Source organism: Lucilia sericata, unplaced genomic scaffold (assembly GCF_015586225.1).
Source record: "Lucilia sericata isolate MDLA Ls3-8-SP2 unplaced genomic scaffold, ASM1558622v1 Contig000339F_arrow, whole genome shotgun sequence".
Taxonomy (NCBI): Eukaryota; Metazoa; Arthropoda; class Insecta; order Diptera; family Calliphoridae; genus Lucilia; species Lucilia sericata.
Genome location: NW_023994359.1, coordinates 52,183 through 119,350, shown reverse-complemented (window position 1 = coordinate 119,350; position 67,168 = coordinate 52,183). Strand labels below are relative to the sequence as shown.

The 67,168-nt window shown below is 31.0% G+C and overlaps 3 protein-coding genes across 3 annotated transcripts; all 3 read left to right on the top strand.

Annotated features, from left to right (window-relative positions):
• Positions 1–4,595: 4,595 nt before the first annotated feature.
• Positions 4,596–7,887, top strand: LOC119603815 (angio-associated migratory cell protein). The gene is made up of 3 exons (XM_037956014.1): positions 4,596–5,554; positions 7,242–7,440; positions 7,508–7,887. The coding sequence occupies exons 1-3, from the start codon at positions 4,699–4,701 to the stop codon at positions 7,719–7,721; spliced, it is 1,269 nt and encodes a 422-aa protein (XP_037811942.1). The 5' UTR covers positions 4,596–4,698; the 3' UTR covers positions 7,722–7,887.
• Positions 7,888–21,885: 13,998 nt separating this feature from the next.
• On the top strand, positions 21,886–35,748 carry LOC119603810 (Y+L amino acid transporter 2). The gene is made up of 4 exons (XM_037956001.1): positions 21,886–23,172; positions 33,403–33,621; positions 33,691–34,286; positions 34,362–35,748. The coding sequence occupies exons 1-4, from the start codon at positions 22,857–22,859 to the stop codon at positions 34,746–34,748; spliced, it is 1,518 nt and encodes a 505-aa protein (XP_037811929.1). The 5' UTR covers positions 21,886–22,856; the 3' UTR covers positions 34,749–35,748.
• Positions 35,749–47,146: 11,398 nt separating this feature from the next.
• LOC119603816 (zinc transporter ZIP10-like) lies at positions 47,147–65,169 on the top strand. Its single transcript, XM_037956015.1, has 2 exons — positions 47,147–47,726; positions 64,861–65,169. The coding sequence occupies exons 1-2, from the start codon at positions 47,574–47,576 to the stop codon at positions 65,167–65,169; spliced, it is 462 nt and encodes a 153-aa protein (XP_037811943.1). The 5' UTR covers positions 47,147–47,573.
• The last annotated feature ends 1,999 nt before the right edge of the window (positions 65,170–67,168 follow it).

Here is a 67,168-nt window from a genome sequence, read left to right as displayed (position 1 = left end):
AAACTCATAAAGTACCAGTAGAAGTACAAAAAAGTACCAAAGTAGACCTCTTTTATTAATTTCATGTTCCTCAGTTTAATATTATAGAAAATCCAAAAAGTACCAGTTAAATAAGGAAAAAGTACCAGATAATAAATACTCCATTTTAAATTTCCATTCACTCAAGTCCGTGATTGCTTAGTTTCATGTTTTTAGGTTCATTATAATATAAAACTTAAAAAGAACCAGTTGAAGAACGAAAAATTACCAAAAGGTCAAATTTTATATATTCGCATTTACTCCGGCCTCTACATGATTAATTTCAAATTTCTGGGTTTAATATTATAGCAAACTCAAAAATTACCAGTTAAAGAATGAAAAAGTATCAAAAAGTCCCCGTTTATATGTTCTTACTTAATCCGGGCTCTACATGCTTAATTTCATGTTTCTAGGTTCAATATCATAGAGAATTCAAAAAGTACCTTTTGAAGAACGAAAAAGTATCAAAAAATCCCATTTTATAAGATTTCATTTAGTCCGCGCCCTACATGCCTAATTTCATGTTTCTAGATTTAATTTTAAAGAAAACTCAAAAAAGTGCCAGTGAAGAAGGAAAATGTACCTAACTAAAAGTCTATAAATCGATTCCTTTTAAAAACCGAGAAGCTTTTAAAACCGAATTTTGTGTTCTACAAATCGAATTTTAATTTGAACGTTAAATTCAAAATAAACATATTTTAAATGAAAAAGAGTCTAAAATGTCCATAGCAATTATTATATTAAGTTACAATTGTATTCAAAAACGCAAAAAATAATTATTTAACTTATTAGAATAAAATTAAATGCGATTTACTTTCGACTAGATTTGTGTACTCGATTTTAAAACGAAAATTAAAAAAAATTATGAGAACTCGTTTTTAAACGAGAAATTTACTCGGATTCGATTTACAGAACAGACAGAATGGTGTTTGAATAAAATCAAATTTCCCGTTTTTACCCCCTTTCGGTATTTCTTTCCTCCCCATTAACGAAATAAAATTTGTATTCCAAAAAGTTGCAACATCGTTGTGGGATTCCGTTGTTATGTATTCAAAACATAATACATATATATATATATATATATATATATATATATATATATATATATATATATATATATATATATATATATATATATATATATATATATATATATAAATTGATAAACCAAAAGCAATGTTTTATCAAAAAAGTACCAAAAATAGGTACAATTTTCATCCCTTAAACGTCCGAATATCCATTCATATTTTTTTTTTTTTCGTTAAGTTATGAAGGGGTCAAAAATTTGTTGAATGTTCACTGGTTTAAAAGATACATGGGGTGCAAAAAAGTACCAAAATACAGTTATTTCCCGTTAATCCCAATAGGGGCCGATTTTGCAAAAAGTACCAGACACCTGTCCGCTTATTTTCTAAATGAACGAAGACTTCTTAAATGAACGAAGCTTTAAACTGATTTTGATCTTTTCTAGTTTATGAGATATGAGGTTACCGAATTTACCCCCTAAATATTCGAATTTTCTTAGTGCATCTATTTGGTGGGAGACCAACCTCCTGTCCAAATTTCAGCTCTTTAGCTTCAAAGATGTAGTATATAGATAATTAACAAAAGTGTTATATTCTGCTATGCCGAATTGGGTCAATTATGGACCAAGATCTCCATAATTTAAACTATTTTTTTAATTATACCATAATTCTATCATAATGCTAAACTTTTGGAATGATTGATTTCTGTAATAAATTGATTTTCTGTAATAGGGTTAAGTTAGGAGATATGAGGTTACCGAATTTACCCCCTAAACATTCGAATTTTCTTAGTGCATCTATTTGGTGGGAGACCAACCTCCTGTCCAAATTTCAGCTCTTTAGCTTTAACCGTAACGTTAGAATTTTATATATATACATATATAGATGTAGATGTAGTATATAGATAATTAACAAAAGTGTTATATTCGGCTATGCCGAATTGGGTCATTATGGACCAAGATCTCCATAATTTAAAGTATTTTTTTAATTCTACCATAATTATATAATAATGCTAAACTTTTGGAATGATGTATTAACTATAATTTGATTTTCTGTAAGAGGGTTATATTGGCGACCGATCCTCATAATTTTAGGTTTCATAAATATAGGATTCGGTTCCTAAAAAAGTTTTTTTTCGTTGAATTTGAAAGCCATTTTTGTGCGTTTTAGTCATTTTCAGAAGAACATCTCACATGGGTTTAAGGTGAATTATTCTTCGATTGTCATAAAATTTGGTAGACATATTTTTCGTTTCAACAAAACTTATTTTATTATGGTTTAAAATCCTGAAAGAAAATGTCAGAATTGACGAAAATAAAATCTGTTCAAATATCTTGAAATTTATGAAAATATCGTAAAAAAAATATGAAAATTCTCATGTAAATTTCATTTCAAAAGATTTTTTGAATACTTTAGGAAGTCAAATGTTTTAAAATCTCTCATACAAAATAAACATTTTATTTAAAAATAATAAGAGCTTCAAACAAGCGCTTATCATTATTTTAAAATTAATTCCATTAGGGCGTCCCAAATTAGTGAAACTAAGTCAAATTGTAGTTATTAAACATCGTAATCAATATTCAGTTAGTTCAGATCAATTTTTAAACAAATCGTTTTTGAAAAAAATTAATTTCAGACTATAGAGCATGTAGTGAAAACCATAAAGTTGGCCAAGATGAATTTTTAATGCATGGATACAACAAATTACATTTTTTAATTTAAATGAATTCAGAAAATATATTTGAAGTCTATTAATCGAAAAATATTAAACTCTAAGCAACTTTTAAAGAAGTCGTATAATAGGAATGATTCATGATGGGTCTTGACAAAAAGGGTATGGTCTAATAAATTTTAAAATGGCATCGTAGACCAAATGTTGTAGGTAAACATATTACCCCAAGATATGTTCAATAAACAAATTTAATAAAATGGCGGTGTTGTCGTATGAAAACATTATTGATTCCAAATTGTTGTAAGCTCGTTCCATAGGAAGTAGACCATTACATGGTTGTCGACTTACTGATTCTAAAGCAAAACGTTAAAGGACCTCTCGTATAACATCTTTTAAGGTTTTCTGAATAAATTACTGCTTAGTAATCGACCACGACATGTGTCATCAAACCCCTCAGAACCTTTGTCGTAGACATTAAGTTCAGGAGGCTCATATACCCAAATTCTAAATAAAATCTTTCAAAACTGACTCATGTTGTACTGCCACACATTAATTAATAATATTTTAGATTAAAGTCCTTTCGTTTTTGTTTTTATTTTAAAAATAGTTGAACTTAAATCAAATACTCCTATTATTTTGAAGATTTCTTAAATATTTAAAATAACGATTATAAAAATTACAGAATAAGTTAAATAAATAAATTATAAAAATATTTAATTAAAAATCTATATCTTTTACTTAAAAAATTTATATTCAAAATTTTTCAAATTTCCACTCCTATTATAATATGTATTTTAAAAGCAACTACTGTACATCGAACGTTGAGCAAAGTTTTATAACGGCCAAATTTCAATGAGCGGCTTATTATTAGATAAACGAAACCTTGCTTAAATGAAAACAAATTCATTTTATGTTGTAAAATTCCATAAATTTAGCGAAAGTGTTCTGTAAATTATAGAAATTATGGCAAAATTTTTAAGCCGTATTAAACCGACATTTTCTTAGGCGGGTAGGCTTAGTCGGCTTAAAGCCGAATCGGCTCGGGTCTCTGAAGACGACTGACTTACTTACTAACAGCGTTGTCAACTCTCTCTATAAAAAAAAAAAATTAAAATCTGAAACAGCTTGAAAATTATCATCGGTGTGGCAATGCTGATTTTTAGACGCAGAGTTGTAATTGATGGCAGACAAAAGTGTTGGAAAACGGTTACAAAACCTGTCCCATAACAGTATGGCAAATAATTAAAAAAAATGCCAAAAGCAGTGTTGGAAAACTTTTAGCCAGTGTTGGAAAACGTCTCGCAATTCATTTGTTACAATTCTCATTTAGTTTATAAAAAAACTGCATGAAATGCAAAAAAAATTAACACACCCACCACCCCATCAACATTTTTGTTGCAATTTTTTGATACCGACAACGTGGTGGTGTAGCGTAATGCAGCACCGCCTGCGGAAAAATTCCGTCGTCGTCGCCGAACAACCGCTGCATTTTTTTTGCCGCATGTGGTGAATTTTTTTTATCATAAATTCCATTTTTCACCAAACTCTTCTCATGAGAAAATTGTCCCAAAAATACAAAAATCTATAGGGTGACTTTCTTCAAACTCACCACACATAATATAAAAAGTGGTGAATAAAATTGTTATTCACCATAAACGCCGTTATACGAATAAAACTGCATTACCGACCGAAAGTTGCAGAGGCGATATCGACCGTTTTATCGAAAATGTGTATTATCAGTGGTGAGTTTGAATACGGTACTATCAGTGGTGAATATAATTGAAATTGACTGCGTAATTATAAACTGTATTATCATGAACAACCCTGCTTTTGACACGCCTTTTTAACGCCGTCAAATTATTTACGACTTTGATCTCAAAAATAATAAACACGTGTTGACAGCTGTCAGTACACGAATAGCGCGTATAAACAAATTTCATTAAAAAGTGAAATAAAGTAAAAGAAATTAAAAAAAATAATAAAATGCGTGATAATACTCCACCAAGACCTGCTGATATTGAAGATGATTTTGAGGAAGTCTATGATGAAAATGATGGACCACCACCCGAGGACGACGATGACTTGGAAATGGAGGAAATAACATTAGAGGAACTTGAGTCTCGTTTACAAACTGGTGCTTACGATTCCGACGAAGAGGGTGAAAATCATAAATCACCTGTACAGGACGATTCCATTCTAACATTTCAACAACACTCAGCACCAGTATTTGCTTGTGCTTTCAACCCACAAAATAATATATGCGCCACTGGCGGAGAAGATGACAAAGTATATGTATGGAACAGAAATACTGGTGAAGTCATACAAGAAATTACCGATCACAAAGATACGGTAACCGAAGTACATTTTAATCATGATGGCACATACTTGGCTACCGGAGATATGGCAGGCGAGATTCTGTTGCACAAATTGCAAGAATCTAGTAGTAGTACTGAAAATGAAGGAGCCGGCGTTGTTGGTGTTACATTACGCAAAGTGTGGGAATACTCAATGGGCGACATGTCCTGGATGCGCTGGCACAAAGGTGCAAATGTACTAATAGCTGGCAGTGAGGATGGTGAAATTTATGTGTTCCGCCTGCCGGCAGGCGATTGTAAAATTCTACCCGGCCAAGGGGTACGTTGTGAGTCGGGAGAAATTACCGGTGATGGTAAAAAGTTGTATGCCTCGTACAACAATGGCACCGTCAAGTTATGGGACATAAAAACGGCATCGGTTGTAATGGAAATTGATGAACACAATCCAATGGTCCATCAAGAGGGATCGACTACAGTGGCTTGCGATAAGGAATCTCCACTGTACATGTCTGGCGATGAAAATGGTATGTAATGATTTTTTCTTAAAAAAAACAGACTACATAGGTTTAGGTAATGAATGCAAGAAAATTCTCTTATAAAATAATATATAGCAACTTGTTAGTTAGTTTGCATCAGCACACCTAATAGTTTAAAAACGCCTTTTCCGCAAATTTATATCATTTATTATATCCATCCCCTGTCGCATATAAGGCTTCCTAGTATCATTAATATATGAATGTTCCCCCCGAATTTGTCAGTTTTGCAGTTTCTAGATTGATTCATGTTTGAAATTATCAAAACTGAAACCAGTTTAGTAACATATATAATTCATACATACACCTATTTACATACATGCAGAACGAATGTCGAGAGTTTAACGTGAACACCTGCCTTGACGGCCTAATTCTTCAATGAAGAACTCAGGTAGGAATTTTTGTACATGGCTGAGCCGGTCCATGTACAAGCACTTTGTTAAAGAACTCGAGCTATCTAATCTCTTGCCATAGTAGCCCCTTTGCGGAATGACAGGCAGCATGGGATCAATCCCAATGCAAACCCCGACAAGGAAAAAGCAATCACTGGTCTAAAGTCAATAGAAGGGGGTGACTAGTCTCAACATTAGGTGAAATCAAATCATTAGGCCGGAAGGTGACCACCCTTATGATGTCATGAAAGATTGCATTATTCAAAATGCAATCCCCATCATATAATGACCCATTCCAGTGCATTCCTTAACCTCTTTAAGCCCGCGCAACCACACTACTGAGATGGCCCTGTTGGTTTGGCAACAGCACCTAGAGACATATTTGTTAGCCCGAAATACCCATCAAAATAGATCAGGATCCGTCTTTTATGAACCGATCAATATAACAAAGGAAGTAGGAATTTCCAAAGTCAATTAATTCCAATAATTGCCCCGACAAATTAGTCGCGTAGCATGTATCAATATATCCTGTTGAGATGGCAACAGCACCGAAGAACTTCCCCGAAGCGTAAAAAGGCATACTAAATCAGTACTAATCCCCAATATATGGAGACTTTCCCGATCCTATGATCATAAAGATCGCTCTACGGGATGCCAGGCAACCATTGAATACTAACCTGACAATTTCCCAGCATATACCGACGTCCCACTACACGACCGGTAAGAAATACCGATCGGGTTTAGGAATCCAGCACATGCTGCTTTGTACACATACCTGTTCGAAGAGAGAATTATCCAACCCATTAGGTATAGGATATATCAGTCCTTAAACCAACATTATCTCCCCGCGATTTGGGTTTCAACCACAGCCACTACGTGGATCCCGAAGGAACTTCAACCAATTGACCGGCTAGGAATAGGTCCTGTGGGCAACCGGCCACCCGTAGTGCCAGATTATATGGTGCTCTGGTTAGACCCCATGCCAAATCATTCCAAGCCGATGATACATTTGACATCACCAGTTTATAGTCCCGGCATACTAGAGATACTGGTAGCATCTCTTTACCCCGGGATTGCAATACACCATGATGGACATTTCATCATGGAAACATGGCCCGGGGGGTTACATGCAGAACATTCGACTTATTCCAAAACTACTCCTTTGCTAAAATTATGGAACTACATACATATCACAATATTTTACTCACCTTAGATTTAAACGCCGCTTAGTAATTGCAAGAAAGAAATTGATATTAACTTAAAAATATTTTTTTCATTTTATTTAGGTAAAATTATCTTTAGTACTCCCAATGGTCCTGTTGGTATGGTTGAAGCAAATGGTGCCGTCGAATGTTTAGCATTTTCTCCTTCGGCCGATTTTCGAATGGCAGCCAGTGGTACCCTACACGGTCAAGTTGCTATATGGGATCATTCCAAATTGTCTTTACGTGCAGAATGTGAACACGCCGATGATGGTGTTACAAAGTAAGCTTAAAGAAATACATACCTACAAATAATTAATTCATCTAATATTATTTTCTTCTCTTTTTAGAATTCAGTGGATTAGCGATTTTACTATTTTAGTATCAACATTGCAGGGCAATGTTATTGCTTATGATGCTCGTACTGGTCAACGAAAATTTACCTTAAGTGGGCATTTAGCCGAAGTCTATACATTTTGTTATGATCCCAAAGAGAGTTTATTGCTAACAGTGTCTGAAGATAATTCAGCCAAAATATTTAAAGTTCCCGAGTTGGGTGATTAATAAAAGAAAATTATGGTATCGAGAGAGAGACACAATTAAAATTGATGTAGTCATTGTTGCGTCGTTTAAGTTTAAGCTTTTAAGTTTTTATTATTCTATTATTCTTTTGTATTTCATTAGCCAACTACATACATGTGTAAATAGTTAAAAATCTATCCTACCTCTATGTTAAAATTCTTTTATTAATAACAATATGAAGCATAAGATCATGGTAAGTTTAAAATTTAAAACTATACGATCCGGTAAACATTTTACAAAATGATTTGTGTATGGACATTTTAGTCTACCAAGACTGAAAAAATAAAAAACTAACTTTCGCATTTTTAAAGATAATTTTACAAAATTTGATACATACACATATGGACAAAAAAATAAATACACCAGTAAAAGTTCTGCTTAACAGCTTATAATAAAATATTTATTGAAAATAAATTAAAAAGTGAACCTAATTAATTTTTTTAGAAGATTTAAAATAAAAATACGAAAGAAAAATAAATTTAAATCCTAAACAGCTTTCAGTCTTCTTAAAAATATTTAAAGATGGTGGACAAAAAATAAGTACATTCAGCAAAGGTACCAGAAAAGTAAATCTAAATCAAACTTTTGTTTGCTAGTATGCAGTGTAACTACAATTAATTTAAATATCTGACTTGGCCAGTCCAGTAAGACATCTTCGTTATCCTTAAACCAATCCTGACACAACTTTGAGGTGTGCTTAGGACCATTATCCTGGTGGAAAACCCACCTGAGAGGCATATTTTTTCAGCAGAGGGATATATAATATTTTCTAGGGTGTCCACGTATTAAAATCTTGTCATGGTGTCGGAAATCTGATGAATATTACCAATACCTTCCACGAAAAACAGCGAACATGGGATTCTTTACCTTTGGGGTATTATACATTCCTAGCCAAGCCATTTTCTAACAAATTAATTTTAGTGTCGTCGGTCTATACGATATTACGCCATATTTTTCACCTTTTAGTGCGGACAAATTTGAGTGAATTCTGTCGAAAGTTAGCAGTCTCTTTATTTTTTTGCCGAAGCAAATGAATTCTTCTGGCTATTCTACCAGGTAAATTGTCTTCAACGAGCCGTTCGGAAAAGGTGCCATACAATCGGAATCCTAAATAACTCTTTAGAGCTCATAATTTCGTTTAATATACTTGAATTTTTAAAAAATCGGCCGATCTATAATTTATATTCCGTCAACCATACTCACCATTTAAAAAGACGTGAATATTGGACATAGACCCACACGGGAAGAGCTAGTTAGTTGAAATTTAGCATAAATATTCTTTATTGATAAGGTTTGTTTGGTATTGAAAATAAGCAATATCGGTCCATGATTTCGCCTATATATATAAACAAGTTTTATATGAACCAAAATAGGTCTACATAATATTATTATCGGTTAATAATTGACACTACTACTCATATAAAGTCCCTTCGGTCCCTATTCCAGATATCACTCTAATGTTAAGAGGGGAGCATTACTTTTACTGCAAACGGTAAGATTCGGTATAGCCGAATATAACACTCTTAGGGCGGGTTTTTGAGTTATCAATCAAATGCCAATTAATTATCAGATTAGCTAATTTAAAAATAAATTTAAACTGATGTTAATCCCCTTTGATGTTTTGAATACAAGACCACTAGTATCATGGGTATAAGGTGGCGTTTAAGGACAATAAATGCTGTCGCACGTTGTAATGTGTATTATTTTTGATAATCAAGCATTTATGTTGAATTTTGGCATAATTTCGATATATTTTTAATGAAAACAAAATTTTCTGAAAGAGGTGGAGGAATTTTTGTTGTCATAAAAGTTATTTATGCCGAATTTCATCGAAATAAGGATATTAATGTTTCCTGAAGGGTACTTTGTAGGGGACTAGGGTCAAATAAGGACTGATCATTATAAAATGTTTATGTATGCTTGTATAAAACGAAGTTGTGCATATTTTTAGGGGGTCCAGTTGTTTGGGGATCAGGTGAAATAATGGAAATTAGACGACTCAGAAAATTCTGAGCTAATTGGTAACTTTATGGTTTAAAGGACCATTAATTCTATGCGTTACAACTAACAGTATAAATCCCATATACTTACCCTAAATAGGATATACAAATATTTCATAAATCTAGCCAAATTAGGATTATGTGGTCATAGCAGACATGATATATGTACATACTTAGGAAGGGTTAAAATCCGACATCATGATTCATGAATGAATAATTTCTAGTTTACCATTAAGCAAGACCAAACATGTAGAAGAGAACAGCAAATTATTTTCTCTTTTTTATAATTGTATAAGTATTCTCCATATCCGCTATAATATAAGTATAAGAGATAAAAAAGCAGACTGTGTGATAAAGAATATCGGAATATTCTGTGATGAATTGTGGGGGTGTTTATGTATAATGCAAGTTCAAGCGATATGAACTTGTTCATAGTTATACCTCCCTCATACTTTTTCGTAAGTAAATTACACACAAATTTCTTTGCATTTGATATTTTAATAAACATTTTTTAGTTCTTTTTCAGATATCCATTGTGATGGTTATGTTCCTCGGGAATCTTCTAAATATTTATTCAAAAAGTGTTTTTTTAATATAATAATTTGATGATGATCAACTTATGGCAATACATAATATAATTAAAATATTTATTAATCGGCTCAGATAATTCAAATAATAAATATTTTAAAATTAAACTTATATTAAAAATGTGGAATATTAAAACCAGTGAATACGCAATATAAATCAACGGAAACATAAAATATTGAGTATAAAAATACTACACAAAATGACCAATTTATATACACAAATTACATACATGATTATAGTATATATATATGCAAAAATATCACACTGGACAAACGTAAATTGAGTAAAAAAATTTAAATAATGAAATTAAATTAACTAATTGAATTATGTGCCTAAAAGAAGTGTAAAAGATAATACAGAATGTGTAATATTTAATCAATTCAACCACACAACAATATTCTTAAAAGCAATAACAGATTTATGTGATTATAAATTTAGAATTTTTCCCAAGATTCAATGATAATTGTAAGAAAATACTACCAGAAGTTGTAATATAAAAGAAAGATACGAAATACAAAAAAAAAAAAAAATTAAAAATAAAAAATATTTTAACAAAAATTACCTGTGGAAGTGATCCATCATTTCTATATTGTTTGTTGGTTGTTGTTGTGCCCCTCTTTTAGTCTAGTAGTATTATTTACTTTTTATTATTCTTTTTATTATCCTATACTGCTATTTACTGGATTCTATGAGTATATACTATACGATATGTAATTTTATTAATAATGAACTCAATTTGCAAACACACATCGGATAAAATATAGAAACTACTCTGCTGTATAGTTGGATCAAAGATTAGTACATATTATAGTAAATATAGTATTGTTTGGATTAAATAGTGTCAGTTTTTAAAAGAATTAAATCCAATTTCTTTAGCTAAATTTCTTGGCCTTTTAAATGTGGCCTATTTTCTTTCTAATGTAAGTCTGTAGTTACCAATCTTAATCGAATTTCTATTAAATTTGTTTAAAAAACAAACAAACATATCATAAGATATGATAGATCATGTTGCAAATTTACTTTAAAAGTGGAAGTACACAACACGCGTTGAGGCGGCAAAGCGTATTACGCTTTTCAAACTTTTCGCGCTTTAAAAGCTGCAAGCTACACACAACGCGTTATTTTTAAGACTATTGCTGTTTTAAAAATCAAAATTTTAAGATTTTGTTAAGGTTTTTAATATTTTTCTTCCATTGTTGGTAAAATTTATTTCATTTTAGTTTATTCTTATTCTACATAAAAGAAGATACAACCCTGATCAGCTGCCGACGCGTCAAAAGTTCAAAGTTGCTGAACTTTTCGCGGCAGACGCGTTACAAACTGCAGTGTGTAACTTGTTACATGAATATACACTATTTCAACTTTTTTTGACAGAAGCCTATAACGCGTTGCCGCTTACAACTCGTGTTGTAAACTTCCACCTTAACAGTGTTTTATGTAGATTGACCTGGTTTTATTCAGCCAGTTTCTGTATTGATCTGGAAACTTAATTTTTGTAAGTACAAAAAGTCGGAAAGTTGACTTTTCATAACTAGCAAAAAGGGGAAAAGTCGACTTCTTGTTTCAACTAGACCCTTCCGTGTGGTATCTGATTTCAAGAGACAAACTGACATTAGGGTTCTATAAATCGACTTTCGAATAATCGAACAATTGACTTTTTGTCGAAAAAAGTCGAAAAGTCGAAGTCGAGTATTTTGTTCCAAAAAAAGTCGATAACTCGACTATCGTCTGTGAAAAAAGTCGAAAAGTCGACTTTGTTAATAAAAGTCGAAAAGTCTGAAAGACGAAAAGTCGAAAAAAGTCGATAAGTCGAAAAAAGTCGAATAAAGTCGAAAAGTCGTAAAAAGTCGTAAAAGTCGGAAAAAGTCGAAAACTCGAAAATTGTAGAAAAAAGTTAAATATAGTCGAAAATTTTAAAAAAGTAAAAAAAAAGTCTAAAACTCTAAAATAGTCGGAAAAACTGAAAAAAGTCAAAAAATAGTCGAAAAAAAGTCGAAAATAGTCAAAAAGTCGAAAAAAATCGAAAAGTCGACTTTTAACTAAATGAAAAAAGTCGAAAAGTCGACTTTTCGTTTCTACTATAGAACCCTAACTGACATGGCTAGAGACAGACTGACATGTCATCTTAGAATCTTAAAAGGGCCCAGAATGTGTACTTTTGTTTATTGCTTTGTAAAGTAATCTTGCTTAAATTTCGAACTGTATTTGGTTGTCTATTTTTAGAGTACATTCTTTTATATCTCTGCATTTTCGTAATATAAATGATTTCACTCAAATGTTATAAAATGATTATTAGCGTAGTAAGAATCATTCTCATCAACACATCGTAGATTAAATCACAAAAGCCCGCTGAAAACTAAGCGCATGTTATTTCTATACATGTGACATTTTGAATTAAATTATCACAGCATGTTAATACAAAAAAATATTAGAACGTATAAATAAATATTAGTATGTATGTTCATATATTTTAATCTGATGGCATTATAATACACCAAACCCCTAAACCAGTTTCTTACAGAATCTGTTAAAGTGATTAGTGTTAAAATGAAAGTTATTTATTTATATCGAAAATACCACCGAATAATGTAAGATTTATGTACATTTGTCTAATATAGAGTACTGCATAATTAACATATTTATGCCTATTTACAATGATACCCAAAATCCAAATAAAAAAGATTTCTTTAGCACGAGATCAATTGTTTATAAAATATTTATTTATTTTCCAATATTTCGATATCCTTTGGATATCATTATCAAGGAATGAGTGACAACTACATACAGTGAATCAATTAAGTAATTTACCTATGTAAAATTGTATAAATTTTAAGAAAAAACTTTATCTGAACTTTTTGTTTTTAGCAAATTGCTTGTTGTATTTTTTAAAGAATATCTTATATTTTAATTTTCTACCATAAAAAGTAAAATCGTAATATTAATTAACGAGATTTTTGATAAAATGTGAACGTATTGTTAATTTTTAAGGTCAATAAAGTATTTTGCTTTTTTAGGTTTTTTGTTCATTTTTTTATTGCTGCATTATTTTATAAAATTTAATATTTTTATTACTCCTATGTATTAGAATAACATTTTTTAGATATTTTAGTAGTGGAACGACTAAGTTTGGAAATTTCTTAACCGATTTATTATCCTATATACCTATAAGAATTTTTCAACATTTGACTTAACATGAAATCTATCGTTTCTTTGATTTAATTTCGAAAATAATAAGTAATTTTGAATTGGATACATGATATATTAGGAAATCAATGGATTTGGACCTAGAAAAAATTTTAGTGGGGTATAAATCTATAGATTATAACAAAAATAATCTGGGTTTTTGGTCATTTTGTATTGATAAACAAAAACTACATTACGGAAACCCCATCTATTTGGGGAGTACTGTGTGAATTTCATTTGGAATTGTATAATATTGATTCTTATTCAATAAAGCTAACACTAAGTACCATCCTAGCCACTCTAAGTATGGGGATATCACCGTATACCACTATAGAACTATTACATGCTAGAATCTTGATATTCTACCTCATATTTTTAATGCATTATTTTATGAATAAAATACAATAATTCTTTGTGTTATTTCATCAATTTCTATATTTTATATTTTTTAATGATTGATTAAACATCTCATAATTGAATTTCATTGATTTATACTTGTTCTAAAAATCTAAATTAATTTTTTATATTGGAATTGCCTCATTATTTCCCTTTAAACATTTTTGATGCAAATAACTATACAGTTTCACACAATAAGGATATGATTATTGAAAATTACAATTGAAAAATACTTAACACGTGTCCTTTTAACAATAAAACAATAAATTCAAAAAAGCAATTAAAAAATACTTTGAAAAACCCAACGAAATTAACTGGAAATTACAATATGCAAAATACTTTATTGACGTGCAAATTCTGATGAAAAATAATAAAATGCAACAACAAATGCACCAAAATTTTTATATTTTTTTCCTGGTTTTCCCATTCTACATAATCTCTATTTTCAATTGGAAAACATAAATTTACTTTTTACCTGTTTTTTTAATTTTATTTATGAACAAAAAACAAAATTCTCTTTAAAAAAGGTAGGCAAAAAACTTAGTTGATTCACTGTATGTATATTTACAAAGGAATTATGTATATCTGCATTAAGCATTCCATGCGTCAATGCATCCTTGTAACTTGCAGCATACAAATACATTGATTCTACTTATTTTGACAGACGCGTAGAATGCCAGAAAGCGCACAACGCTTTGTATGGACCTCCAGTTTTATTCTACTTTACAAATTTAAATTTTCTTTGACACTAAAAATTGCTTTGCTTTAAATTGGAATTTCTCAACTTGCAATTAATGCAAATTAACTTTTTATGCATTTTATTTTGCGACACATAAAACTAACAAATTTGAATGGTTTTTCCTTAACTGTATAATGGATTTAATTACAAAAGCATTATATTATTATTTAATTTCAACTATTTATAATAACAGAGACATGGTCTTAAATGTATGTATATATACATATGTATATGTATGTATATCAAACATTTACTAAATTGACCAAAAAAAATATTAGAGTGCTTCAAGATTGTATGGACGAAAAACAAACAGATCCTAGAATTGTTTTGAGTACGTTGGGGGTCAGGAAATGTTTTAAGTTTTCTATAAATATGGAAACGCCAATATAGTTTAACATTATCCATTTAGTTATTTACGATCCTAAATTTTGTCGGAATATGTATATTTACGAATTAAATAATGTAAAAATCGACGAAGTTATGCAACATGTCGATAAATCTTAGCTTCACAGTTCATTCGTGGAAACTTTTTTTACTGAAGGTCTATATTATGTTGAAAGTATTTTAAAATTATAAAGAAGAATTCAATTTTCAATATTTTTTGGGAGCAGTAAAATATTTATAGGACAGCGGCTAGGTCAATGACACAGGGTATACAGAGGCGTCACGAGCAAAAAACTATTTCCCTCTCTTTCGCACAAAACGAATTCAATAATTTTTTTTAGCTGTATTTTATATACCTCTTCTCACCAAACAATTTCAAAATCAAACAAAAGCTGATTTTAGACTTTTTTAAATGTCAAAAGTGACACCTCTGTATACTTTGTGTCAATGACATTGTACTCTAAGTTTAATATGTATTAATATTATAATGTGAATATCAGATTTATTTAACATATTATGTTAAATGATCAAACTAAATATTCATATTGCATATTATCTTTAAGGTTAATGTATTTAATTTAATTTGAACGATATTCGATGCGGAAAATTATGTTTTTTATAATGGAAAACAAAAAGTAGAGTAATATTCATATTCACCATTACAGAGTACTAACGCACCTTGGGTGCTTCGATACCTCAATTAAAATTATATACAAAATTGATATCAGTTACATTAGACCGACTCTGTATGGAAAACAAAAACGTGATTTTTTACCCCTCTCATAATTTACCTTGCTTTGTTTTATGATGATTCCCAAAATATTTTAAGTCTAGCGATGACTGTTCGTGGGCTGGAACAAATTAAAAAAGGTATTTTTGAATTATTTTTTTTTTTAATTTTAGCTTTGTTTTGAAACAATATCTCCAATATTGTTTGAAAGGGGTTTTAAAGCTTATAAGAAATTCAAAAAGAACCATTTGTAGGATGAAAAAGTACCAAAGAGTCCCCTCTTATAGACTCTTATTCAGTCAGGACCCTGCATATTAAAATTTATGTTTATAGGTTTAATATTCTAGAAAATTCAAAGAGTACAATTTGAGCGACGAAAAAGTACCAAAAAGTTGCCTCCTACAGAATCTCGGACGTGTATGTTAAATTTCATGTGTTTTGGCTTCATATTATGCAACATGTAAAAAGTACCATTTGAAAAAGGAAATAGTACCAAAAGTCCCTTCTTATAGATTCCCATTCAGTCATGCTAATTTAAATGTTTCTAGGTTTAATGTTAAAGAAAATTTAAAAGTACCATTTGGTGAACGAAATAGTTCCAAAACGTTCCCTCTTTCGAACTATTTCGAGGATTACGTTTTCAAAATATTCTGAGTTTACACATTTAAACATGACATAAAAATCGACATTCACTTGCTTATGAACAAAATACCAAACTATTTACCCGAATTTTGTCCTACATAGTACCCGAATTGCCTATATAGTACCCGAATTGCTAATAACACACCAATAGCTTATTTTGTGTGAATAAATTACCTAATTATTATATGTACATACATGTCAATAAATAGAAAAAGTTTTTCAAATTGGTAAAATGTACCATAATACAGTTTTCTCCCATTTACTCCCAAAAAGGACAAAAATTTCAAAAAGTACGAAAAAGGTGTCTTATAGTTTTTAGAGCTAAATCCAATTTATGTACATATTTACAAAAGCCTTTTAGAGCTTTCTCTCTCCAGAGGTGAGGTTCACATCATATGGGTACCAGGCCACTCGGGAGTAGTCGGCAATGAAAGAGCGAATGTAATAGCTTTAAAGGGAAGGGAACTCGAGGTAGTTAACCTGACGAACGCAAAACCATTTGACGCAACGAGGGCAGAATTAAAATTATGAGTGAGAGAAACCCATAAGGCCTCTTTTAATAATGAAACCGTGGGTAGAACCACAAAGATCCTATGGGGTGACCCTAACGAGAGCAGGACGAGAAGCCTCCTCATAGTATGATGGTACGTATTCTGAGTGGACACACAGGATTCCGGGCACACCTATATAAAATTGGACGTGCGGATTCAAACGAATGTAGAGCATATAGAGAGGACAGTGAAACTCGGCAGCACTTTCTTTGCCATCGGCTTTCGTCGAAATTAGATCCAAAATATATCTTGGAATTATTCCGGATGTAATATCCCTCACGAACACTGATTGGATAATTCTTAGGAATTACGTCCAGGAAACTGAGTTGCTGAACATCGGACGATAATACATTTAGTGAATACCATGATTTAAAAAATATATATGTATAATATTTTTTATACCATGGTGAATACTATATAAGGTTTTTGTTTTTACCAAAAAACATTTTTCATGAAAAGGAGCGCACAACAGGCCCGATAGTAGACTAGGTGTATTTCGGATTTGATGTATCCTCCTATCAACCTAACCTAACCTACAAAAGTCTTAATATGTTTATTAGTTAAAATGTTATAAAGGGCCAAAAAGGTATCAAAATCACATTTGTTACGCATGTTCACCCACTAAACGTACGAATTTTGAAAAAGTTCCGAACACTTAACTGTTTTTTCGAAGTGGATGCAAATACATTCAAAAGCAAGATAATCAAGAAACCCTTTTTATACCTAAATATCCCAATTTTCAAAAATAAAACTACTGTCAAAATTTCATGATTCTAGGTTCAGATGTTTAGGCTATGCGATGATGAATCAGTCAGTTATTTGATCAGATTACTTAAGAATTTGAGTTAGTCTTGCATTTATGAAGGCCCTCAAATCGAACGTAATGAAGTAGAAATGCCTTCTCAATTATATTTGCTCCCTGTTTAAACTCAATGTTAAATAAGGATTTTAATTTATTTAACATTTTTTATTTACTTCTACATATTAGGATTAAAAAATGCATAAGAACATGTACATATATTTCATCTATAAGAACATTTATAATTCATCTACATCTCTAAATGTAGAGTAAAATATATATATCACATTCCGGTTGTAACAACTTTGGCAGTTATTTCAAATTTTAATTGAAACGTACATACATATGTACATTAGACCGACTCACAAAAAATGGTGCTTGAGTTACCCCTATCAAACGATACCCCATATTGAATATATTGGTTTAAAAGAAAACTAAAAATTTAAAAAAATTATTCAAAAATGCCTTTTTTAAATTTGGTCTAGCTCACGAACGGACATCGCAACAAGGTTAATTTTGAGAGGTAACAAAAACAAGTTTTTGCTTTCCATACAGAGTGAGTCGGTCTAATGTACATACGAACTATGTTTCTTTTAGTAATTATTTATTTTAAATTAAGAAACTGTAATTTATGTTGTTAATGTTAAATTTAACTTTAAACCAAGTTATTGAAATTTCGTAAAAGATAAACAATTATGGGTATTTACATATTCAAATGGTGCAATATTTGTAGTGTATATATTTTTAAAAACGCCAAGCAAAGAATTGTCTATTAGATAAACATTTTTCTAACATTTTCACAGTTCTTTAATAAAAACAACGATTAGATCTTTAGTGTAATTTTGAATCCAGATCATGCGTGCCAAAGAATCGATATTGAAATCTGCGAGATTAGAATAATAATATCAGATATGCTTTCGAAAAGCTCCTCGAATAGGGCTCTTGAGCTCATAATTACTTATGGTCACTATTCTAGTATCTCTACAAAAATCGGCTCAACTTAGTTTTATATACATAAGTCTAAGTGATACTGCCAAATTGAACTCTAGACCCCATACAAACCTATAACCTTTTTTTAAACACAATATGGTGAAGGGTATATAAAATCCTGTACAGGCAAATATATTAATCTTATGTTTGTTTAATTCCTATTTTCGATATCAAAGCTATACAATGTTCTGCATGTAATTCCAATCCTAGAGATTGGCTACATCTGTAGAATTAGTTCATAAATCCTTTAAAAGAGGTCTTGTCAGAGCAGTTGAAAATGTTTGGCATACATTTAGCTTGTTACTCCATCCTGCTTTCCAGTGGGTTTTCTTCTATAAGATGTAAAAGAACTCCAAGTACGGCATAAATGAGGTATCCTGCAACCGCGGTATCATTCATTATATATGAAAATTATTCGTGACATGTCGCCATTTGAATTAGAATGACTCTCCCGGTAACATCCCAGGAGGAATTATTTTGTCAGCAAAAAGTTTATCTACTTGGATCTGTCTTATTTAGTTTCAAAAGACTCCTAGAGTTGTCCTTATTTAAGTCCCCCAACAATTAGTATTAATATTAATCTTCTGAGATGTTTTAGCTTAGTCTTAAAACTTTTTCCAAATTATTGTTATGCCATATCCTAACATAATTTGCCATATTATTCGTCTCTTCATTCATATTCGCCCATATCACGTACGAGGTGAGAGCTTTGAGAGATGCCAATCTGTCAATGTAGATGTTAATGGTCGAAATCTCGAGATTTAGTTCTCGTATATTTGCAGCCGTAAATCGTAATGCAGGTTATCTAATGAAAACCAAGTTTATCGCATAAAATTTCCAAGAAATTGTCCAGTTTTTGAGTTATGTCGCATCGCACCAGTTTTTTTTTGTTGGTATTCTGATTCAGTTTGTTACTAACTTTCCAATTTTATGAACGGAATTATCAAAAATATATATATTTTGCATTTGTGATAAATATGCTCAACGGCAAAGCATTGCAAGAATGGCTTGAGGATAAATGCAATTTAGTTTATACAGCGTGAAACATAGGCCAGAAATGTTTTATGACTCCTGTGGACATGTAATTTTTGAGACCCCATGTCTTTGCGAAGGAAACTTTGAAAACTTCAAATCTACACACTCAAATCTGGTAGAAATTACAATTTAGTCTTTATGGGCTTGACGCCTGCGTTGTTTCCACTGACCGCCCTTTTTAGATATGCTTGTTGTGTCTTGCAGAAGTTAGTAAAATCGGTCCGCATTGCTCCCACTTCAAATGTCTTCGGAATTACAATTAACCACTAAAAATTATGTTAATTAGGTATTAATTGTTAGCAAATTTAACACTTCACACACAATCATAAAGTTTGGTGAAAACAGGGCCACATTTTACCCCAACCCCCATTAGGGTCTTTCAGAAAATTACATAAGGACCATAATGAAATAATATTTACACAAATTCATCTATAGACGATAGGATCAAAAAGGCACTTCGGTGCAGAACCGTAGGCGTAAAATAGGCTATTAGCCCTAATATGACAAACGAGCTTTATAGACTAATTCTGACTAATGCTTCAATAATCTGGTTGACTTCTTGGACAAAAAATCTAATATCAATCTTCTACATGGGAGTTCAGCGTACATGTTGCTTGGGTATAATGGGCCATAAGCACACGTCAACTAAGGCTCTGGAAACGTTGCTAGACATTTCTTCCATTGAAACATAAATACATATACATATGATATAATGCGATGGAACGGCGTTTAACTTTAGGCGAGTTGACCAAAGGCGGTTATAGGACGCGTTAACAGAACACATTGGATGTCTATAAACAGTCTTTGAAAATTTGATCCCAGATATATGGTCCGAGCTATAACGGAATGCGTAAATTGGCTAGGAATAAATATGGCGCCAAGAGGGTTTAAAGAAGGCAATTAGGCCGATATTTGGTGATAAGATTAAATTTAAGACCATATTGGAAAGCTTTAACCGAATTTTCTCCCAGAGGTATGCTTTGCATTTTATGGTTATCAGACCACTCGGGACTAATAGGTAACGAAAGAACAAATGTACTTGACTTAAGGGCAAGGGAACTCGAGGTGCTAACCGGACGAACGCACAACCGATCGACACAATGAGTGCTAAATAAAAATATGGGCGAGCGAATCCCATAAGTGGATACACAGAATTTCAGGCACTATAATGTAGGGATTGTGGAGATAACAGGGAGTACTTTCTTTCGTCTTGTTTTCTTTGAATCTAATGTTGGCTTTCATCGAAATTAGAATCAAATATTGTGAGAACGATATTATTCGGGAAACTAAAATTCTGAACATCGGACCTTCATTGATATCTATTTAAGTTCATGAGAAGGAGCACAAAACAGGCCCGATAGTGGCCTAGGTGTATTTCTTTGAATTTTATGTAGTAATAAGTACATTCTACATAACCTAACATAAATTCTTCTACCAAATTTCATTCGGATCGGTCTATATTATATGTAAGAGCCCATAAGATGTATTCGTCGGAAAATCTCGTATTTGTATAATATTCTATAAGTTTCGATCTAGTATTATACCAGCACTTACATTCATAATAGCTTAATAGCTTCATTACTTCATAGCTGATTTTGGGTATCATAGTATGTTCTAGTACGACCGATTATTATCTTAAACTAGGTCATAGCTATCTAATATTTTACGAAGATACAGGTAATTTTCGTTAGATCATTACTTCTTTAAAGATGTTCTTCTTTAACAGTTAAGGCATCGCATGTGGTTATCGCTGATATTATAAACATCATGTTCAAAATAAAAGGTGTTTTGTTGATTTTGGAGAACAAAAATATGCAAGTACTTGTACTCATTCTCTCATTGTGTTATATTCTCATTATTTTTAGAAGCATTTATTCTGAAATGTGTGGTGAATACAACAATATTGCTGTGACGGACTGGCTGCCTGCCATTCAGCTCTATGTCTGCTTGTATGTAATCACTTGTATTTATTTGTGTATTTTTTACAAATTCTCTTGCTGTGTACTTATGTATGTCTGTCTGTCTGGCTTTGTATATTTGCAGCTGTAGGTATGTTCGTGTTTAATTGAGTTTTTTCTTGTTGTTCGAAAGAAGTTGTGTTTGTTAAGGTTGAATTAGTTTGATATTAGCAAGCAACATGAACGGTTGTTAGTAGATGATAGCTCGTTAAATAGAGTCGAGAGTGCACTTTTGTTCAGCGACAAAGAAGGAAGGAAAAAAATAGTTTGTTAAATCAATGGAGTAATGATTTAGTTGATTTTATTTTTAATTCATTACATTTGTTTTATACACGATTTTATTCTTCGAATATTTAGGTTTAATTACATTTTGTTGAAATATTAACTGCTTACGTTTTGAAAACAATTTATAAATTCTACTTTATTTAAATTTAACACGTGTTACCTTTTGACTGCAAAAACAACAACAACCACAAGTAACTAAAACTTGAATAAATATTATTTTCATGGCAAAAAAGCCAGATAAAACAAAACTTCAGACACAACAATAAAAACTAATAAAAAAGAACTAAAAAACAAAAGGAAAGAGAAACATGTGGTTTTTATAAGTTAAAACCAAGTTTGTGTAAAAGAAATAATTTTCTTTTTATGTGTTAAATATAATAATACACGCTTTACAATTTCGGTTTAATAGGAAAAAGTAAAAACGGTGAAAATACAAGCGGCCTTTTGAAGTTGAAAACGTCCATTGAAGTTTTAAACGTAAACGTGTAATACGAGTCGGTAATAATTTCACTCATAATTAAACGCTCTCACTCCGTTCGTACGTTCGATTGTTTTGTGTGATTGAAAAAAGAGAAAAGCTGATGTAATTCCACAACATATTTACGACAAACCAACAAACAAACCTCAAATCGTAAGAAACGCAAAAACGTAGAAGAAGAAGAAGAAGTAAAACAACCCGCCAAATCATACAACTTCCTTTTTTGTTTGTTAAAAACACACATTCAAACACAAACACCAAATCCAACCAATCTACCAACCACATTCTCGCACATCCATACACACGTCTTTTTCTTTACCAAAATTTCTTTCTCTAATTGGACTTTTTAAATTTAAATTATGGCTCGCATTCAGGCCGGTGATAATTTAGTACCGAGGCAAGTGTTTGAAATGCCCAGTACTACTGCTGCTGCAGACAACAGTAAAGATGTGCAAAACTGTGATAGTTCCAGCCAGGGTTCTGGCGTTAAACTTAAGAAACGTATTGGCCTTTTAGATGGTGTAGCCATTATAGTTGGTGTTATTGTTGGTGCGGGTATTTTTGTCAGTCCCAAAGGTGTTTTAAAATATTCCGGCTCAATTGGTCAATCGCTTATAGTATGGGTTCTCTGCGGCATACTAAGTATGGTGGGAGCATTATGTTACGCTGAATTGGGTAAGTTCAAATCATTTATATAGTAATTATGATTTTTATTTTTGGTAAAAAAATGCTTATAGATTAGAAATTGAAATTTAATCTATCTATGTATATTAGGATTTTAGCTAAAATTAGGCCCTATCACTACGCTGTAGCCTGCAGCGTTCTAAATCCCAAAACATTTTACACGGGTCATTTTGCTGCAAAAACCTTCTGTAGCAAATCGATTTTCTAAACCCATTCACAAACAAATTTACATTAATATTTAATTTATAATCTAAATACATATGTGTATGTTTTGGGTACTAAATTTGAAAGAAAATTTTATAGAAGTCATATGGAAGACCAATGCGTCGAGCATGGTTGCCAGTAATGATGGATACCAGATTACCTAGTTGTTGTCTAAGAAGACTTAGGAGATAAACCTTTTTTTTGTAGGATCATATGAGGCCACAACGCTCTAGCGACCGGGGAAGTGTACTCATTTCCCCGAGAAGATGGGCTACCATCTCATCTTCATCCTCATTCTGACAATTCTGCAGACATTATTATTTGGAAGACTAATGCGTCTAGCATGGTTACCAAATTTGCAGTGATCAGTAATGATAGATACCAAATTACCTAGCAATCGGGGAAGTGTACTCACTCGACCAACGGTTCTGAGCGTTGGAATAAAAGATGTCTGTGATCTGTCTTTTTATTGCAGGTAGTGGAACTCCACAGAACTGGTCTAATACCAGTTCACTTAGTGTGGTTACAACTCTTGTCAAAGAGTCGGCAATATTATTACCATATGCAGTACCGCGTCCTTTGACCCATGGTTGAATGTCTCGCCATCTCATTAAGAGAAGTTCGACATTCATGAACAAGTCTAGATGTGAAAAACACAGCAATCAGCGATTTTAAAGCAGTTTGACTATCGGTATAATGATATCTCTGTTTGATATTCGCTACCATCCTCTCCAATTTGACGCCCTCTTGATCACTCTTGATCATTGATATGAGGCCACTTGATCACTGATATGAGGCCACAACGCTGTAGCCACCGGGGAAGTGTACTCATTTCCCCGAGAAGATGGGCTACTCTTATCTTCATCCCCATTCTGACAATTCTGAAGAAATTTTTTTGGAAGACTAATGCGTCTAGCATGGTTACCAAATTTGCAGTGATCAGTAATGATAGATACCAAATTACCTAGCGATCGGGGAAGTGTACTCACTCGACTAACGGTTCTGAGCGATGGAATAAAAGATGTATGTGATCTGTCTTTTTATTGCAGGTAGTGGAACTCCACAGAACTGGTCTAATACCAGTTCACTTAGCGCGGTTCCAACTCTTGTCAAATATTATTACCATATGTAGTACCGTGTCCTTTGACCCATATAAGGGTAATTTTTGAATGTCTCGCCATCTCATTAAGAGAAGTTCGAAATTCATAAACAAGTCTAGATGTGGAAAACACAGCAATCAGGGATTTTAAAGTAGTTTGACTAACGGTATAATGATATCTCTGTTTGATATCCGGTACCACGCTTTCTTGATCACTGATATTTCAGCTTGAAGGATACTGCAGTCACCATTGAGTCTAACAGAGATTTAAATCCCAAATTCTTCAATATCTTGGATCTCTCCTTTCGTTGTCTTGGGTCCATCGGTATACACACGGAAAAAACTATTTAACGGAAGGACTGATTCTTTAGACTTCGTAAATATATGTTATTGGAATTGTTTCAAGAGAAACAGTTCAGGGATGCAATAATCAACGGCATGTTTCAAGTATTCCATTTGCCAATTAAACTCAATCTGGCAGCAGTGCACATTGGCTAGAAAATCTTTGAGGGAGTTGTTCTTATAATACCGATAATGAAAACAGCAGAAGATTTCATAACCTTTTCAAGATGTTGTCTGTATGAAGCTCATCCCACGAACATTTGTCGGGTTTATACCCCTGCATATTCCAATGACCTTTCTGCAAATATATAGCGCAGTACTGGCATTTATCTAGAACTAGAAAGTGTAAAGGTATAAATACCACAGGATGACTTAATATAGACAATCGTTTGAAAGCCAAGATATCGTAGTTTTACGAATAACTGTTAATGACCACATTCCACAAGAGCGAGCATATTACGCCAACCAGTAAAATACCTTCTGCCAATTTTTTTAGATATCTTTGTGTTTAAGTTCTAAAACAATATGTATTACTCTTTCAAATTCTGAGAAGATATGAAGTCCAATTTTCGAAATTAAATTTAATAATTGGCCAAATTTTGATAAGTATATGTATAACCCATTCTTTCGAAAATTACTTTAATTTTATTCATAGCAGGGTGTGTAACAGTTAGAGGATTTTTATTACAACAACGCATTATTTCGGTGAACATAAGCGTCATTTTACGTTTGTAAAATAGTGAATTTCTAGGGGAGGGTAATTAATCAAAATCCTTAAAAAATACGCACATATTTGTTTATGTATTTTGAAGAATTTTACCTTTATAGAAGAAGTTGCAGCCAGGAGTGGTCAGCACAAGGAGAAAAAATCAAACACATACATATTTTGAAAGCATTTTTGTTTTGTTGTATATAAAATTTCTATTGTTTACCGACCTATTGTCAGGGCCAATCACTAGTCTATACTATGTATATACTACTTAAAATAATAAAATAGTTGACGGGAATTTTGACAATATTTTTGAAAAACAAAAGCATAATGTCCATGGACATTATAACACACCATATAGTTAGACACTTTTAAAAGGACTTTGTGAAACTTTGAATAAAGAAATATATTGGAATGTAGGCTACTTTCTTCCGGATAAAATTGATTCCAGCAATAAATTCCTTTAAAATGATAAACTCTGGGTTATTTTGAACACGGACTTTGCGAAATAAAGCTTCTTGATATACATTTGTATGTACTCTTTGTAACCCATGAACTTTATGTCACTATGCTTATGGACATTATGACACTTGATGGTGTGTAATGACGTCTATTTACATTTATCATAACGATTAAAACAATTTGTGTATAGTGACGATAAAAAATAAATAAAATAAATAATCAGACATTGAGAAAATGGGGGTAAATATGTTAAAAAAATAACGAATAAATATGAAAAGAAGTAAGAACACTTGTCTTTTTAGTTTTCTTTTCTTAAGGTTAAATTTTATTTACATAATTATATTTAAATAAGTTTTAATAATAGGGTTTCTAAGCGGGAATATCCCGGAAAATTTCGGAAATCCCGTTTAAAGATTTTTTCATCAATTTACTAAAAATATTAGATAATTATAGGAAATACTACTGGTAATTACTTAATATAAAATACTATTTAAGTCGTATTATTCATTTGAATTAATAATGATATCGGGATCAAATTCGGCTCGAATGCATTTAGTATATATCTATCGGCCTATTATTTGTCATCGCTTCCATATAAAGTTCTCAATGGAGAATCAATTAATAGTAAATAACTCATTACATCCTTAATTAGGATGAAATTCTACACGAATATGCTAGGTACATATTAGGGATGCCAATCCCGATCCCGAAAATTCCCGGGATTTTTCGGGATTAGAAAATCCCGAATCCCGGGATTTGCAAAATAAATCCCGGGATTTTTTCGGGATTATTGTCCCAAAAAAGTCGATAACTCGACTATCGTCGACTTTTCATAAAATGCAAAAATTCGAAAAGTCAACTTTTAACAAAATGCAAAAAGTCGAAAAATCGACTTTTCTTTTCAACTATAGAACCTTAATACTTAAGCACCCTTCACTCGAGCACACAAGTAATATGAACTGTCAAACTTTTGTGTAAAAGAGAACGGATGGGATCGTCTAAACGCAATATGTAATGAAACCATCACACATTAAGAGAAAATGCGGATGGAAAATTTGACAGTCGTATGGCACTCTTCATTTTTTTAAATGATTCAAAAAACAAGCAAGTCGCATTAGATCAGGGATGTATTTTTATGAAACCATATACAAAAAAATTGAAACAGCTGTTTCCATCTTACTTTGTTATTGTTTCATACCAATCGTAAAAAATATAAATCATACGACTTTTATTCTCTTTGTTGTCATACGGATGGAATTTCATTTTACTTTTTCATTAGACGTACGTAAAGTGTGATCGTCTGAAGGGCCCTTTAGTTAACGCTGAACAAGAAACACATTTTTACTACTAATCTCTTCTTAGACATTGATGGGTTAACTGGTAACTGTTCTTTTTTAGCCCGTCTCGTGTTGCTAGGTAAAAAATTCGTCAAAATAAAACGTAATGGCCTAGTGTCTGCGCCATACGTATAGAATACAATTTACATATTCAACATTTTCTTACTTACATAATATTGTTTTTGTTCACACTTAAAACTGATGAATCATTAAATTTTGAATATTTTTTATTTGGTTTCAGACTAATTAACATAATAAGGGTTTTAGTTTAACTTTTCATTAAAAATTACCAAAAATTAACATAATTATTTAATTTTGCTGTTGCTATTTGAATATTTAAAAGAAATAACAACAAATTATTATAACATTTAAAGATAATCTATTTAATTCTTTAGATTATTACACCAAGGTCCATAATTTTTCGGAAAAATTTAAATATTTTAAATTTCTGAAATAATTAATAAAATATGTCTGAGAGTATAATTCTTTAGGTATTAATATATGTGAAAATTATCAGTTTTTGGTAAACATTTTATTTGTTTGACGACATCTGAACTTTTGTTAGAATTAACATAATAGAAGAAGATATTTATATTATTGATAAGACGAATTTTTTAGCGAACATGTTTAATATGGATTAGGGAGTTTATAACGACCCTTATTAGTCAATAGTCAATAAATCATTAGTTAATAAATTTGGATCCAGAATATATCTAGGGCCTTCTTTTTGATTTCAAGAAACATTTGGAGCGGAAAGTTTTCATGCATAATGGACCCGCAAATTTTATATTATGAATTCATTATTGGCTGTCACGTAATGTTAGATCGCTATTGGATCTATTGATTGCTCCTTTATATAGAAAGTGTATAGTTCCTAAAGGTGTAATATCCAATAAAACTTTGGTCTAATTTCGACAAAAGCCTGGCAATAAGAGAGAAAATGATAAAGTGTATCACCGTATTCTGCTATCGTAAACCTGTATGTCCACTGAGTATATCATACGAACCGCGGACTTATTTATTCTGAGAAATCTTTTAATTTTCTTTAACTCTTTAATATTCTTGAATGATCAAAAAAAGTTTAATCATGATTTCAATGCCTTAGGGCGGGTTTTTCAGATAAAGATAATCTACATTCTTTGTGTTAAACCTAGTTTAATATATGTTTTGTGTTTTTCAGTAAACAGTAACGTTACTTATTATCTTAGTTTAACTGAGTGTTATTGGCCAATTAAACTTAAGTTATAAGTGAGAAGACACAATTACCAAAAACAATAAAACAATGATTTCGGAAGAACAAAAACTTAATATTTTAAGTAAATTGCAATTTTCTGATTTGTTTTGTTTTATATATAATTGTTTTAAATATTTATTTAACATTTTTCCAAAATTTTTCATTTTACAAATGTATTATTTGCAAAAAACAGCTGTTCATTGTTTATGTTTTTGAGTGAAAAGTTGGCAATACTAACAAAGTTAATTCAACTTAAATCCATAACTGAAAAACACAATCATCGGTTAAAGTCCGCCTAAAATTTGTTCCGAGTTTAATCTAACAGCAAGTTAAGCCTAGTTTAACTGAGTAGTAAGAAACCCGCCCTTAGACCCACAAATTTTTAACCTAGAGACCAAAGTATACTTTTCTAAAGGATATAGTTGGGATGAATACGAATCTGGTCTTGGAGGAGGAAAGAAGACATAGCAAAGGTTGAAGGTTTATTTTAAAGTCGATAGATTGGACTTTTAGATGACATAACAAATTTTATAAACAAAAGGTCTCAAATCGGGGGTATAAGAAAACTTAGGGGCATTAAATCTCGAAATTCTAAAGATTCGCATTTAGAGCAGCTCAATCCATTATAAAAGTGTACATTGGTCTGGGAGTTGTTGGCCGGTGTAATCAAACGAATGGGCGTAATTAGAACGTCTTCAAATTTTACAAGAACCCAAAGCATATAAAGTTTTGTGGGTCTACATTCTACATTTAAATGTTTTACAAAGGGAAGAGTAATCATTTTTGATGATGGACATAAAATGGGGACATTTGTGAATAAAGTAAATCGATCTTCGGAATTAGTATTATGTATATGTTAAAATGTTTAAATCGGCTAAAAAATGGCCCCTACAATGTATTTTCAAATAATATCGTTTTGTACTGTTTAACTTATTCATTATTTACACATACATATAGTAGTATGTCTTAATAAAAATCGTGTTTGTTTACATTTACTATGTAAATGAAAATAAACTTGTAATATTGTAACGTCCATATTTTAATGTTTAGATATTTATATATTTGCATTTCTTCCGATGATGATTTTATTCAGATTGTCATCTGACAATCAGTTGTCATGTCAAACTTTACTCTGCGTACAAATACAATATGACACATATTGTTTGCTACCTGTTAAATGAATTATCCATATTTATAATATTGATTATTTATTTTACAAATATGTAAAATGTGTTTATGTTAAAACTGAAAAATACGGGTCAACATGATAAGTAGTATTTGTGTCTGTCTTTCTTCATACAAAATATATGTTCACACTTATCAAATATTAAAAAATAATGTGATGTCAAACCCTTAAATAAAGAATAAATTTGAACACGATGTAAGTATGTAATATTTGTTAAGTGTGAACGCACATATCTTAAAGAATTTCCATAGATAAATATGGGCATTACAAATATGCATTTTTTTGTTTTTTTGTGGTATCGATATTAAATTCCAATTTACAAGGTCATACCAAAAAACGTCACATATTGTTATGTACTTGAATGAATACATATAGGTATTTATGTTCTATATGGTTACAGATACCAAATTTTAATAAACCTAATTCGTACAATTTATCAATAAAGGAAAATTTTAATTAACTATGGTTTTTAGAATTTGATAAAACAATTCATATTTAGAACAAACTTGATAAGACAATTTTTAGAAGCAATAATAATTATGGAATGCTCCCTATAAGACTTGGTTATTGTCATATCAAATGTTGGGAACAACTCCAACAAAATTTGTATTTACGCTGATAAAATGGGCGCAAACTGCAAATATTACTGTGGGTATATCAAATCTTACGGATTTCATCAATTATTCCCAAACCTATTACTCCAGAGAAATTTTGATTTCGATATCTCGAAAAATTTCACAAGGTCGCTATGCAAAAAAGTATAGACAACATGTTCTACGAATTATCACACACAAGATGGAGAAATGAACAAACCAAAAACACTATTATGCACTTTCATAATAGTAGTATTGAGTTCAAATACTTTATCTTTCTTATTGCCCAACTAATACCTTACCTATTCCTTAATATTTAATCTGCATCCTATCACACTTTTTAAAATTTTACGACTTTCAATTTCATAATTTATACAAATTCTCGAAATTATTGATACTTTTGGAAACAACCCATTATTAATAAAACTCGCTGAAACATATATATGTGTATGTACGTGAAATGTCTCCCAGGGAGACATTATATCATGTGTATAAAAGATAAGTGTGAATACCACACTGATCATTACTAAATAAAGAAATACATCACCACAAGATGAATGTACTTTTTTTACCCTACACCACTTTAGTGGGGAGGATATATTGGGTTTGTGCTGATGTTTGTAACATACAAAAATATTCGTCATATACCCACCTTAAAGTATACCAATCGGCTTAGAATCGTTTTCTGAGTCGATTAAGCTATGTCCGTCCGTCTGGCTGGCTGTCCATGTAAACCTTGTGCGCAAGGTACAGTTAGATAATTGAATGAAATTTGGCACGCACGTTTTATTTGGCCCAAAGACGAAGCCTATTGAAAATGGTTAAAATCGGTCCATTATTTCACCTAGCCCCCATAGAACAGAACCCCCGAAAAGGGCTTTTGAGCTCATAATTATGTTAAATATACAGGTATATCGATAAAATGCGGCACAACTAAGTTTTATAAAAGTCTTGATGACCCTGCCAAATTTCATAAAGATCGGGCCTCATTTGACCCTAGCTCCCATACAAAGTCCCCTTCAGAAAATTACTTGCATGTTCAAAATTAACTTATAAACACAAATATTGCGATGAAATTCAGCACAATAAAATATTATGTAAATATAAATATATTCACAAAATTTTATCGGGCTTAGTCCATATTTGCTCCTATGCCCCATATAAAGCCTCTTTCGGAAAATTAGTTTTTCATCCATAAATTGCTTAAATGTATCGGAACAAGGGAATATTGAAGATAAATGCTTTATTATGAAAAATAAATCACATTTAATATTCATAACTGGAGTAGGGTATCATATGGTCGGCCACGCCCGACTATACTTTCTTACTTGTTTTTATATAGATTTTACACCAATTAAAATCGAACTCGTAAATACATAGTGTATGTATTAAAATTACACACAAATAAATGATTTATTTTGAAAATACTCTATCCCTAACTATAGATCCAATGAGTCTATTTAAAGATTTTTCTTCTTGGAAGTCATTCTTTTCCTAATTTATCTTAACATGGAATTTTCTAATATATTTTTTTATGTAATGTAAATATTTGTGTTTTCAAATATTTCCAAGTCAACAAAATTGTTAATCTATATTGAATTTATGTATCCGTATGTTTAAAATTCCAATTGATAAAATATCACCACCTACAAGATATCTTTTTGGAGACAACACGTATTTTACGCGTGCTATTTTAATAGCAATTATATCAAATTTAAAAATCAGTGTAAATTTTGAAAAATTTGTCAGTTACAATTTGATAATAAAATATATTTGAATGCCAATTATACTCATGTAAAAAGCACGCAAAGCTCAATATTTAACAATTATATTATTTTATTTATTATGATAAATAAATAGTTACTCCTACTATAATGTTTATAAATTTATATTAAATAAATATCGCATAAATATATTTAAAGTGCTTTTCGATACCTTTATATGATCGATACCCTTATATGATTTATTGCGAATTATATACAATACATTTCAATATTTTAAGTGTTTTTGGATCTTAAATTAAATTAATGAAAAAGGCCTAATATCAGGTCTAGAAAGAGTGATTGGTATTGCAAAATTTAGATAAAATGATATTCAAGGGAATGGTATCAGGTACATGCATCCAGAGCGCGTAAGAACGTAACATTTTTATATGGAGTTTGACATTCGCGCGTTTTAAGCCTATTACAAGTCCATTTATAATTAAGTGAACGCGACGAACCATATGTGATTTATTTTGTGATGAATTTTATATTGGTCCCGATATATTTAAGAAATTTATTGACGAATAACTAATTTGAGGCTTTATATGGGAGCTAGGGGCAAATATGGACCGATCCCGATAAAATTAGCAAAGACTAAAATTTACATAACATTTTTGTGCTGATATTAGGGTTTATAAGTGAACTGTTAACATTCTGTAGGGGCAAAAAAAGCCCGGTCATTACCAACGTTGACAAGGTCATCAGGCGAGATGCAAGTACATATATTTAACATAATAATGAGCTTAAAAGCCCTTTTCGGGAGTTCAGTTGTACGGGGGATAGGTGAAATAATGGGCCGAATTTAATTACTTTTAATTGGCACATACACCAATAATAGCGTATATGCTAAATTCCATCAACTCCATCTTGAAAATTGCGACCTGTAGAGTGCACACAAGGTTTACATGAACACACAGACGGACAGACATAGCTTGATCGACACAGAAAGTGATTTTGAGCCGATTGGTACTTTAAGGTTGGTGTAGGACCAATATTTTTGGGTGTTACAAACATCAGCACAAACGCATAATAACCTCCCCACTGTGATGGTGTAGGGTATAAAAACTTGTAAACAATATCCAGCAGAGCTAACGATATAACCTTGTAGTCAGTTCACCCTGGAAATATTTAAATATCTTCTATTTAAAGCCGAGTCCAATCATCCACAATTAGAATTGTTACAATAACCATATATAATTGTAATAACCATATCGAAGCATATTTTTTCTCTGCATGCAGAGCTAGCTGTAAAAGACTAATTAGCTAATCCTAATTTCTTTATCTAATTTTAGGTACCATGATACCCAAATCTGGTGGGGATTATGCATATATAGGAACAGCATTTGGTCCACTGCCAGCCTTTTTATATCTTTGGGTAGCCTTATTAATATTAGTACCTACTGGTAATGCAATTACAGCATTGACATTTGCTCAATATCTTTTACAACCATTTTGGCCATCCTGTGAGGCGCCTGCCGAAGCAATACAGCTGCTGGCGGCTGTTATAACATGTAAGTAAAAGCTATAATTAATACTATAACTATTATTAATTATACATATATTTTCATTTATTTTGTTAGGTATTCTGACCGTTATTAATTGCTACAATGTTAAATGGGTGACAAGAGTTACCGATATTTTCACTGGCACCAAGGTATTTGCTTTATTGGTGATTGTAGCGGCTGGAGCTTGGTATTTATTTGCGGGTAATACCGAGAACTGGAATGAACCTATGAAGGGGACACTCACACAACCCGGCTTAATAGCTTTGGCTTTTTATAATGGTCTATTTTCGTACTCCGGTTGGAATTATTTGAATTTCGTAACAGAAGAACTAAAGGATCCTTATAAGAATTTACCAAAAGCCATTTGTATATCCATGCCTGTTGTTACCATCATTTATGTAGTGGCTAACATTGCCTATTTCTCTGTGCTAACTCCTGAAGAAATGTTGTCCTCCAATGCCGTGGCGGTTACATTTGGCGATAGAATGTTGGGTTTTATGGCCTGGTTGATGCCATTCTTTGTGGCCTGTTCAACTTTTGGTTCATTGAATGGTGCAATTTTTGCCTCATCACGTCTGTTCTTTGTTGGTGCTCGCAATGGTCATTTACCCGCAGCTATTTCCTTGATCAATGTCAATTGTTTAACACCTGTGCCTTCACTTATATTTCTGGTAAGCAACTAATAGCTAATTGTAAACTTTTAAAATAAATAAAATTAATTTTGAATTTATTTCTTTTTCCTTTAGTGTGTTCTAACCTTAATTCTATTGTTCATAAAAGACGTTTATGCTCTCATCAACTATGTAAGCTATGTGGAAGCTCTATTCACTTTAATTTCTGTTTCCGGTTTATTGTGGCTACGTTACAAACAACCCAAAACCGAAAGACCCATACGTGTCAATCTAGCTTTACCGATTGTCTTCTTAATCATCTGCCTCTTCCTTGTGATCTCATCGTTCTTCCAATCACCACTTGAAGTAGGTATCGGCACTGCTATTATTTTATCTGGCATTCCTGTCTACTACATGACAATACATCGACCGGTTGAATGGCTCACGAATATGTCACAAGCCATTAATATGTGGTGTTCAAAATTCTTTATTTGTATGCCAAATCAAGAAAAATTTGATTAAGTTTATTTTTTGTAATGCTTTAGAGATTAAATTATTATTAGTAATGAAAACATAAAAGACTAATTCAAATTAATATACAGCATTCTAGATTGTGTTGTATGTTTAAAATGTTGAAATGTATACATTTATGTACAATGTATTCGATACGTAGTTATTTACTGTAAAATACATAATGATACTGAAGAGAAATTATTAGAAATTGCGTGCCTTTTGCCTCGCAACAAAAAAAAAAAAAAAACAAACAAATCATTTTTCATACAGACAGTGTTGGGTAAAAGAAATTGCAAATTAAATTATTAAAATAACAAAATTTTAAAACTAAGTCAATTCTATTGCAATCAATAATGGTACAATTATATTTGTTTACATAAATTTTTTCCAAATATACTCATTTTGTTGTAATAAATCTTCCTTAAAAGATCACCTTTGCTTTTGTTTTACACAACACTGTAAAAATGTATGAGCACATGTCGTATATCATAGAAAATAAGATTTAATTATTTGGTTTATACGAAAATATTCTAGTATGAGTTCATTACATATTATTTTAAATATTTTGTAATTATTCTTGCATTACAATTTGTTATTGTTTTTCTTTTTTTGGAAAACTTTAAACTTATGTTGCACAAAAAGACATTTTTTTTTATTGTAGATTAAAATTTATACTAAAAAACTATAATTTATGTATAGTGGCTAGCAAAAGTGTAATATGTTTTATACTTTATAGGAATAATAAAAAATATCGCAAAAGAAAATGCAAAAATATATGCAGTTTTTTGCTCGTCACTTTACTAAATGCCTTTATATCTATTTGCATATTATTAAATATTTGTACTAAAAATTATGTAATTTATTTTTAATACTTAAGCATAAGTACATACATATATTATGTAAAATTCTATTAAAAATAATATGTATTCTAAAAGAATTAAGTTGTACAACTCGAAATAAAATTTATTTGAAGGAATTATACACATATTTCTACATCAAATGAAAAAAATATGTCTATTATTATGAATTTATTCAAATTTAATCCATATGCGAAAGATTAAACCAAATTAGGGCGGGTTTCTTACTACTCAGTTAAACGTGACTTAACTTGCTGATAGATTAAACTCTGAACAAATTTTGCCGGCATTTAAACGATGATTGTGTTTTTCAGTAATGAACTAAAGAGCAGTTAATTTGTTAGTATTGCCAACTTTTTCTGTCAAAAACATAAACAATTTGTTTAAACCTAGTTTAGTCTATGTTTTATGTTTTTTTAGTAATCAGTTACGTTACTTAGGGCGGGTTTCCTACTGCTCAGTTAAACTAGGCTTAACTTGCTGTTAGATTAAACTCGGAACAAATTTAGGCGGACTTTAACCGATGATTGTGTTTTTCAGTTATGGATTTAAGTTCAGTTAACTTTGTTAGTATTGCCAACTTTTCACTCAAAAACATAAACAATGAACAGCTGTTTTTTGCAAATAATACTTTTGTAAAATCAACAATTTTGGAAAAATGTTAAATAAACATTTAAAACAATAATAAATAAAACAAAACAAATTGGAAAATTGCAATTTACTTAAAATATTAAGTTTTTGTTCTTCCGAAATCATTGTTTTATTGTTTTTATTAATTGTGTCTTCTCACTTATAACTTAAGTTTAATTGGCCAATAACACTCAGTTAAACTAAGATAATAAGTAACGTTACTGTTTACTGAAAAACACAAAACATATATTAAACTAGGTTTAAACAAAGAATGTAGATTATCTTTATCTGGAAAACCGGCCCTTAATATCTAAGTTTAACTGAGTGTTACTGTCCAATTAAACCTAAGTTATAAGTGAGAAAACACATTCAACAAAAGTAATTTGATTTGTTTTATCAATATTATTATTTTCAATGTTTATTTTAAGTTTTTCTACAGTTTTTCATTTTACAAAAGTAATATTTGCAAAAAACAGCTGTTAATTGTTTATGTTTTAGACTGAAAAGTTGGCAATACTAACAAAGTTAACTGCTCTTAAATCCATAACTGGAAACACAATCATCAGTTTAAAGTCCACCTAAATTTGTTCTAACAGCAAGTTAAGCCTAGTTTAACTGAGTAGTAAGAAACCCGCCCTATGTAACTGAATACTGAAAAACACAAAATTTAGATGAAACTAGGTTCAAACAAAGAATATTGATTATTCTTCTTTCAAATCTGTTGTTCACTTTAGTTTGATTTTAAAGGTGGAAGTACACAACACGCGTTGTACGCGGCTTCTGTCAAAAAAAGTTGAAATAGTGTATTTTCATTTAAAAAGCTACACATTGTAGTTTGTAACGCGTCTGCCGCGAAAAGTTCAGCAACTGTCAACTTTTGACGCGTCGGCAGCTGATCAGGGTTGTATTTTGTTTTGTGTAGAAACTAAAATTAAGTAAATTTCTCCCACAATATAAGAAAAATATTAAAAACTATACAAAAACTTAAAATTTTGATTTTTAAAACAGTAATAGTCTTAAAAAACATTAAAAGAAAGATCAAAATGGCGCGTGGTATTTAACTTGCTGCTTATAAAGCGCGAAAAGTTTTAAAAGCGTAAAACGCGTTGCCGCCTCAATGCGTGTTGTGTACTTCCACCTTAAGATTTGATTTGAAATACTGCGTTCTTTAGATCGGTTTCAACTTTCTTTTTTATATAATTTAAATGGACAATATATACAATCTTGTAGTACCGTCAGCAAATCATTGTAATAAGGTCTAATATAAGGTCCTATAGCACCGTGCAACAGTCGTTTTCACACATTAAAAAGTCTATGTGTACAGGAAACTGTGGACCATTAGTATTAACGCTGTGTACTCAGTTTTCCATAATCAGCTCTTATGTCCCTGTAAAAGGACATTAGAGTTTAAAGGACATACGATTTCAAAAGATAGAATTCCAAATTTATATAAAAAATTTGGTGTTAATATTAATATCAAATGAATCTGAGGACCTCTGCTTCAAAATAATATTATTTATTTCAATTCATCAGGATTAAAAAAGAAATGAATGCTTAAAGAATATTTGTCACAAAAAAGTAGTTACAAATTTTTGTTACGAAAATGAGACCTTTTTTAAATTTAATTTCTTTTTCGATTTTTTGTCTAAGTGAGTCGAATAAATAATATAGATAGAATGTACAGATTCCCAGTTTTCATTTGATACCAATATTAGCATCACACAACAAATATAAATATTTAAAATATTCTTTTGAAATTGTAAGTCTTTTAAACTTTAAAGTCCTTTTATAAGGATATAAGAACTGATTATAAAAATCGGAGTACGCAGAATTGCTATAAATGGAATCTAGTTTCACATGCATATCAACTTTTCTATGTGTGAGACCTCTTTTTCAAAATTGTTACAGGGTGTAATAGACTATCAACACAAAATTCGGAAAAATAATTAAAATTTATGAGTGCCACTTCTGAATTTCCGAATAGCGCCCTGCAATGGGGATTCAGATTAAATTACTTAGTACTTACTAAAAATGGGTGTGGTCAACTATAAACTGGTCCTCGTTAAATTTGATAAATTAATCATTTAATTTCAAGCTTGTTTATGTCAAATTTCTTCCCGGTAATGGTATTGTACCTGGTATTTGAATATCGGTATTGTAACTGGTATTTGAATATCGGTATTTATACCGATAAACTGATTTCAGTATCGGTGTCAATACCGGTATTCAATTTTAAACGGTATTTAATCGGTATTAATAATGGTATCGGTTGCCAACCTTGTTATTAAATGCTATCGAACATTATAGAACATTCAAATAATATTTTGTAGAGGCTTGCACTTTAGTAAAATTAAATACGTTGTTTTTTAATAGCACCCAAAAATATGCAATCGTTTTTATTTAACATTCACCATATTTGTATAAAAAATTTGAGTTACCATACTTCCATCAGTGAAGTTCACCCCCTATTAAATTATTCATAAATTTTTTGGGATCTTATCATTATGGTTAGACCGAACTGTAACGGTAACAAATTTTGATACACTTCTAATAAAAACAAGTAAGAAATTATAGTCGGGCGGGGCCGATTTATGTGATTTATTTTTCATAATAAATCATTTATCTTCAATATTCCCTTGTTCCGATACATTTAAGCAATTTATAGATGAAAAACTAATTTTCTGAAAGAGGCTTTATATGGGGGCTAGGGGCAAATATGGACCAAGCCCGATAAAATTTTGTGAATATATTTATATTGACATAATATTTTATTGTGCTGAATTTCATCGCGATATTTGTGTTTATAAGCTAATTTGGGACATTCAAGTAATTTTCTGAAGGGGACTTTGTATGGGAGCTAGGGTCAAATGTGGCCCGATCTTTATGAAATTTGGCAGGGTCATCAAGACTTCTATAAAACTTAGTTGTGCCGTATTTTACCGATATATCTGTATATTTAACATAATTATGAGCTCAGAAGCCCTTTTCGGGGGGTTCTGTTCTATGGGGGCTAGGTGAAATAATGGACCGATTTTAACCATTTTCAATAGGTCAAATAAAACGTGCGTGCCAAATTTCATCCAATTATCTTGAAAATTGCGACCTGTACCTTGCGCACAAGGTTTACATGGACAGCCAGCCAGCCAGACGGACGGACGGACATAGCTTAATCGACTCAGAAAATGATTCTAAGCCGATTGGTATACTTTAAGGTGGGTCTAGGACGAATATTTTTGTATGTTACAAACATCAGCACAAATCCAATATACCCTCCCCACTAAAGTGGTGTAGGGTATAAAAATTATTGAAAAATTAATTCAGAGAATAACTATGTTTAACCATCAATGAAATTCCGAAAACTCAACAAAAATATATACATATGGTGCTCGAGATAACGAAGTAATGGTCTTCCAAGTTATCTGTACATGATCTTGTGTGTAAAATTAAAACATTGCCGGTGTTTTTAAAACAAATTATGCCAATTTGATCAGATTTTAATGGGGTTTCATAGTGTGGTTCGTATTCATTTATTTTGTAACAGAGAATATTTTTATCTAAACTGTTTTTAAAAGTAATTATATTGTAAATGCACTTATTAATTGATTTTTAGAAAAGAACTATTAAAATTCAGATTCAGAAATTCAAATCAAATTGGAAAAACAAAATTGGAGTTGAGATTTTATATTTCAATATCGAAAGACCTAAAATTCGGAAAAAATGAGAAAATAATGATACGACAATTATACACTATATGTTCAATTTCAAATTATTTTCCGAATTTCATATAAAAACTTTAATTATCTTTCACTTGTTCTTTTCAGAATTTGCAACAAATAAATCTCATTTATAATTGATTTTTCTGAATATCAAATTCAATTGTTCTTTTCCGAAATCGAAAATCTTAATTTCAATTGAATTTCACTGAATGCAAAATTCAATTATGCATCTCTGAATTCAAAATATATATAATCTCAATTTTAATTGAACTTCTCTGAATTCAAAATTAAAAGTTGTCATTTTCTTTTAATTTAAAGTCATTTATATGGGGATAGGTCAATTATGGACCGATTCTCATAAAATTCGATAGAGAGATTTTTGCTCGTAAAAAACTTACTTATATCGGATTTCAGCGCTATACTCTTATTTTCAAGCCAGTAGTGACGTTGAAGTCATTTTCTGAGTAGGACCTTGTATGGGGGATAGGGTAAGTTATGGACCGATCCTCATAAAGTTCGGTAGGAAGATTTTTGCTATATATACATACATAGATTCATCGCTATACTCGCATTTTCTAAACAGTTATGACTATTATATCTGTTTTTCGAGGGGCCATTTGAATGGGGGCTATGTGAATACGTGGACCGATATTGCCCATTTTTAATACCAAACAAACCTTACCTATGAGAAATATTTGTGGAAACTCTCTCAACTCTCTAGCTCTTTCCGTTCGGACTCTATCCTGCTTTCAACGGACAACAGAAGGGAAACCTCCGGCTGCTTTTCTTAAGGGTTCTCAAAAGAGGACCGTTAGGCGAACCGGATCTGGAGGTGGACAAGCTAAAGGGACCCAAAAAATCTTCGTCGATGGGGAAGACTGGTTCAAATCAGGCTAGCACCTCTAATGAGCCTCGAAAGGGGACCATTAAAAGAAGGTTAAAAAAAACTTAAAAAATTTATCAAAAATGAGTTTTGTATAGACATAATTCCCAACAATAAATTTTATATTGATCGGCCCAAGTTTTGCCCTAGCCCCCATATAACCGGACCTTCCGACTTGGGCCTTTTAGCTCATAACTTTGTCAAATATACTACTATCTCTCCAAAAATCGTCACAACTAAGTTTGATATAATTATAAATAACACTGTCGATTTTTATATTGATCGGGCATTATTTGACCATATCCTCCATACAAAATCCCCTTCAGAAAATGACTTAAATGTCCACAATTCACTTATAAACACTAGTATCACGATGAAATTCGGCACAAATAGATTTTATATGAACATAAATGTCGACATTAAATTTTATAAGGATCGGACCAATTTTTGCCCTAGCCCCCATATAACCGGACCTACCGAATTGGGCCTTTTAGTTCATAACTACGACAAATATACTACTATCTTTCCAAAAATTGGCACAACTAAGTTTGATATAATTATAAATAATACTGTCATTTTTCGCCATGATCGGAAATAAAAAGTAGCCTATTGGCAGATATACAAACATATAAACAAACACACATTAATTTTTATATATGTATATAGATAATTCCTAATAATACATTTTATAAGGATCGGCTCAATTTCTGACCTAGCTCCCATACATCCGGACCCTCCGATTACGGCCTTTTATCTTTTAACTACGTCTAATATACTACTATCTATCCAAAAGTCGGCACAATGTGGTGATGTTTGTAACACTCAAAAATATTTCTAAGTCGATCTAGCCATGTCCGTCCGTCTGTCTGTTGTAGACACGATAGGGCCTAAACGAGAGAAGATAGAGAGCTGTAATTTTGCATAAATATTCTTTATTGATAGGCACTGTTTGGTATTGAAAATGGGCCATATCGGTCCATGTCTTCGCATAGCCCCCATACTAGTGGCCTTCCGAGAAATAATGTAAACAATCATATATGATTTAAAAACATCAGTATGTCACTGAAATTCCACATAAAAAAGTTTAATATGACCCATAAATGTAAACAGTCATATATGATTTAAATACATCAGTATGTCACTGAAATTCCACATAAAAAAGTTTAATATGACCCATAACTTCCCTACCAAATTTGAGGAGGATCGGTCCATAATTGGTCCTACCCCCTTATATAAATAAGGCCCTCTCTGAAAACGACTATAGCGAAATGTGACAAAAACAAGTTTTATGGGAACTAAAATCTCTCTGCCGAATAGGAGAAACTGCAAAATATTAAGAGGATCGGTTCATAATTGATTCTACTCCCACCTCATAAAATGGCTTTATCTCTCATGCCTCAACATTAACGGATAGTAAAGCAACGAAATTCGACATAAACATGTTTTAGAGAAACTAAAATATCTATGTAAGTAAAATTTTATAAGGATCGTATCACGATTGATCCCACCCCCTTATAAGGTCCCTTCATAAAATAAATATAACGCCATAACTTGTTTCAAAATAGTACATAAACAAGTTTTATAGGAAAATAATTCTAACTGTCAATCTTTTTTGGGGATTGGTCCATAATTGACCCTATCTCCTATAAATGGTCCTTCTCATAGAATGACATTAACGGCCATAACTGGCTTATAAATACCAGTATATCGATAGAATTAGTCATTAACTAGTTTTATAGGATCTAAAATCTTTCTGTCAAATATTATGAGCATCGGGCCATATTGAATCAAAGCCTTCATATAAGAAAGCATTGGTATTCGACATAACAAGTTTTATTGAAACCAAAATCTTTGTAAAATCTTAGCAAGATCGGTCTAAAATTTACCATAAGACAATTTACAGTAAATCAATGTACATTACTCTATAAACCATTAAAAAATATTAAATATGAATATATTACTATTTATATACGATAAATCGGTTTAGAATAAATCTAATAAAAATTTAAATTGTTTATATGGTTTAATTTTATTTATTTAAAAAATAGTAAAATGTCATTAAACATTCAAAACAATTTTTCTCGAAATTACTTTTTTTGGATTATGCCAGTCTTGTAGTAAATGACCGATATTTACTTTCATTCTTTTATCTTTAAATAAACAGGAATTAACTTGAACTAACCTTTTTAGTGAAAAACATGCAAATAGTATTTGTTTTATAAGATTTCCTTACAGCAAGAAAAACATTTACATACAAAGTTTTACAAATTTAAATAAAGCTTTTAAAGAGTTGTGGGTGACCAGATTTATATTTTAGAGAAATTTATGTATTCGTAAAACACTTCATTGTAAATTGATGATTGCGATATAAAATTATCATAAATTAGGTTTATACGGAAATAAGATAGTTGATTTTTGTAGCTTTTTTCCCCTTACAACTTTTATGTATAATTATAAAATGTAGGGGCCTGATTGAATGAAAATCTAAAAAAGAGAATTTTTTGGTACTACCACGTTCTTCTTTTGTGAATTTTCCGTTATGAGGACCCAAACACATAAAATTAAAAGGTCCCTACTCAACGAGAGTCTACAACGGGAGACTTTTAAATAGCTCTTTGTTCTTTAAATTGCACTTTTTAAATTTTCTATAATATTGAACCTGAAAACTTAAAATTTAAAATGCAAAGATCTGAGAAACTGTAGGAAGGAACATAGAAACAAGAACCTTAATATTCGCAATGCAGTTTTGGTACTTTTTGTGCTTCAAAAGGGTACTTTTAGATTCTCCATTAAAAAGAACTGAAAATTCTCTAAAAATATGAATATTTGGCTAAATTTCGAAATAGGTTTTTTTTTTGAGTTCGTTCAGATGCTATCATGCTTTCAACAGGGTCTAGATAGATCATCTTAAGGTAGAAGTACACAACACGCGTTGAGGCGGCAACGCGTTTCACGCTTTATAAGCGGCAAGTTACACACCACGCATCATTTTGATCTTTTTTTAATGATTTTATACCCACCATCAAAAAAGATGGGGGGTATATTGATTTTGTCATTCCGTTTGTAACACATCGAAATATTGGTCATAGACCCACAAAAGTATATATATTCTGGGTCCTCATTAAATTCTAAGACGATCTAGCCATGTCTGTCCGTCCGTCCGTCTGTCTGTTGAAAGCACGATAGAGTCCGAATGGAAAGAGCTAGAGGGTTGAAATTTCACATAAATATTTTTTATAGGTAAGGTTTGTTTGGTATTGAAAATGGGCAATATCGGTCCACGTTTTCGGATAGCCCCCATACAAGTGGCCCCTCGAAAAGCAGCTTTAACAGCCATATCTTGTTTAAAAATACAAATATAGCGATGAAATTCGACATAAGTAAGTTCCTTATGATCCAAAATCACTATGCAAAATTGTATGAGTATCGGTCCATAATTGACCCTACCCCCCATATAAGGTCCCCTTTAGAAAATGACTTTAACGCTCACTACTGGCTTAAAAATACTAGTATATAGATGAAATTCAACATAAGTAAGTTTCATACGAGTCAAAATCTATCTAAAAAATTCATGAGGATCTGTCCATGATTGACCCTACCCCCCATATAAGGTCCCCTTCAGAAAATGACTGCAACGCTCATTAATGGTTTAAAAATACGAGTGTAGCGATGAAATTCGACACAAACAAATTTAATACAAACCAAATTCTGTCTACCAAATTTTATGAGAATCGACCCATAATTGACCCTACCCCCTATATAAGGTCCTCTTCAGAAAATTACTTTAACGCTTATAACTGGCCTAAATATACGAGTATATAGATGAAATTCGACATAAGTAAGTTTCATTCGACTCAAACGAGGTGTGATGGTGGGTATATAAGATTCGGCATAGCCGAATATAACACTCTTACTTGTTTAAGACTGTTTTAAAAATCAAAATTTTAAGTTTTGTATATATTTTTAATATTTTACTTCAATTGTTGGAGAAATTTATTTAATTTTATTTTATTCTTATTCTCAACAAAAAAATACAACCCTGATCAGCTGCCAACGCGTCAAAAGTTGACAGTTGCTGAACTTTTCGTTGCAAACTACAATATGCAACTTGTTAAATGAAAATACACTATTTCAACTTTTTTTGATATTAGAGTGATAGACTCGGGTTTTCATCCGGTTTTTTCTGATTTACTACTGACGGTTTTTTCTAAATATTGATTTTTCGAATATCGAATAACCTTTTTACTTTAAGAAACCGCGGTTTCGAATACCTTCAGTTGCTTTGCATTTAACAAATACTTAAATAAAATTTTGAAGTAAATAATAATAAAGCCCGACAAAATTTTATAAAATGTATCTTTTTCTAAAAGAACTTTTGTTAATTTTAATATTATTTATATAATTATTTAATAAAATTTATTTGTAAAATTGATTGGAATAATCATACACATTTGTTTGATAACATTTCATTTTTAATTAAAATTTATCAATCTTATAGATTATATTCCAATTACAATTATAATAAAATAATATGTACTATAAATCTGGGACTGAAATTTTATGGAAGTGTTGGAACGTCTATTACCTAGAATTATCTAGTTTCCTCAATTTTTTACTAATTTTTTATACCCACCATCAAAAATGATGGGGGTATATTGATTTTGTCATTCCGTGTGCAACACATCGAAATATTGTTCACAGACCCTATAAAGTTTATATATTCTGGGACCTAGTAAGATTCTAAGACGATCTAGCTATGTTCGCCCGTCTGTCTGTTGTTAGCACGATAGCGTCCAAAAGAAGAGATATTGAGATGAAATTTTCCTAAAATATTTCTTATTGATCAGAAATGTATTAACAGTATTATGGCCTATTTCAGTATTATTCGTAGTTATGTCCTTTTTAGATTACACAGGCCGACAAATATTAACTCAGTGAATAAAGTATACTTTTCTAAATGATTGAGCCGTGATGAATCTGACCTCAGAATTTCGCATTACATCTTGGATTTGAGATGTCCTATTTTGAAAAAAAAAACTCCAATTTTGGCCCATTTTGAGACGTTATAACAGCGCTAAAACAATTTTATTTATAAACTGTTGCAAGCCATCTGAAAGTCCATTCTACAAACTTTAAAATAGAGACTTAACATTTGAAATATCTTCTCTCTTCATCGAGTTATCTCCACCTAAATCTTGATAACAAAAAATGTATTTTATCGTACATTGGGTATTTTTTCAAATTTTTCAAAATCTTTAAATTTTTGAAATATGAAAATGCTTTTGAATTGTTTTTAAAATCTGCAGTAGTTTCTGAGATATCATCCGTTGAAGTTGACGGACGGACAGACATCGTTAAGTCAAATCAAAAAGTGATTTGGAGTCGATTGGAACATCCTTAGATAGTTGTGGATACAATATTTTTTGTTCGCTATAAACAATATTTACTATAGTAGTGTAGGGTATAAATACCATGAGTATAACGCAAACCATGAGTTTTCAAGATTTAGGTGAAGATATCTCGAAGTAATATATGTCAGATGTTAGGACTTTATTTTAAAGTTGACAGAATGGACTTTCAGATGGCATACAAGGTTTTATAGATAAAGTTGTCTTGGCGCAGTAATAACGTTTAAAAAAGGGCCGAAAAATTACGTTTTTTTAAATATCAGAATACGATATCTCAAATAACATATATGACGGAGAAAATCTGATCTGGTCATATTCGGAATCAGCACGGCTCAATCCTTTAGAATTTTTTTTCGCCTAATATCGAATACTTCGAGCGCTATGTAACGTTCTTGGAACCAATATCAAACGCGAATTTTTCAAGGAAACTATAACATATATTTTGAGATTAATGAGGGTACCCAGTAGAACAACCAATACCGATGAATAATTTACTACATAGAATTACTAAAAAAATTTATCAATAAAACACTAAGAAGAAACGCTTAAAAATGAATTGCAATTGGAAATGGTGTTGTAGAATGCGAAGATGCTAAAGTGTAAGAAAACGCCAATTGTGGCAAGTTTTAAAAAAAAGTACGTCTGTATATAGTATAAGTACTGATTCTCTTAATCCATTTCAAAAGAAATGACAAAACTTAAAAGCAGCAACTAACTATCTTTACAGATAAAGATGTTGGTAGACCTATAATGAAATCAGTTACTTTTTTCTTAAGTTAAAAACATAGTAAAAAGCTTTCGAATAAAGCTTCCTAAAAGAAGCGAATAAACAATCGAATATAATACATACATATGTAGTATATTTAAATAATTTATACGCCAATGTACTCGTTTGTACATATAGAGAGGGTAATCCAAGTAAAGAGCTCAATTAGTTAAAGGCAGTAACCGCGATCAGCAAGCTAGTAGGTAGCAAGCGGTAAAAAGTTAAATTACGAGCGTGCTGTAGAAGCAGATGAGCAGTTGAAAATAACAGTAGTAATAAATAACTCGTAAAACAAATGAAATTGAAAAAAATTAAATATATCAAATCTTAACGATCAATTTTTTTAAAAAAAAGTGATGTTACGAAAATAGTTTGTGTTAATTGATTTTAATAAAATTAGTTATATGCAAAAAAATTATGCATTTGTTTAGAGTTTCCTACTTTAAGTAAAACGAAACGAATATTAAAAGTTATTTTTGAAAGTTTTGCAAAAAAAATATAACAAAACAAAGTTCAAGAATAAAGTTAAAGAAAAAAAGGATATAAAAGCAAATTTAAAATATAAAATCACAAAATGGCACAATTAAAATGTGTTACCGTTTGGTTTTTAATGGCCACCACCTGTGTGTTGGTTAATTTAAAGGATGTTAAGGCTTCTACGGAATACAATCATTATTTGGCACATATTTTCCAAAAGTATGGCAATGGCGGAACCATGTCATTCGAGGTAAGTCTAGTTAAGGTCATTTTAAACTGTAACACCTTTAATTCGATGCAAAACAAATGTGACCTTTATTTAATGTGTGTTTTTTCTCTTTATTATATATTTTAATTCATAATAATAAAGGCAAATACAAATTAAGCTTAATTCACATGAAGTTGAAATTATTGTTGCTAGTGTTTTTGTAATTTTTTTTATTATTTTTTTGTTTAACACGGTCCATTGCGTAGCGCCCATGTACACATGTTTTTCCAAATCGTGTCGATATCGAAATAAATATTTGTTTTTCAATAAAAATGAAAATCTCGATTAATTCATTAAAGTATAGGAGGGCAATGAGTATAATATTATGTTTTAAAATCACTCTAATACTTATTATATAGATTAAGCACTATCAGAGCAATAAATAATTTGTCCGAAACTATTAAATTGGGCAAAAAATTGGTTTTATACAGTCTGCTATAAAAATATGTTGACAATTAAATTTATTAGTTAAATAGTTGTTTTGGTTGAGTTTCCCAATTGCAGTTCTACTTTTTATTGCAGAGACCTTTCTATATGTTAAAGATACGTAGATATATCCAATAATAGGTTAAACAAATCAAGATGTTACTATATCATATTACAGTGCGTGAAAACTAAAGGTGGAAAGTACACAACATAGTGTACAGTGTCTCTCATAATTATTCGAATTTGGGTAAACTATAAAAAGAAACCAAATTTAATAATATATTTTGTGTGCAAAATAAATAAATTAATTTGTTATATTGTCTAGATAGTCCTTATGTTTGATATCACGCTTTTTAAAACTTGAAAAATTTGCATTGATTTAAATTAATTGTGCTTTTTTAAAAAAAAGTCCATGAAATTGCCTCATAAAAGTATACGAATTTTTCCTGTATTTCATATTTGATCATATTATACGCAACACAAATTTTAGAATCGAATGGTTTTTATGCGTAATATTGTTTTAAGGGGTTACTATCCACGGAAAGGATATATTTTTGGCCCATTTGGTCCACAATTTTGCGGAATTTGTACCCTCTTTTCATGTAATATCATTAAAATAGCGATTTTTGGCCATAATTGTAAATTTTTCTCCTTTTTTCCAGAGATAAAACAAAAATTTGATATTGGGACTTAAAAGACCCTTTGGGGTATCTAAAAATAATATCTTTTGTTACAAGAATCTGTATTTAAACGTTCCAAGATAAATTATTCGGATCATTCTTCTTTCGCTAATTCAATATATTGGAACTTAAGTCCATTTTTATAATACTAGGATCAACTATTTTCGGGAAAAGTTTTCTGGTATATATTCTTTTAGATATCAGCTTTTATACATTTTAAGTTTTCAATGTGTTGTGAAAGTGTACAACTCCAAAACATGCCTCGAAGAAACACCATTCAAAATAGTAAAATCATTATTTTTATATACCACTGGACTCCATGCTGCATGGCACGATATCATTATGATCACATCAAAAATGTTGATATGTGTTTAAATATTATTTACTATGATCAAATTGAAACCAAAATTTAGGACTTACAGTGTTATTGTAACGGGCAACATAAGCGTGAAAGTTACGAGTAGTAAAAACTGAAATCTACTATATAGGATGACGTTTTGTTAAGGCATGTTTTGGGGTTGTATACCGCTATAATATATTGAAAATTTAAAATACATTAGTGCCAATATGTACATGAATATACACTAGAAAACTTTGTCGAAAAATATCGTCCCTAGAGGTACGAAAAGGGACTTATGATCCAGATAATTCAATTAGAAACTGAAAAACGATACCAAAAATACATCTTGGAACGTTTAAGTACAGATCCTTATAACAAAAAATATTATTTTTAGATACCCTATGGGTTCTATTAAATTCCAATATTAAATTTTAGTTTTATTTCTGGAAAAAGGGTGAAAACATTACAAATATAGCCAAAAATGAAAAGAGGGTACAAATCCCCCAAAATTGTGGACCAAATGGGTCAAAAATATATCCATGCGGTTGATAGTAACCCCTTAAAGCCATATTAAGCATAAAACCATGCGATTCTAAAATTTGTGTATCGTATAATATGATCAAATATGAAATACAGGAAAAATTCGCATACTTTTGTGAAGTAGTTTCATGGACTTTTTTTAAAAAAGCACAACTAATTTAAGTAAATGTAAAGTTTCCAATTTTTAAGGGGCGTGATATCAAAACTAAGGACTATCTAGACAATATAACAAATTTATTTATTTATTTTCCACACAAAATATATTATTAAATTTGGTTTCTTTTCATAGTTTACATAAATTCGAATACTTATGAGAGACACTGTATATTCATTTAACAAGTTTCACACTGTAGTTTGTAACGCGTCTGCCGCGAAAAGTTCAGCAACTTTCAACTTTTGAGGCGCAGCTGATCAGGGTTGTATTTTGTTTTGATTAGAATAAAACTTCACCAACAATGAAAAGAAAATATAAAAAAAATAAACAAAATCTTAAGTTTTTGATTTTAAAAACAGTAATAGTCTTAAAAAACATTAAAAGAAAGATCAAAATAATGCGTGGTGTGTAACTTGCGGCTTGTAAAGCGCGAAAAGTTTGAAAAGGGAAAAACGCGTTGCCGCCTCAACGCGTGTTTTGTACTTCCATCTTAAAATAGTTACATTATAATCACTATCTAATCTGAATATATATATGAACTGAATATATATGGATATCAAATCGGATTATCTAAAACAGTTAATTGGGTTAAAAATGTCATATGGATTAAATAGTTACTGCAGTTATTCTATACCCGGTAAAAGTTATAAAAAGATATATACATACTATCACTATCTTTATAATCACAAATGTTTGTAGAAAAGTTTAATATATCTTGACTTAACTTTATCTTTACAAAAAGTAAATAAACTCATCATAAATTTAATAAAATAAACTTAATGCATATTATCACTTAAAAACACATTAAAGTAAAAAATAACATGTCTGATTTTAAAATCAGGAGAAGACACTCGACTGTATAACAACTTTTTAAGCATGGAAAAGCCAAACGATTTAATTTCTTTATTATTATTCTACACCATTAATAAATAAAAGTAAGAACGTTGCAATCTATATTTATTATTGATTTTAATTAAAAGTAGGTTTTTTCTATAGATCAATTAACAGTAAAATGTCACAACTCAGAAATTATAAATTAAAATTTATCTAAGCTTATAGGTATGGTTTATACCCGAAAAAGTGCTGATCAATAGCAGAAAGTAAATTTATAAGAGATTTTATTTTAACTAAAGTCTTTTCTTTATCTTTCTGCTTTGAATCCGCATATGACCTCTGACCTCTTTCTCCATCTCATCAAGTTTTCGACATATCGTATCCTTAGACATTACAATAGCGCAATTACATCCTTATTTATTAAATTTGCAGTGGCGTCTGGAAGAAAGTCCAATGTGGTCACATCTTTTTGGTGATTTTTAACTTTTGGTTCATAATATACAATAACAAACTGTGCTTTACACAGGCAGACATACAGATGGGCGGACTGACGGACAAAAGTAAATCCACTCATAACTTCATTAGGACCCAGAATATATACATATGAATATACTTTATTGGGTCTCACATGGATACTTCTTACACAGAATGACAAAATATATACATACACACATTAAGGTTATAACTTTTATTTATATATAACTAGCTATACCCAGTTTGCTTCGCTACCCTTGAAACAATATAAATAAAAAACCCTTTACGATTTTTCATATTTACATTTTACTAGTCGGCAAACGGCTCAGAACTTAATATTTCATCGACCAATAGACAAATATTTCGTTAACATTGAATTCTATAATTTCAATGCCCAAAGTAAACACATTAAAACTAAGCTAGGTTCTAGTGGAACCTGCTATAGAATTCATAAAGTGGGAACCTGTTCTTAAAATGATCGTAAACATTTTGCTAAAAAACGATTCTAGTAAAACCGTTTCTAAAGGAACCGTTTCTAGTGGAACAAGAATTGATAAAGTGGTAACCTACAAGACTTGAGATTTCTTAACGTACACCATTTGAGGATTCTAGTTCCTATATTTTCCTAGATGTAAACATTTAATTTATATGGGAGGTACCATGCCTCTATTGCTAGTCCGTGATCCAATCCGCAAATTTAATAAACATATTTTTACTCCAATGTCAAAATTTTGAGCAATCTAGCTCCAATATTTTCCCCGATATACGATTTTTTTAAATTCTAACGGGAGGGGCCACCTCCCGTGTCAAAATTGTTTATGCAAAATTTGAGCTTTACAGCTCCAATAGATTCCCCGATATATCCATTTTTGTATTTAATTCATATGTGAAGTACCACGCCCCCTTTTTCTATTCCACCCATATTTGTCTTGAAAATTCATATTGATATCAAAGTGGTTCGGGCGAAATTTGAGGACTCCAAAATGTATAGCTTTCTATTCTATTTCTTATCCACCTATTATCGAACAAAATTTGGAAACTCTAGCTGTTATAGTTTTCCATTCTCCTACTAGTAACTTGGAATAAAAAACGTTTGCCTTAAACTATATAAAGGGTAACCTAGATAAAGATGAATTGTCCTATTCAATCTGAAGGGTATGTTTTGGAAATGGTGTTGTATAGATACATTTTTAAACACCTACACACTTCTTCAACTTACTATATACATGTCGTTTGGCTGGTGTTCATTATGAGTACTCTTACTAACAGTATATTCTATTTAGTTATGATATCTACAGATTAATTTTATATCAACTTAAGTGTTTATCTCGGTAGTATCTTTAAAAAATATGTGTATGAAAAAAATAAGAAAATACAATTCTTAGTAAGTAATCTAAATGAGACATAAGTAATGTGTGTATAAGAAGAATCTACTAGATGTACTATATGCACTACCATAACGTCACAACTCAAAAAATTCAGTTTCAAAAAAAATTACTTTCAATGTCATTTTATTTTTAAAAAGGAAATTATGAGAAAATTAACAAAACATTTAAATTACCTTAAATGTATACGAGTAAAGACTTATTCGTAAGTAGCCTGTTAAAAAAATATAATTTTAAGTTGTGACGTTTTTACCCTAAAAGAACGATATGAATATGTATGTACAATATTTAGATACTTATTTATTACTTTTACTTTAGACGAATTTAAGACGGATGGCAATGATCAAAATAAAGATCAAGTATATAATGAGCATTATTGTGTTTATCAGTGTAAGAGGGTCTAATATTTAGACGTTTGAGATGATTAAGATGTAAAGATAGTAGTAAATTATATCTATGTGGAATTTTAGGTAACAGAAGCTGTTACTGTCAATTGACCCAAATTGAAAACAACACACGACGAAATTTGTTGTTGTTTAGAAAGTGTTAGGTAAATAGAAAAAAAAACAAGGGAAAAATTTAACTCAAAACAAAACAATTGTTTTTTGTTAAAAATTTATCAATTTATCACATATCCTAAGTATTAAATTGACATAAACAAATCCAGTCTTCATTTTCATTAAATGTATTAGGTCTTTAAGGGCAAACACTGAAAACAATTTTCAAGTTACTTCACTTTCACTATCAAAAAGTCAAAACCCAAGGTTTAAAGAATGCTTTTCTAAAGAATTGAGCTACACTGAATCTAAATTTCTCCTTCATATCAAAATATTCAGCGTAAACTTTGGAAAATCCCCATTTTTCGTCATATATTAGACATAATAACAGCTCGAATATCCTATACATTGGCTTCAATGTAACGGTTTTATTTAAAATATCCTGAAAACTTTATGTGGCGATTCTGAGGTTAGATTCCGATTCACCCAAACTCAATCCTTCAGAGAAGTATACTCTGGTGTCTGGTTTGAAAATTGCTGACATGTATAATCGGAATAGATGGAACGGGATCAAAAGATATAAATGTCAAAATATGAATGTTTTAAAAAGCAGTCATTAGAGACATCTCAACATTCAGTGGCCATCCATAAACCTTAGAATATTAAGAAACAATAATGGGTAGTTCAGATTCAGGAGCCAGATTGTTTCTATTTCAGTCTCCCATATAGCAGCTACTGTATTATCACGCTCAGAGTGCCTTTTTTCATCGGGGTACTAGATTAGGATATGTAGAACTATCTTGTGTAATTTAAGAGGTTCTCTGGTTTCGTATTCAGCACTCTACACAGAGGGAAAAGGAAATATCACGCCTGGTACCAAATTGACACTAACGAGTTTATAATTTTTCAATAACATCCGTTGTCAAAGTATATACATACGACAACACTATGTAATGTTGACAACGCAACATTGCAACAATTCGTTGTCGAAATCTAAATTTTATACACATTCGTTGTCTAAATGTTAACAAACGTGGCTCACTATTGGTAACGGATTGTTTGTCAATAGTGAGCTTACCACGTTTGTTAACATTTAGACAACGGATGTGTATAAAATTTAGATTTCGACAACGAATAGTGTTGTCGTACGTATGTATATACTTTGACAACGGATGGTATTGAAAAATTATAAACAGTTTGGTGTCAATTTGGTATCAGGCGTGAATATTTCTTTTTCCCTCTATGTACCTAAACCACCAACACTCTGGTTGGGTCCTTTTTATGACTACATTAGATTGACGGACATAATTAGATCGTCATAGATTCGCAAAATGCCCCACTATATAGTTAGATTAAAAGATCGAAGTACATATGTTACATCGGATACTGCTAGGCTACTATCAGGCCTGTGCTCCTCTACAAGAGTCTCCGGTGGAAATCGAACTCACGTCGTCCGTACTGACAAACTACAACACTACCAACTAAGCCACGGAGGGTCCTATATAAACATTTCTGCATCTACGACCAATATACCGGTAGACCTTTTAAAAAATACTCAAGTATACTCTTGTGAAGGATAGAGCTGCACTGAATCCGAATGTGGCCTTTGATATCGTGTCCTGAGTGTTGAAAATCTCTAGTTTTGCCAATATTTGAGTATTTGGCTTAAAATAAAAGCAATATCGAATTTGTTTGAATTAAAGTTAAAGTAGTTTTTTGTATTATAATATCGGGAAGAAAGAAGGAGATAAAAGATAGGTTAAACCTTTATTTAGATTTTAGAATGGATTTTCAGATGATATAACATACTTAACAAATAATAATATAGTCGAACATGGATTTTTTCAAACATTAGTTTTCTATATTGCAAAAACATGACATGAAAAAGAAAAGCGAATTTCAATCCTTTAGAAAAGTATACTTTGGACTCAGAGTTTTGACTATGTAAAATTTTGTTGCGCTGTGTAATTAATGATGAAATACGAGTTTTTTCTCTATGATTTGCTAGCTATGGTATCGGATATTTAAAATGATTTCCTGATTTCCAAAAGTTGATCACAGCTATTATATAATTAATAACAAATTTTCATAATTTTTGATATGCAAAATTAAACAAATTAACATAGATCAAATTAACGTTAGATACTGATGCAAACACTTTTAAATACAATTGATATTCAGGAAGTTTTGATCCGATTTACATACTAGTTCAAAAATTGCCAAATTTGTAGCACACAAAATAATTTATGTATTTAGTTATGTTATAGATACAAGCTATATTTATTTAAATTTGTTTATAAATAAAATACTTAACGGCGTAATTGTTATGATTATGAAATTTTTGGCAGTTAATCAATTATACCCTCTATGTAGACAGTTGCTGCTATAAAAGTTTATCTCTATGTGCTAGGAAAGGTGTTTAAACTTTTGAATATCATAGAAATTAATAAATATTTTTACATAAACTTATGGAGCGTACACGCTTATATATAAATACAAACAATTATTTTTTAAATGTATGTAAATGTTAAAAAAATTATCACTATTAAATTAGTTAATAATTCTTTACACATTGCAAAAGCTAAAGTTTAGTATTTTTGGTATGGGCACACTTAAAAAACAAAACATTCTCGTATTTTAAATTGGAATTTTATTATGCAAAATATGTTTCTAAAACAATAATGATTATTCAAACAATGTAGTAAAATAGCTTATAATTTAATTATTCTTTTGTACTTATGAGTATGAGTATTCTTTTGATTTTCATCAGATTCAAAAAAGTGTTACTAATAAATTATAATATTAGCGGTTTAAAGGCTCTAAGAAACGGTGATCCCTTTTGTGATCTCCATAATAAGTTTCTCAGATTATGTAATAGACAAATGTTCAAGTTTAATTTGAAAAAAACTTTGCTATAAAATCACTTCTTTCGATAAAATAAAAAAATATTCCAAACATTTAACGTGACTCGCATTTAAAACAAAACTAATATAAAACGCCCAGTTATAAATAGTCTCCGATTTGTTTCCATATAAATTTGAAACGTACATATATTCAATATTCAAATTGCAACACATATTTGCAACATCTGTATGCATCATGTATGATTATTTCTTAAATTAGCAACCAGAGCATTCCCTTTTTTTTCGCTAAAATTAAATATAAAATGTTTGTGTGTAATACTACTAATTCATATTATGTGAAGGACCTTCTTTTGTAATAGATAATTTATCTCTGAATTACGGCAAAAATGTTTAAATCGTTCAATAACTTTGTTTCAGTAAAATATTTAAGTATATTGGATGTTTCTAGGAAGAATCATGTGCGCTTAAGAGCAAAAACAAAGCCTATAAGAAATTTATTAAGAGTTTAATAAAAAATTTACCCATTTTTTTATTACAGACGCTTAATTAGTAAACAATGGGACAAAATATAAATATTTTTTAATAATTATGTTAATCATTTTATTAAACCCAACTGTTCAAACATTTAACACGTGACAAAATTTTGATATAAATAACAACGATGACAAATGTACAATAATATTTAAATAATCACACAGGCCAACAAAATTAAAAAAAGTCAAAACCCAGACACCAAAATATACTTTTCTAAAGAATTCAAAACAAATCGAAATTTATACATCACATCAGGTTTACCAGATATCGTGTCATGAAGTTAAAAAAAAAAATCCGCGAAAATACCTTTAATTATAAAATTTGTTATGCCATCTGATCACTGATCAATACTTTAAAAAAGTTTACTTTGGTCTCTGGGTTAAAAATGTATTGTCCTGTGTTATTTATATACCACAAATCATCATAACTAGAAGAGGTCTGATGTAGCTACCATCAGAAAATATGATCCCAAATTTTCAGCACGAAAGTTAATTTTAAGTTTAAAGAGATATTCAATTTCATATTGCTCATTTACTTTTAGATTGGTAAAACACAAAATTCTACTTTTTTAAATTAAGAATCACAATAAACATATGTGACGTTTAACAGTCGTTCAGATTGTTTTTTAAAAATGTGTATTATTTTTGGTGATAAACATATTATTGAAGTCTGGGTTTATTTTCATATCCCATGATCTCTTTAAAAGTTTTTTTTATGAAATATTAAAATATCATAAGACATGCAGCCAGTCTTTAATTATAGCCTACACCACTTTTGTGGGAAGGGTATTATGCGTTAGTGCTGATGTTTGTAACACCCAAAAATAATGGTCCTACACCCACCTTAACGCCATGGTAGCCCTTCCGTCTGTCCGTGTAAACATTATAATCCAACTACAGCTCAAAATCTTTCAAATAAATCGATGAGATTCATTCATGTGTACTACATACTTTTCGACCAAAGGATAAACTCTATTGATTTTGGTTAAAATTGGTCTATTCCAGTACAATCTCTTGAACGTTCATAATTCACTTATAAACAATAAGGGTATTCATTAAACACAGTTCAAATTGGCGATCAAGTGTATCTGATTTATGGAAGTAAATCCCATTCAAATTCTGAAAAAAATCAATGCATAATCGAAAATGCACCATAAGCCCCATAAAAGCCCCAAATATTTGTATTTTTAAGACCGATCTTCATGAAATCTTCAAAAGGCTCAGTTATGAACGTTAGTAAAGTAAAGTTGTTTTTGAAGAGGACTTTGTAAGGAGTCAAATGTAGTAAGAAACTTCGCATTATAACTTCTTTATTCTGGAGGGTCACTTGAACAAACCATATCAATAGATAATATTTATGGAAGACTGTCCCGCGGACGGACATAGCTAGAACATAATAAGGTTTCAGAATACATATGTATGGAAATCTCTAAAATGTCGAACGCGACCATCGAACACAGTTCAAGTGAAAAAAAGGTCAAAATAAAACTAATTTTTGTTTTGGCAATAGGCTCTACTTCCAGCAGTTAATTAGCCCTATATCTGATGCTAAGTTTGATTTTGGGCAATTTTTATACCTTACACAACTATAGTGGAGAGGATATTATGAGTTTGTGCTGATGTTAGTAACACCGAAATATATTGGTGTTACAAACATCCAATACCAATGGGCTCAGAATCACTTTCTGAGTCGATTTAACTATGTCCGTCTGTCCGTCCGTCTATGTGTCCATGTAAACCATGTGCGCACGCTGCAGGTCGAAATTTTGAAAATAATTTGATGAAATTTGGCATACTCTTCTTTTGACCCAAGGACGAAGCCTACTAAAATCCTGAATAGGGCATTTGAGCTCATAATTATGTTAAATGTTCTAGTATCTCAACAAAAATTTTCAGAACTTAGTTTTATAAAAGTCTAAATGATACTGACACCCATGCACCTATACATACTCCCCTTCAGAGATAACTTGAAGATTAAAATTCACTTATAAACACTAATAACACGATGAAATTCAGCATAAATAACTTTAATATAGACGTAAATTACTCTACCAATATTTATAAGGATAGGATAAAAAATAATCCACATCCAATAATTGTCGGCAATGCCCGAAAATACATTCATATTTGTTACTTTTCAAGATACTAATTTCAAAAACCAAGTTATTCGCTCGGGACAAAAACAGAGTTTAATTTCTTGACCGACAATACAATCTATATATATAAAATTCTAACGTTACTGACTGACTGACTGACTGACTGATTCATCATCGCACAGCCTAAACGGTTGAAGCTAAAGAGCTGAAATTTGCACAGGAGGTTGGTCTCCCGCCAAATAGATCCACTAAGACGGGATTTTTGGAAATTCGAATGTTTAGGGGGTAAAAAAGGGTAAAAACGGGTAAATTCGGTAACCTTATATCTCCTAAACTAGAAAAGATACAAAAACAGTTTAAAGCTTATCGCCGTTCATTTAAAAAATAAACGGACAGGTGTCTGGTACTTTTTTAAAATTCGGCCCCTTTAGGGAATAAACGGGTAAAAACTGTATTTTGGTACTTTTTTCGCACCCCATGTATTTTTTAAACCAGTGCACATTCAAAAAATATTTTTGACTCCTTCATAACTTAACGAAAAAATAAAAATATGAATTTAGTACTTTTTGGATGTTCGGACGTTTAAGGGGTTAAAATTGTATCTATTTTTGGTACTTTTTTCATAAAACATTGTTTTTGGTTTATTAACTTATACATATGAATACATAATAACGGGCTCCCAATACGATGTTGCAACTTTTTGGAATAGAATTTTTATTTCGTTAATGGGGAGGAAAAAAGTACCAAAAGGGGTAAAAATGGGAAATTTGATTTTATTCAACCACAATGATCCAATTTAGATAAAATTTTTAAATTTAGAAACACTAAATATCCTAATGGGGTGTTATTTGGAATCCCGGTACCAAGTAGGGATGCCAATCCCGAAATCCCGATCCCGAAAATCCCGGGATTTTTCGGGATTGGCAAATCCCGAATCCCGGGATTTGGAAAATAAATCCCGGGATTTTTCCGGGATTAGGATTTGTTTCAAAAAACTGTTTTTATTTTCTTTTTTTGAGCCATAATTTTCATTAATTTGAAAATTACGATCTTATTTTATTTTTGACTCATGCAAAACAAAATTCCGCAGAGCTAATTTTATACATATTTGAACCTTTTATTTTTTAAAGTGGTATGAGTCCATACACATAGCACATATAAATTTATTTATTCACTTCGTTTTTATATATTGGGTTTGTATATTGGGTTTGTGCTGATGTTTGTTACACACAATAATATTGGTCCTATACCTTAAAGTATACCAATCGGCTCAGAATCATTTTCTGAGTCGATTTAGCTATGTCCGTCCGTCTGTCCGTCCGTCCGTGTAAACCTTGTAATCAAACTACAGCAATTTTGAAGATAATTCAATGAAATTTTGCATGATCTTCTATTGTACTAGAGACGGATCCTATTGAAAATGGATAACATCGGTCCAATATTTGACCTAGCCCCCATACAACTGAACCCCCCAAATAGGGTTTTTAAGTTCATAATTATGTTCAATATACTCGTAACTCGACAAAAAGCTGCAAAACCAAGTTCTATACTAGCCTTCATGACCCTGATGTATTTTTTGATGATGCGGCCTCATTTGACCAAAGCCCCCTTCGAAATATGACTTAAATGTACACAATTTTATTCAACAAAAAATAGCTAAATTATATCTGAGGCAAGGTACAATTCAACTTAGATGCTTTATTATGAACAATAAATCACATTTTATTTTTATAACTGGTGTAGGGTATTATATGGTAGGCTTCGCCCAACTATAACTTTTTACTTGTTAGCACATTGTTGGTCGTAGACCGACCCAAAAAGTATACACATTCTGTGTCTGTAAGCTGAAAACACGAGTTAGAAGACTCATTCTATTTGGGCTGCAAATTTGGACCAAAATTGACACAAGAAAACCTAATTGGACCTCCTCTGAAAATCACATTGATGCTGATATTAATATCAATACATTACAATATTTTGATGGTGGGTATTTAATTTCGGCACAGTCGAATACAAACTTTATTTTTCAATACTAGAGGATTTTACATTTCTAACTTTATACAAATCTGAATGATACCGGTAAAGGTAAATTACCTTGTTCTGAATGCACCTAAAATTTTAAATTAATACTACGAATATAATAATATGTTCCAAAACTAATATGTATTTTGAATAAAATTCCAAATATTTTTCAAAGAATAGGTTCTAAATTGATGTTCGAATAATTGAATTGGTATCTGTTATAATTATTAGTTCACATGGAACAGTATGAGGTTTTAAAAAGTGCTTATGTCTAATTTCGGAACTTGATATTTATTTTTATTTAGGAAGTAAGTATGTATTTAAAAAGTTTCAGAAATTATGCAATTCTGAAAGTTTTTATTTAAAACTTGGAATTAATTGGATTGTTTTAATTTAAATATATCTTCTGTCTGTTAAATTTCCACAAAATTAAACAATTTTCTTTACAAATATGATGATTTAAAGATTTTCATATATAAAATAATTAAATTCATGTAATCCCGAAATCCCGTAAAATCCCGAAATACCGAAAAATCCCGGGATCCCGAAAAATCCCGGGATCCCGAAATATCCCGGGATCCCGGGATTGCAATTTTCAAAATCCCGAATCCCGGGATTTGTAAAAGCCAGTCCCGTTTGGCATCCCTAGTACCAAGTGATATTTTTTGGTACTTTTCATTCTCCAACTGGTCCTTTTTGAGTTTTCTATGATATTGAAATAGAAACATGAAATTAATAATAAAGGGACTTTTCGCTACTTTTTCGTTCTACACAGGTACTTTTTTGAGTTTTCTTTAAAATTAAACCTAGAAACATGAAATTAAGCATGTAGAGCTCGGAGTAAATGAGAATCTATAAAATGGGACTTTTTGGTACTTTTTCGTTCTTCAAAAGGTACTTTTTGAATTTTCTATAATATTAAACCTAGAAACATGAAATTAAACATGTAGAGACCGGAGTAAATTAGAATCTATAAAAGGGGACTTTTTGGTACTTTTTCGTCCTTCGACTGGTACTTTTTTTAGTTTTCTATAAAATTTAACATAGAAACATGAAATTAAGCATGTAGAGCCCGGAGTAAATGAGAATCTATAAAAGGGGACTATTTGGTACATTTTCGTCTTTCGACTGGTACTTTTTGAGTTTTCTATAAAATTTAACCTAGAAACATGAAATTAAGCATGTAGAGCCCTTAGTAAATGAGAATCTATAAAAGGGGACTTTTTGGTACTTTTTCGTCCTTCGACTGGTACTTTTTGAGTTTTCTATAAAATTTAACCTAGAAACATGAAATTAAGCATGTAGAGCCCTTAGTAAATGAGAATCTATAAAAGGGGACTTTTTGGTACTTTTTGGTCTTTCGACTGATACTTTTTGAGTTTTCTATAAAATTTAACCTAGAAACATGAAATTAAGCATGTAGAACCCGGAGTAAATGAGAATCTATAAAAGGGGACTTTTTGGAACTTTTTCGTCTTTCGACTGGTATTTTTTGAGTTTTCTATAAAATTTAACCTAGAAACATGAATTTAAGCATGTAGAGCCCAGAGTAAATGAGAATCTATAATAGGGGACTTTTTGGTACTTTTTCGTCCTTCGACTGGTACTTTTTGAGTTTTCTATAAAATTTAACCTAGAAACATGAAATTAAGCATGCGGAGGCCTTAGTTAATGAGAATCTATAAAAGGGGACTTTTTGGTACTTTTCCGTCCTTCGACTGGTACTTTTTGAGTTTTCTATAAAATTTAACCTAGAAACATGAATTTAAGCATGTAGAGCCCAGAGTAAATGAGAATCTATAATAGGGGACTTTTTGGTACTTTTTCGTCCTTCGACTGGTACTTTTTGAGTTTTCTATAAAATTTAACCTAGAAACATGAAATTAAGCATGCGGAGGCCTTAGTTAATGAGAATCTATAAAAGGGGACTTTTTGGTACTTTTTCGTCCTTCGACTGGTACTTTTTGAGTTTTCTATAAAATTTAACCTAGAAACATAAAATTAAGCATGTAGAGCCCTTAGTAAATGAGAATCTATAAAAGGGGACTTTTTGGTACTTTTTCGTCTTTCGACTGGTACTTTTTGAGTTTTCTGTAAAATTTAACCTAGAAACATGAAATTAAGCATGTAGAGCCCTTAGTAAATGAGAATCTATAAAAGGGGACTTTTTGGTACTTTTTCGTCCTTCGACTGGTACTTTTTGAGTTTTCTATAAAATTTAACCTAGAAACATGAAATTAAGCATGTAGAGCCCAGAGTAAATGAGAATCTATAATAGGGGACTTTTTGGTACTTTTTCGTCCTTCGACTGGTACTTTTTGAGTTTTCTATAAAATTAAACCTAGAAACATGAAATTAAGCATGTAGAGCCCTTAGTAAATGAGAATCTATAAAAGGGGACTTTTTGGTACTTTTTCGTCCTTCGACTGGTACGTTTTGAGTTTTCTATAAAATTTAACCTAGAAACATGAAATTAAGCATGTAGAGCCCTTCGTAAATGAGAATCTATAAAAGGGGACTTTTTGGTACTTTTTCGTCTTTCGACTGGTACTTTTTGAGTTTTCTATAAAATTTAACCTAGAAACATGAAATTAAGCATGTAGAGCCCGGAGTAAATGAGAATCTATAAAAGGGGACTTTTTGGTACTTTTTCGTCCTTCGACTGGTACTTTTTGAGTTTTCTATAAAATTTAACCTAGAAACATGAAATTAAGCATGTAGAGCCCTTAGTAAATGAGAATCTATAAAAGGGGACTTTTTGGTACTTTTTCGTCTTTCGACTGGTACTTTTTGAATTTTCTATAATATTGATCCTAGAAAGATTGAAATTAAGCATGTAGAGCCTGGAGTAAATGAGAATCTATAAAAGGGGACTTTTTGGTACTTTTTCGTTCTTCAAAAGGTACTTTATGAATTTTCTATAATATTGAAAATAGAAACATAAAAGTATGCATGTAGAGCCTGGATTAAGTGAGAAACTATAAAAAGGGGACTTTTTGGTACTTTTTTGTTCTTCAAAAGGTACTTTTGAATTTTCTATAATATTGAACCTAGAAACATGAAATTAAACATGTAGAGCCCGAATTAAGTGAGGACCTATAAAAGGGGACTTTTTGGTACTTTTTCGTTCTTCAAAAAGTACTTTTTGAATTTTCTATAATATTGATCCTAGAAGCATGAAATTAAGCATGTAGAGCCTGGAGTAAATGAGAATCTATAAAAGGGGACTTTTTGGTACTTTTTCGTTCTTCAAAAGGTACTTTTTGAATTTTCTATAATATTGATCCTAGAAGCATGAAATTAAGCATATAGAGCCTGGAGTAAATGAGAATCTATAAGAGGGGACTTTTTGGTACTTTTTCGTTCTTCAAAAGGTACTTTTTGAATTTTCTATAATATTGAACCTAGAAACATGAAATTAAGCAAGTACAGCCAAGATTAAGTGATAACCTATAAAAGGGGACTTTTCGGCACTTTTTCGTTCTTCAAAAGGTACTTTTTGAATGTTCTATAATATTGAACCTAGAAACATGAAATTAAGTACGTATAGCTCGGAGTAAGTGAGAACATATAAAAGAGGACTTTTTGGTAATTTTTCGTTCTTCAACTGGTACTTTTTTAATTTTCTATAATATTGAACTTAGGAACATGAAATTAAATAAAAGAGGTCTTTTGTTACTTTTTCGTACTTCATTGGTACTTTTTGAGTTTTCTAAAATATTGAATATATAAACATAAATTTAAATAGGGGACTTTTTGATATTGCAGATATATATACATTTACAATAATATTTATTTTATTCCATTACGATGAGGGTAGCGAAGCACACTGGGTATAGCTAGTAAATAATAATTTGTGAAATATTAGAGAATTTTTGTTAATTAATTTTAGAATTAGTTTAAAATATACTCAAAATATTATCAAATGCTTGATATTTGTATAATTACAAAGAAATAACCAAGAATTGTGAGAATTATTATTAAATATTTTTGGAAATATGTTTAAAAGTCAATTGTTTACTTTTGCATTAAAATATTTTTGTTTTGAAATGATAATTTCACAATTTTTTATTTGAGGTGTAAAAATGCGATTAATTCACAATTAAAATTTAAACCTGTAAATATACATATAATGACGATTTCTGAAAAATAAAAAAACTATAACAGAAAACTATATTCAGACGTATAAAAATACAACATTTTTTAAAAAAATGTAACTTAAGAAATTTGGCTTGTTTTAACTAATTCTATTCTTTACTAATATGTTACAGGGTCTTGAACATTTAATGTACAGCTTGGGACTGGGGCAAATTGAATTTGAAGCTTCACACACTATAGACGAGCATCATCCACACGGTCTATCGAATAATCTTAAAGATCATGAGGAAATGAAATCATACATGGATATACAAACCATAAAACTATTGCCAGATGATGATGATGTTCAAATCGCTCAGAAAAAATCTCAGGAAAAAACTAGTGGCCATGAAAATGATAGTAAAAATGATAAAGATATTATTTTAGAGTTTAAAGAAATGCACGATCCCAAACATAGACATCCTCGAGAAAATGGTAAGTAGTATTTTTAATAAAATTTAAATACAGTTTAATGACTTTTTGTGTTTACTAACTAACTATGAAAAATATTATAAAAACTCAATGTCGAGATATGAATTAAAACAAAATTTATATCCACACACTTTTTATCATCACAAAGATACATACATATGTACATGTAGAAAGGGGACTTAAATTTGTACTTGATATTACCTTGACTTTACCTCTTGGAACTTTTATCTTAAATTATAGCGATAATTAAGAATATTCCATAAAATACTACATATGTATGTACATACATAGAATACTACAGCAGCAATAAAATATTACCATTTTAAATTGGCAAAAAACATAAACAGATACTTCAGAAATAAGTAGCACGAGTATGAGTTTGAATATTTATTTAAATTTCAAATGATTTCATCATAAGCATTATTATTATTGAGTTGTTATTATTACAACGGTATTTATTTATATAAATTTTTTCAATACATATTTACACATTTAAATCGTTAATTTAATAATATGTTTACTAATCGCTGTCAATATTATTCTATATGGTTTTGTGTGACATTTTCTTGAATTAACATGCAAATCAACATATTTACTGGATACAAATTAGCAACTTTGTATTTACAAATGTGTATTAACTATTTATTATTGATTTTCTACACACGCTTTATGAACATTTGATTAAAATAACAAAAACATTTATAATTTATATGAAAGATTTACAATTAAGGAAAGGGCTGCGAGAAAACTTGCCAGAAACAAATACCTTTTAATACGCACAATTTTTGTATACACCACTAATAAAGTTGGGTGGTATGTTGATTTGGTCACTCCCACAAAGTGCTAACATCAGTCTACATTTGACCCTAGCCTCAATATAAGGTCCCCTTTAGTAAATAGCTATAAGATTTATAACTAGCTTAAACAAGTTTTTTATGGACCAAAATATTCTCTACTAAATTTTATAAGAATTGGTCCTTATTTGAAATTCCTTTTTTGTCACAAATCGTTTAAGAATTAAGGTATTAAGATTCGAAATTATTTACTCTCTCTTGCGGAAACGGAAATCTGTCTTTTCTCAAGAAAGACAAAAATTTCGACGTATACTGAACCTTGCTTCCTGGGCAAGAAGATCCCAGTGACTGACAAAGTTAAATACTTAGGTGTAATCTCGACCGGAAATTAAAATGGAGACACCACATAGAGGATAAGATCAACAAGGCACATCGGTGCTGGGCGATATGTAGGAGAACTATAGGCATGAAATTGGGTCTTAGTCCTACTATGACTGCTTTAGACAAAAAGTGCAATATCAAACTACTACAGGGAGTTCAGCGTACATGCTGCTTGGGTATAAGTGGTGCCATGTGTACTACTTCAACCAAGGCTCTGGAAACGTTGCTAGATATTCCACCCATTGAAACATATTTAAGATATGAGGCGGTGCTGGCCAAAAGCGGTTATAGGAAGGTTATACACAATCATCGGACGTGCCTGATCGTATACCAGACACAGAATATGTCGGAAACTTTGAAACGCTGATCCCAGATAGAATGTCTTGGTCAAGCGGAACGTTAGAGCAAATACCAGTAGGAATCCGTTGTTACACGGATGGCTCTAAATTGGGGGACAAAGTGGGCTGGGGTTCTATGTTGAAGACCCAGAAACAGAAGTATACCACCGTTTACCAAATCATAACACAAGCTTCCAGGCAGAAGTACGAGCAATAACGGAATGCGTAAATTGGATTAGAATAAATATGGCGCCCACAGCGCTCAATAAATTTGCCGATAGTCAGAAGGCAATTAGGCGATAGAACTAAATCTAAGACCGTATTGGATTGTAAGAAAGCTTTAACTGAATACTCTCCCAGAGGTAAGGTTCACATCATATGGGTACCAACCCACTCGGGAGTAGTCGGTAACAAAAGGGCGAATCTAATAGCTTTAAAGGGTAGGGAGCTCGAGGCAGTTAACCTGACAAACGCGAAACCATTCGACGCAACAAAAG

Coding starts and splice junctions, on each gene's coding strand:
- LOC119603810 (XM_037956001.1), top strand. CDS start 22,857: ATGGCTCGCATTCAGGCCGGTGATAATTTAGTACCGAGGCAAGTGTTT. Junction 23,173..33,402: donor ATTATGTTACGCTGAATTGG/GTAAGTTCAAAT, acceptor ATCTAATTTTAG/GTACCATGATACCCAAATCT. Junction 34,287..34,361: donor TGCCTTCACTTATATTTCTG/GTAAGCAACTAA, acceptor TTTTTCCTTTAG/TGTGTTCTAACCTTAATTCT.
- LOC119603816 (XM_037956015.1), top strand. CDS start 47,574: ATGGCACAATTAAAATGTGTTACCGTTTGGTTTTTAATGGCCACCACC. Junction 47,727..64,860: donor GCGGAACCATGTCATTCGAG/GTAAGTCTAGTT, acceptor AATATGTTACAG/GGTCTTGAACATTTAATGTA.
- LOC119603815 (XM_037956014.1), top strand. CDS start 4,699: ATGCGTGATAATACTCCACCAAGACCTGCTGATATTGAAGATGATTTT. Junction 5,555..7,241: donor CATGTCTGGCGATGAAAATG/GTATGTAATGAT, acceptor CATTTTATTTAG/GTAAAATTATCTTTAGTACT. Junction 7,441..7,507: donor GCCGATGATGGTGTTACAAA/GTAAGCTTAAAG, acceptor TTCTCTTTTTAG/AATTCAGTGGATTAGCGATT.